Source organism: Pan paniscus, chromosome Y, assembly GCF_029289425.2.
Source record: "Pan paniscus chromosome Y, NHGRI_mPanPan1-v2.0_pri, whole genome shotgun sequence".
Lineage (NCBI taxonomy): Eukaryota > Metazoa > Chordata > Mammalia > Primates > Hominidae > Pan > Pan paniscus.
This window is the reverse complement of record NC_073273.2, coordinates 31718438-31790526: the sequence shown is the minus strand read 5'-3', so window position 1 is coordinate 31790526 and position 72089 is coordinate 31718438. Positions and strand designations below refer to the sequence as shown.

The window sequence follows — 72089 nt, the reverse complement described above, 5'->3', positions numbered from 1 at the left end:
AGTATGATTTCTTAATACTTGAGATGTTTTAAATATGTAACAATAGTGATATTTATCACAAATATATTTTGTCTCAATGTGATATACTAATTGCTAAAAAGTGAATTCTTTTTGGTTACCACAAAACAATCTGGAAATGTAACGTCTGACATTTATAAAATTTTTGTAGAGTTAATAGAACTTTACTTGAAGGGAGGCTGTCAATATGCATCATGACTTCAAGCACTGCCAGTGAAGTTGTGGAGTTTGAAGTGGTACTCACATTTGTTACTGGGATTATAAATTAGTACAAACTATATCAATTGTGATTAAACAATATATACCAAAATTATAAATGGAAATACTCTCTGATTCAGCAATTTCATTTCCAGAAATTTACCATACAGACATACTTATGATGCCTGGAATTATGTATGAATGGGAGAAAGTATTATACCACCTTTTTAATTAACAAAAGTCTAGAAATCACCTTAATGTTTATGAATCACATTAATGATTATCACCTTACTGTTTATGAAATTATGGTTATTCATATGATAGACTACTATGCAGCTATTTAAAAAAATAACTTTTAAAAGGGTGCTCAAAAATGATGTCCAAGATATGTTACAAAGGAAAAAAACCTGGGTGGAGAGCCACGTGTCTGATATGCCTCTATTCCTATAAAATCAGAGTGTATATAAATGCATAGAGTATCTCTATTAACTGATAACTGTCACAAAATTCAAAGTTAATGCAGGCAAGGCCTTTCTTTTTTAATGCTAAAACTCCAAGGAACTGCACAACATTTGAGGATTTCCAACACATTCCAATCTACCTTTGAACCTACAGATTTTAGGAAATGAAGCTCTTGAAAAATCAATCATTAATATTCCTAGCTACAGTTGTTTGGGACATAATTAGAATGATCCATTCTTTGAAAGTCTGTAAAATTTGCTCATACAACTATCGGGCATAGTCCTTCCTTTGTGAAAGATTTTATTTTACTAGAAATTTTATGTCCTTCATGTTATAGTACTTCTTAGGTTTTCTATTTCTTCTTGATTCTTGAGTCAATTTTGGTACCACTTAGGACCCCACAGGGTGCTTGTGCTCAGAACACATCAGTCAAAGAAAGAGAGAAGAAAGGAAGGCAGGAAGGAGGGAGGAAGAAAAGAAGGAGACAAAGAAAGAAAGAGAGAAGGAAGGAAAGAATGGGAGAAGGAAGGATGGAGGGAAAGATGGGGAGAGAGAGAAAGAAAGAGAAGGAAATGAGAGAGAGAAAGAAGGAAGGAAGGAGGGAGAGAAAGAGGGAAAGAGAAAGAAGGAAAGAAACAAGGAAGCAGGGAGGGAGAGAAAGAAGAAGGTAGAGGAAGGAAGGAAGGAAGGAAAGAGGGAGGGAAGGAAGGGAGAGAGAGAGGAAAGGAGGGAAAGAAAGAGAGAAAGATGAAAGGTGGGGATGGGAAGAGAAGAGGAGCCAGCCACAGGCTACAGGCTGTTTGTTCACTCTTTTAGTTGACCCAGGCAGTTCTGCCTTTTAAATATTCCACCTTCTGCCATGAGTTACACTGCTCAATATTCATTCCTCAGAGCATTCAAAGGTCTATGTGTGCCCTGTCATGATGGAGCATGGCTTCAGCTCCCAAACACAACTCTCAGCCAAAATATTCATGACTGGTCCCTCCCATATACTCACCAATACCCCATGTATGGTCTTCATGTGTCTCCCAGAGCTCAAGTGTTGGAAACTTAATCCTCTAAGTGACAGTGTTGAGAGGTGGGGCCTAATAAGAGTGATTGGGTTATGAGATTCTGCCCCCATGCATGGATTAATGTTAGTATCTCAGGAATAGGTTAGTTATCTGGGGAGTGGGTTAGTTATCTTGGGAGTGCGCTTGTATTAAAAGCAAGTTCAGCCCCTTTGGCTCTCTTTATTTCTCAAAGTCTTGCTTTGCTGCCTTCAGCCATGAGATGACACAGCAACAAGGCCCTCACCAGATGCAGACGCCCTCATCCTTGGACTTCCTCACCTCCAGAACCCTAAGAAATAAATTTATTTTCTTTATAGATTCCCTAGTCTATGGTATTTTGTTATAGTAGTACCAAATGGGTTAAGAAGTCCCATTAAGTGGAGAGTGCTGATCCACAGGGTTGAGATCATTGACTTAGGGCTTGGAGTCTTATACAACATCCTTACGGGAGTTGGCCTCCATATTCCCTAACTTCCACAAATCTCAAATGGTGATCTCAGACCAAAATATAGCCCAGATATTTTGCATTTGGCAATATTGCCCACTTTTCTACAACTTGATCATGGCAGCTTTGATGTTTTCACTTCTACAATCCCTGAAAGGATATGAGTTCAAGATCCTGCAAGGTTACAATCCAAGGATAGAAGAGCCTAGACAAGAGTCCCATCACCTGGGTGATCAGTGCAGAGATACATCACAAATCCTCGGTAGGCAAAGCCTAGACAACAGTTACATCACCTAGGGGATCAGTGCAGAGATATGTTACAAAGCTCCTGTAGGCAGAGCCTAGACAAGAGTTACATCACCTGGGTGACAGGCAAACAACAACAACAACTTATTATCATCCCCACTTCAGTCTTTGAGGTTAGACAGACCAGGATTCAAATCCAAGCTCCACCTCTGGCTGTGCGAGCTTGCTCAAGCTGCTAACCTCTCTGAGACTTGACTCTTCATTTGTGAAATGAGGATAAAGACCCTTCTCTCAGGGGCTGTGCCAAGGATGAAATGAGTCATGCATTGGTCAGGACAGGTGATTCTGTGTAACAAATAAGCCCCCAAACCTCAGTGGCTTCAAGAGCAAAGTGGACTTCTTTTCTTTTCTTTTCTTTTCTTTTCTTTTTGTTTTGCAGGGGTTGGGGTGCAGTGGATGGAGTCTCACTCTTTCTCCCAGGCTGGAGTGCAGTGGTGCAATCTCAGCTCACTGTAACCTCCACCTCCTGAGTTCAAGAGATTCTCCTGCTTCAGCTTCCTGAGTAACTGGGACCACAGGCAACTACCATCATGCCCAACTAATTTTTTATATTTTTAGTAGAGACGGGGTTTCACCGTGTTAGTCAGGATGGTCTTGATTACATGACCTCATGATCTGCCCACCTCAGCCTCCCAAAGTGCTGGGATTACAGGCGTGAGCCACCACACCCGGCCTTGACTTCTGAATTGATTTCACATCCATCACGGGTCAACAAGGGGGCTCTGGTGGTCGTAGTCATTCAGAGCCTCAAACAGATAGACCCTTATCCCAGAAGATGCTCCCACAGTTCCAGTAACAGAGCAAATAAAACATAATCAGCCATGAGCCACTTCTTAAATCCCCTGCCCGGAAGGGATGCACATTTCTTCTGTCACAGCTGTTGCCCAAAATGTCTCAGGCCGCCGCGCACAGTGACTCACATCTGTAGTCTCAGCATTTTGGGAGGCAGAGGCAGGCAGATCACCTGAGGTCAGGAGTTCCAGACCAGTCTGACCAACATGGAGAAACCCTATCTCTACTCATAATACGAAAATTTGCCGGTCGTGGTGGCGGGTGCCTGTTAGCCCCAGCTAGTCTGGAAGCTGAGGCAGGAGAATCACTTGGATCCAGGAGGTGGAGATTGCAATGAGTTGAGACCAGGCCACTGCATCCTAGTCTGAGTGAAAGAGTGAGACTTCATCTCAAAAAAAAAAAAAAAAAAAAAAAAAAAAAAAAAGTCTCAGGCTATGTCTGAACTAGGAGGGTAGAAAGAGTAGTCATTTTGGTTGCCACAAACCATCGAAACAAAGATGCAGATCATTGATGTAAAATTACTGTTAGTTCCTTCCGACTCCTTTTCAGCTTCTCTTCATTGCTATGAGCCAGCATCTCCAGTGTCAGTTTTCAGTCTGTTGCCTCCAAGCTCCTAGTGTACCTTTCAATATGTGCACTGTGATAAACTGGGAAACACTGTTCAATATACCTTCTGGAAGTGAACATTCTGCAGGCATCTAGGTAGAGGATGGAGAGACTCCAGGGGGCAGGAGCTCTCTGTCTGGGCCTTGATCATGTTCAATCCCCAACCTCAGACCTAGGCGTGGTCCCTCAGCCACCTTATAACCTTGGCTTGCAACATCTCGACATGGAAACCAAAACGCAGCAGGGCCCATGTGATCTGAAGGTTCCTGAAAAGTTTCCCAGACCCCCTCTTGTACCCCTTGTGCAACCCGCACACGGTGACTTGTATTCTAGAGGGTCCTCACAGAGCTGCCATTCCTTCTGCCAGAACCTGCACTCATGCATTCTGGAGGCTTCCTGCCCTACAAAGGCAGCCAGACACCCACCATGCATCCCTGCACCAGTGGCTCACGGCTAGCTCCCTCATCTGCACTCCAGCGGCTCATGGCCAGCTCCCTCACCTGCACCAGTGGCTCTTGGCCGGCTCCCTCCCCTGCACACCAGCAGCTCATGTCCGGCTCCCTCCCCTGCACACCAGTGGCTCATGGCCCACTCCCTCCCTTGCAAACCAGCAGCTCACGGCCCGCTCCCTCCCCTGCATTCCAGCAGCTCATGGCCAGCTCCCTCACCTGCACTCCAGTGGGTGGCCCAGTGCTTGTGCAAAAGCTGCTGACTAGCTCCAGCCTGCCCAAATCCACAAACGTCTCTTATGTGGTGGCTGAACAACATTTTATGACATCTGAACACCTTTCAAATCTGTGCTTCCTTGGGTACCTCTCTTTCCAATAGGGCACCAGGCAGAGTTGCTTTATGTCTTACAGTGACTCTTTTATCATAGTTGCAATCCTTTATACTACACTTCCCCGTTAGACCCACTATGTGGTTTCTATCTCTTGATGGGACCCAGGCTGCTACACAACCTAACCCATGAACATTGCACTTCATTAATTCCTCACCATTGGTCCAAGATCATGCTCCATCACCCCTCTCTGCCTTCTGACTTTCTTTCCATAAGTGAAACCCCTAAACGTCTTCTTTGTGCCCAAAGCTTACCTTCTCTTCTTTCCCTATATTCTTGGCCAGACACAAAAATCTGATGCTCTGGCAAATGCAGAAATGGGGAGAAGGCAGGGGAATCATTTCTCCTCCCTTAGGTAAGCACTGAGGGTTATGTCATTCCATTGTATGAGGAATAAAAAAATGAGGCATAGAGAGCTGCCATGATTTGCCTGGACCAATGAAGCTTTCATGGCAGAGGTGGAACAAACGTTTAGGTGTCCTGAATGTCAGTCCAGCTCATATGTCTTCAGAACGTGCTGTGGAGGGAGACACCGGGGGATCCCACTCATGCTGAGCACTCAGGGGTACCCAGGTGCTGAGAGTGGGGACTTGACAGGCTGAGTTGACTCAGTCCAGTCCTCCTACACCAAATAATGATGGAAACCCCCACATAATAGAAGTGAAGAGAGGGAACGAAGCCAGGAACTATTAAGAGGCTGATGCCTAGGAGGCCTGGGCAGAATGACAGGGAGATTGGAGCAGAACAGAGGCCCTAGATGGGGACAAGGGGAAGGAAGTGGCCTCAGTGGCCAGATGACACCTGTCCACTGCACAGAGGCTGGAGCCTTGAGTTCCATCTAGTCCTTGTCAACTACAATCATTCTGCCCTATGGCTCAATGAGTCCTGGAGAAAATGTGTTTTCTGCAGGCTGGGGAGGTGAGAATAAAACAATTCAGCCTTAAGAAGTTGAAAGTCCCGGAAATCATAGCAGGTGGAGATGGGATTCATACTTAAACTTTCTGCCCTTGACTTCTGGTTTGGCCATGTGTCTCACTTTGGCCAATGAATGTGGTAAACTGCCCATTCTGAGCCTGGGTGGTAGGATAAGAGACCTTCACATTTCCCTTTGTTCTTTGTACTCCTGCCATTGCCATGAGAAGAAGGCACCCTGGCAGGCCCCAACCTGAGGAGGATCAGAGACACTTGGAGCATATCCAGCTCAGCCACCACGGTTTGAGCTGAAACCTCCCAAGCAACTCATGCCCATGAGTGAGAAATGGTGGCCTGTGGTAGTAGGCCTCTGAGGTGTGGGGTTACTAGTTACAAAGCAAGAATTAACTAATAGAGATTTCTACCTCACATCCCTATGAATCAAAGGACAAAGGAAATGAAACAAAATGTGAAAAGCAGATTTCCAATTTTTAGAAGAAAACAGAGGACAGATTTTATGACACTAAGCAGAGAAAAACTTTTTTTAATATGACACAAAACACAGACACCATAAAAGAAACTACTGATAAATTCAGTCGTATTAAATGTAGAAGTTTTGATCTGACAAAAAAGGCGATGAATAAAGTTAAAAGACAAAGACAGTGCACGATAAGGTTTGGCTGCATGTCCCCACCCAAATCTCATCTTGAATTGTCCTCCCATAATTCTCCTGTGTTGTGGGTGGGACCTTGTGGGAGATAATTGGAATCATGGGGGCAGTTCCCCCATACTGTTCTCCTGGTAGTGAATAAGTCTCACGAGTTCTGACGGTTTTATCAGGGGATTCCACTTTTGCATCATCCTCATTTTTCTCTGGGCACTGCCATGAAACAAGTGTCTTTCAACTCCCACCATGTTTCTGAGACCTCTTCAGTCACGTGGAACTGTAAGTCCAATTAAACCTCTTTTTCTTCCCAGTCTGGGATATGTCTTTATCGGCAGTGTGAAAATGGACCAATAGAGTGCACCAATAGGGAAAACATATTTGTAAGGTATTTGGCCAAAAAAGCCTTGATATCCAGATCATTAAAATCAAAATTGGCCAGACGTGGTGGCTTATGCTTGTAATCCCAGCACTTTGGGAAGATGAGATGGGTGGATCATCTGAGGTCGGGAGTTCGAGACCAGTCTGACCAACATGGAGAAACACCGTCTCTATGAAAAATACAAAATTAGCTGGGAGTGATGGCACTTACTTGTAATCCCAGCTACTCAGGAGGCTGAGGCAGGAGAATCACTTGAACCCAGGAGGTAGAAGTTGCAGTGAGCCACGATCATGCCATTGAACTCCCACCTAGGCAATAAGTGCAAAACTCCATCTAAAAAAAAAATATATCACTTACAAGTCAGCAAGAAGAAACCAAAGACCCAACAGACATATGGGCCAGGAGCAATTCACAGAGGAGGAGACCCGAAGGGCTGGGAAACACAAGGCACGCATTCAGCTGCACAGCAAAATCCAGGAACAATATCAGAAAGTGCAATAAAAAATATTGATGAAGATGAGTGAAGACGGATGAGCGCACTGCTGGCGAGGGGCATAGTGAGGTCTCCAGCCCCAAGGTCATCTGGCTGTGCTTCCTAGGAAGGAAGGGCTGACAACAGACCTGTCCCAAGACCCCAAGCTTCACCAGGCTATGTGCAGGCCTTGGACCAGAACATCAGCATCACCTTGGGGTGGGGGTTGCAGGGGGTGTCGCCCATCCTCTGCTCACCAGCAATGCAGAATTCTAGATTCATCTGGAAGATATTGTTGAAGGGAAAAGCAACTTTCCGGAGAGTAAGTATGGACGGCTATTTGTATAAAATTGCAAAACCAGACCAAAGAACACTATCCATTCTTCATGGACATGCACACTAGGTATTAAACATGGATGGGAAGACACACATTGACTTCACAATAGTGGGGAGGGAGGTGGTAACTGGACTAGAAAAGGGACATATGATTCGAGCGTCAGGATGAACACTATGGCTGAATCCATAGTTTTCTTCCCTTAAACTCTGGAGCAAAGTCATCCAAAAGCTACCACGTTTGAATTTTAACTGGGAGGTACATGAAAGTTTGATATCATTATCCTCTACATAGTCCCGTGTGTTTGTAATATTGAGGCATATATTTTAAACACTTGACACAGCATGAAAGGAAGCTTGCCTACACGGTAACAATGGTTATCTTTAGGTAGCAGAATTCAAGACTGCTTCTTTTTCTTTTTTTTCCTACTTGTATATTATCTCTATTTCCCTGTGTGAGGATTTATGACTGTTGTGATGAAAAGGCTAGTATTCTAACTCCCTGCATCATAAGCACACACCGTGCCCTGGCTGGCACGATGGGGAGGAGAGAGCGTGTCTGTTCACCTGGCCAGCCCTAGGCAACTCTGCAGAGAAAGATACAGGCACTTCCCCTCTGCAGCCAAAGAGTTAAGAAGCCTTGATGTGAAATAAGTCATTCCAGGGGAGATAAATCCCAGCCTTATCTAATTCTGTATCCTGAGGCTGATTAATTTAAACTCAAAAATAAAATAAACATCATCTTTAAATAGGGATTAAATACTCAGCGGAGTCCTTAATTAAACAAAGTGACATACATTTTATGGTATGGATTCAGGGGGCCCGGGGTGGGATGAGGGATATCTGTGGGGATGCTTGCTGAGCTAAGGAGAGAAAATCGCCAGTGCTCCTGGATTCCGGAGTGCATTCACCTTTAGCTTCTTGTCTGGATACCCGCAGAAAACCAAAGAGCCATCCTGTGGCAGGATCTTCACACAGGAGGTGGGCTTGTGCCCGTGTCCCTGAGGGAGAAGGGATTAGTGGAGGGAGTGGGTGAAGAGTTTGGAGGAAGCCCCTGATGTTCTTAGAAAACAGTAGGAAAGAGATTCCCTTGCCTGGGCATTGTTCCCAAATAGGAGACAAGAGCATGAACTAAAAACAGAGACTCTCAGCTCCCTCCATGGTCCCTGAGCTCAGAAGGGAACCCAGGGAAGTGGGGCAAGTAAAAAATTGAGTGCGCTATCTAACATGTGCCTGGAGGGACCCACGAACCTGAGTCAGGCATGAGAGTAGGCAGCTGGTGGATTCTTCCAGACCTGCAGCACAAAGCCAGGCAGATGTCCCAAGAGCAAGCCACTTCTGCAGAGGCCTCTACTGCATCCCTGCCTCATGGTCACAATGTCACAGAACAGAATTACATCATGTGGGAGACCATGTGCAGTGTAAGTGTCATAATGGAGCTGGACCCAGAAGGTCCCAGACCCAGGTACAGCTATGTCTCTGCTATAGTCAATGTTTGTATGCCCCTAAAATCTGTGTGTTGAATCCTAACTCCTGATAGGTTAGGATTGAATTAGAAGACAAAGACTTTAGGAAGTGATTTCATCATGAAAGCAAAGACCCCATGAATGGGATAAGTGGCCTTGTAAAAGGGAGCCAAGGGAGCTTGTTCTTCTTCCACCATGTGAGGACCCAGCTAGGAGGTGCCCTCTACAAAGAGCAGGCCCTCGAGAGACACCCAATCTGCCACTACATTGACCTCCCACTTGTCACCATCCAGACCTATGAGGCATAAGTTTCTGTTGCTTATAAGCCCCCTAGGCTAAAGTATTTTGTTACGGCAGCTCAAATGGAATAAGACAGCCTCTGACCATCTTGAGCAACTCACTTACCTGCTGAACTCTTCACAGATTTAACTGTGATGAAATCCCTTCAACAGATGTATATTGAACACCTACTGAGTATAAGAACACACTGTGTTATTGGATAGGATTTAAAGCAAGTCACAGTTCCCCAGGGGAAGGCACTGCCATAGCTGAAGAGCAAACCCAAGTTGCTGTGGCAAATGGGGGAAAGGGTGGGTGTCAGAGAAGAAGATAACATGCTAGAGTCCATGTCTGCAGCAATACTGGAACATCCAATAGATGTTTCCCAAAGTGGTGACTTCTCTTCTTACAAAAACTCATAGTTGTCCCTGTGTAAAGTCTTCCCAGAAGTGCAGGGCAGCAGAGAGTATGCAGATCAGAAAAGAGAAGAGGACAGAGAGCGCATTCTTGGCATCAGCAGCCACGGCCTTCTTGAAGGAAGGAAAGTATTTCTCCTGGATCCCTGGGTAGCAGATAAACATACAGAAATACATTTGTTGGCTATTTGATTCATGGACTCTGAACATTTGCAGACCGGGAGGCTGAGAATCTTCTCCAACCAGATGATGTGGGGCATGGAAGTACAGAAAGGGATCAAAGTAGGAGGAAAACAGAGCAATGAGAAGGGAGCTCTCAGCATGACCAACACAGAGACCTGGGTCTCTGCTACCAACGATAAGAGCTAATGTATAATGATTGCAGGTCTGCAAACAGCAGGCTTTCCATATCACATATGGCAAGCTCTGATGACAACCCTGTGTGACAGGTATTGTTGTCAGAGGCAGAGAGTTGCTACATAATCATATGCAACTGGTGGAATGCCAGAGAGTTTGGTTTTAATTGGTCTTCTTCCTGTTTGCTTTCTATTTGTCCCATGTGTATTTCGTTCTCCTTTTCCTCTTTCTCTGACTTCTTTTGAATTTGTTGAGTATTTTTATTTTGTTTAATCTTCTTTGTTGGCCTTTTACATATAACTATTTTTGCTTGGTTTGGTTTTGAGTTTTAATCATTGCTCTATGGTTTGTGGTATATCACACAGTTTGGATCTGTGTCCCTACCCAAATCTCATGTGGAAATGTAATCCTCAATGCCAAACCTGGGGCCTGGAGGGAGGTGATTGGAGCATAGAGCCAGTTTCTCATGGTTTAACACCATCCCCGCTTGGTACTATATAGCGAGTGAGTTCTCACAAGATCTGGTTGTTTAACAGTGTGTGGCACCTCTCCCTCACTCTCTTCCTCCTGCTCCAGTCACATAAGATATGCCTGCTTCCCCTTTGCCTTCCGTCATGATTGTAAGCTCCCTAAGGCCTCCCAAGAAGCTGAGCAGATGACAGAATCACGCTTCCTGTACAGCCTGCAGAACTGTGAGCCAATTAAAGTTTTTTTTTCATAAATTACCCAGTCTCATTTTCTTTTTTTGAGAGGTAGTCTCATCCTGTTGCCCAGGCTGCAGTGCAGTGGTGTGATCTCGGCTCACTGCAACCTCCGCCTTCCTGGTTCAAGTGATTCTGCTGCCTCAGCCTCCTGAGTAGCTAAGCCGGGAATACAGGCATATGCCACAAAGCCCGCCTAATTCTTTTGTATTTTTAGTAGAGACAGGGTTTCACCATGTTGGCCAGGATGATCTCAATCTCTTGAACTCGTAATCCACCCATCTCAGCCTCCCAAAGTGCTGGGATTAGAGGCATGAGCCACCATGCCCAGCCCCAGTCTCAGATATTTCTTTTTTTAAAATTTATTTATTATTCTTTTTAAAATTATTATTATTATGCCTTAAGTTTTAGGGCACAACGTGCAGGTTTGTTACATATGTATACATGTGTCATGTTGGTGTGCTGCACCCATTAACTCGTCATTTAGCATTAGGTATATTTCTAATGCTATCCCTCCCCCCTCCCCCCACCCCACAACAATCCCTGGTGTGTGATGTTCCCCTTCCTGTATCCATGTCTTCTCATTGTTCAATTCCCACCTATGAATGAGAACATGTGGTGTTTTGTTTTTTGTCCTTGCAATAGTTTGCTGAGAATGATGGTTTCCAGTTTCATCCATGTCTCTACAAAGGACATGAACTCATCATTTTTTATGGCTGCCTAGTATTCCATGGTGTATATGTGCCACATTTTCTTAATCTTGTCTATCATTGTTGGACATCTTTGTTGGTTCCATGTCTTTGCTATCTTGAATAGTGCAGCAATAAACATATGTGTGCATGTGTCTTTATAGCAGCATTGTTTATAATTCTTTGGGTATATACCCAGTAATGGGATGGCTGGGTCAAATGGTATTTCTAGTTCTAGATCCCTGAGGGATTGCCACACCGACGTCCACAATGGTTGAACTGAATTACAGTCCCACCAACAATCTAAAAGTGTTCCTATTTCCCCACATCCTCTCCAGCACCTGTTTTTTCCTCACTTTTTAATGATCACCATTCTAACTGGTGTGAGATGGTATCTCATTGTGGTTTTGATTTGGATTCCTCTGATGGCCAGTGATGATATTGTGGTTTTGATTTGCATTTCTCTGATGGCCAGCGATGAGGACCATTTTCTCATGTGTTTTTTGGCTGCATAAATGTCTTCTTTTGAGAAGTGTCAGACATTTCTTTATAGCAGTGCAAGAACAGAATAATACAGTATATGTATTTAACTTAGCCTTGGCTGCCATCAACATTATGCCATTTCACAGAAGCAGGATCTGAGGCTCAAGTTATCATCCTGCCTTGGCCTTCCAAAGTGCTGGGATAACAGGCATGTGCCACCATGTCTGGCCTTGCGTTGTTTCTAACCAGATGTCTGCTACCTTTGTTTTTTTTTTTTTTTTTGAGACAGAGTCTCACTCTGTTGCCCAGGCTGGAGTGCAATGGAGCCATCTCAGCTCACTACAACCTCCACCTCCCAGGTTCAAGTGATTCTTCCTGCCTCAGCCTCCTGAGTAGCTGGGGTTACAGATACATGCCACCATGCCCTGCTAATTTTTGTATTTTTAGTAGAGACGGGGTTTTGCCATGTTGTCCATGCTGCTCTTGAACTCCTGGGCTCAAGTGATCATCCTGCCTCAGCATCCCAAAGTGCTGGGATTACAGGTGTGAGCCGCCACGCTCAGCCTATTTTCATCTTGGTTTCTTTCTGTATAATGTCCTTTTCCCTTTGGTAACCTTTCCGATTTTCTCTTTGTCACTGATTTGGGGCAATTTGATTATGATGTCCTTCAGTGTGTCATCCTCATGTCTCTTGTGATAGGGGTTCATTGGTTCTTAGATCTCTGGGTTTACAGTTTTTCTCAAATTTAAATTTTTTCAGCCACAGTTTTTTCAAATATTTTTTCTTCTACTCCTCCCCACCTTCTTCAGGAAATCCAATTACACATATATTAGTCCTGTTGGTGCTGATTTTCTGTTCAATTTTTTTCCATTATTTTCTCCATGTTCCATTTTCGATGGTTTCTACTGCTACAACTTCCAGTTGACTAATCCTTTTTTGTACAATATCTATTCTATTTTAAACACCATTTAGTATATTTTTCATCTCAGGCATTTTATTTTTCATCTCTAGAAGTTCAAGCTGGGTCTTCTATGTCTCCACTTCCATGTTCTAGCTTACCTTTACCTTCTTCTTGTGGAATGTTATCATTACAATGTTTTAATATCATTGCCTGCTAATTCCATCTTATTTGCCATTTCTGTATCTATTGATCAAGTTTTCTTCTCATTATTGAGACATTTCCTTTTTCTTCACATGCCTGGTAATTTTCAGCCAGATGGCAGACAACATGAAATTTATCTTATTGTGTGTTGGATATTGTTGGGTTCCTATAAATATTATTGAGCTATGTTCTAAGATGCAGTTAAATTATCTGGAAAGATTTTGGTTCTTTGAGGGTTTCCTTTGAGGTCTTGTTAAGTAGGACTTTAGCAGCCTCGGCCTAGATCTAATCTTCCACACTACTGAGGCAATTCTTTTCTGAGTGTTCCATCCAATGGTCTGGGAAGTATAAGGTTTGTCCACTGTTGCTGGTCGGAACACCAAATATACCTGGTTCTGTGGGAGGTTCAAGCATTCTTCTTTCTGTTTCCTTCAGGTATTTCCCCCCCACAGACTTGTAGTTTTCACACATATATGTGCTAATCAGTATTTAGGTGAAGACTCTGGAGGTTTTTGTTTTGTGACTTTGTCCTTTTCATGCCCTGAATACTCTGCCCTGCAGAGTTTATCTGAGCTTCTTTAGTCTCCCTGGACTCCCAGCTTCATCTCCTCAATTCAGGACCATCACCAGGCTCAGCCTGGGTTGGCCCTCCTTGAGCTGTGGCCTAGAAATGGTTTGACTTCTGGTCACCGCACCTGGGCAGTCCAGAGTCACAAGAAACCCTAGGCCATGTGGTAGAATGCCCACTGTCCCCACTTCACCACACTGTACTCTCTCCATCCAGTGCTAGCTTTAGCCACGCTGTCTCACAGTCCAGAATGCTAGCCAGAGACCAAACTTTCTGCAGTGCCTTGGCTGGGGCCCACAGATAAGAATGGCCAAGCAGTGCTCCCAGAAGCCAGCAGATGACATCAATCAGTTTTACATCCTCCAGGCACTGAGAATCTCTGAACACCAGAAGTGTCCTCTGTTGCCACAGCTGAACTCTCAAATGAAGACTCCAGAAGGCCCTGAAATGTGTTCAGGCTCTCATCATTGCCTGTCTGTGGCCAAAAGGACACAGACTCTTTCCATGTCTGGTGAGATATCTAGCACACTGGGGGCACTGGAAAGCCCCTTTTCAACTTTAGGCCTTAGCTGTGCTCTCCATTGACCTCAGGCCAGACACTGCACATTATGGGGGACACCGCTGGGTGCTGGGATGAGAATGGCAGTTGGCATGTGAGCTAGGATTGAGAGCCCACCACTCTCTTCCCCAGCCAGGCGGTGGGCAGTTACCATCTCTGGCTTCTGTCACCTTACCAGCCTCCTCTGCTACAATTGCATTTCTGGCAGGCAGTGGATCAGAGAAGCACTAGCAGTTGAGGACGATGTGGAGAATCACTACTGGCCAAGCATTCCCAATCTGACAGCAGAACAGAAGTACAGCAGTGCTGAGGTGAACTTGACAGAGAACTTTGAGACCATGAAGGCAACCATCACTTCCAACTCATCACAACCTGCATCTCCCACAGATTTATTGTAGAAGAACTCAACCATCTCCGTGTCAACAAGAAATGGTCCTCACTCTACACCATCACGCTTGGATTTAGATCATGGGGCTGTTCTGTCTTTAGTATGGAACTGAAAACTTTAATTTCCACAGAAATGTAAGGTTTTGGGCTACAGCCTTACTGAAACAAACAAATACGAGCATAGTGGTCTACAGATGGAATATCTGGGGCTCTAGACAAACTGCTACTTGAAAGTATAATCACTCTCTTTTTGTTTGTTTCTTTACCCTGGTAGGACAATGTCAGAAATTTCCTTGGTCATACAGAATATAAAACATAGTTTCAACAAAAGCAGAATTACAGCTACAAACTATTTTTGGTGTATTTGCCTAAGTGTAAGATAGCTGATTGGGGCTTTATCACGTAATGTTAGTTTGCTTAGTTTTCATTAAGTTTGTTAAACTTAAATTGTGAATAAATATATGGCTGATTCATTTTGTAATTAAACTGCACATTGACATAAGGTGTACATTAAAAGTTGCTGCAGGCTGTCATCCAAAATAAAACTTATGTAAAACCAAAAATTCTATAAACCAATGTCAAGGAATGTAACCTAAAATAAAAATACAGTTAACATGGAATTGCAAAACTAGAATGGGTGAAATATTTACCCATAAAATCTTCTTTGGAACATTGATATAACACTAGAAAAGAATTTTTCTAAATAACTACAATGTTCAACTCTGACTGCATCTGTGAAGACCAGGCATTTTGAATCATTTCTCTGTGGTGTGTGGCAGTACAATTTTACAGAAATGCACTACAATAATTAATAAAATTCTCTAATGGGAAGATTTTAATGAATAAGTATTTACACTATAAATATTTATAATATTGGTGCTATTATTTCACAAAATAAAAAAGCTGTGTTACAGCCTTTAAAAGCAAATAATAGCCTTGCATTTCTAAATAAAGAAAAAATATAAATTTTATGAAATATTGTTAAGAGTAATTGACAAAATAAAAATTGGGGCATAAATTATATTATAGTTTGGATAGAGGTTGAAAAAAGTGGATGAAAATTTTAATGAGCCCTTTTTGCCTGCACTAAACTTAATCTTATAGGTAAATATTATAACACATATAGGGTACCTACTAGCTGTCTAATTTATTTTTTACATAATGTATAAATCCTAGCCTATTGGTCTTAATATTTGAACCTAAAATAACACACAAACATACAAGAGAACAAAACAAGGAAGAAGTGTATGGAGACAGTGACATTATCAAGGTGGTGGAATAGGGGGTCCCTACTTTTGTATTCCCCTGCAGCCATAAAAACTAGTCATCCATCCATCAACCAAAGTAACTTTATGAGAGATCCAGTCACAGTGGCTCATGACAGTAATCTCCTCCATTCAGGAGCCTGAGGCGGGAGGACTGCCAGGCCGGGAGTTCAAGAATAGCCTGGTCAATATAGGGAGCTTTGGGATACAGGGCATTATGAAACCTTGCTAAAACCCAAAATCGAGGAGAGTCATTTTGAGAAGGCAGGGCCTTTGGTTAACAAGGTGTCATATTATCCAAAGCAATCTCTAAGTTAACTCAAATCCCTATCAAAATCCCTGTCCCACTTTTTATAGTAATAGAAAATGTAAGTCTGCAATGTAGGCTGAATGGCCAAGCCAATCATGAGGAATAAGAAAAAAGCTGGGGACATCATACTCGTGACTCACACGAAACAGTTCAAAAGTCACTGTTTGTAGAAAACCTGGGGAAAACCTGGGGTACTCAGTGGGAGCCACACTCACCCACACATCTGTCATTAGGCTCAACATATAGCAGAACCTGCCCTAGTACCTGTCCCACAAAACAAAGCCCTGAGGACAATCCACCCTGTCCAAAAACATGACAGAACTCACAACCACAGGTGCTCCTGGTAACAAGCCCACTAAAGGTAAAACCCACGTCAGATTCGGCAGCCACCTTGTGATGCAGCTACAAGCCTTTTTACTGCAAACCCAGTAAAGATCTCATCAGCCTTGAGACCCAACAGATGAAGATCTTTACCTACTAAAACGAGTTTATAAAAATGAACAGAAGTGGCTGCGCACGATGGCTCACACCTGTAATCCCAGCACTTTGGGGGCCGAGGTGGGTGGATTATGAGATCAGCAGTTCAAGACCAGCCTGGCCAAGATGGTGAAACACTCTCTCTACTAAAAATACAAAAATTAGCCGGACATGGTGGTTGGCGCCTGTAATCCCAGCTACTCGGGATGCTGAGGGAGACACTTGCTTGAATCTAGGAGGTGGAGGTTGCAGTGAGCCAAGATTGTGCCACAGCACTCCAGCCTGGGTGACAGAACGAGACTCCATCTCAAAAACAAAACAACAACAACAACAAAAAATGGAACGAGGTGTTTGCTTCTCCAAATGCGCAAACACCAATGCAAGTCTATATTATGCCCATTCTAACGGTTCTATTTTAACATAGAACTGGAAGTCTTACATAGAATAATTAAGTCATACATCAAATAATTAAGCAAGAAAAACTAAAAGATTCAAATTGAAAAGAAGAAATAACGTCAGTTTGTAGATGACATAATGTTATATATAAAAAACATAAATAGTACATTTAAATAATGCATTTAATGCATCTATATATAAATAGTCCATCTAATAAATGCACTCAGTAAAGAAGCAGAATATACAATTAGCATACAAATATCAGTTTTGTTTCTATATGCTAGCAAAATACCAGTAAAAAAGAAAAAACAATCTCATTTACAATAGCAATGAAATAATAGATTTCTTAGCAATAAATTTAACCAATGTGGTGAAAGATCTTTACAATAAAAAATAAAATATACTGATGAAAAAAATTAAAGAAGATACAAATAAATGTAAATATATTACATGTTTATGGATTAGAAGAATATTGTCTAAGTGCCATATTATCCAAAGCAATCTGTAGATTAATTTGACCTCCTATCAAAATTCCTGTGCTACTTTTTACAGTAATAGAAAATAAAGTCTGCAATGTATAGAAAACTATAAGAAATATTGAATGGCCAAAGCAATCATGAGGAATAAAACGAAATCTGGGGACATTATACTTTATTATTTAAAACTACATTTCAAGACTACAGTAAACATAATAGAATAGAATGTTTATAGGAACCAACACAAAAACCAATGGAACAGAATACAGAGCCCAGAAGTAAATCTATGCATCTAGAGTTAATCTTTGACAAGGGCACTATGAATACACAATACAAAAAGTGTAGCCTTTTCAATACTTAGTGATGGGAAAACTGGATACTCACAAGCACAATAATAAAACTTGATCATATTTCTTACATAAGACACAAATTGACGTAAAATAAAGACTTAAATTTAATACATAAATCCTTAAAAGAAAATCTTTAAAAAAGCATATGAAAAGCCTTCATGATACTGGCCTTGGCAGTGTTTTTAAATATGATATCAAAAGTATAGCAATAAAACCAGACACAAAGATGTAGTGTATTAAACTATTGTGCACAGCAAAAAATAAGAAAACATTTAAGATGGGAAAACACTTGCAAACCATGCATGATAAGAGGTTAGTATACAAAATATAGCAGAAACTCATAAAAATCAGAAGCTAAACAATAATAATTATAATACCCAACTAAAAAGTAGGCAAAAGACTAAACTTTTTTTATTATTATTATACTTTAACTTTTAGGGTACATGTGCACAACGTGCAGTTTTCTTACATATGTATACATGTGCCATGTTGGTTTGCTGCACCCATTAACTCGTCATTTAGCATTAGGTATATCTCTTAATGCTATCCATCCCCCCTCCCCCACCCCACAACAGGCACCAGTGTGTGATGTTCCCTTTCCTGCGTCCATGTGTTCTCATTGTTCAATTTCCACCTGTGAGTGAGAACATGCGGTGTTTGGTTTTTGGTCCTTGCAATAGTTTGCTGAGAATGATGGTTTTCTGCTTCATCCATGTCCCTACAAATGACATGAACTCATCCTTTTTTACGGCTGCATAGTATTCCATGGTGCATATGTGCCACATTGCCTTAATCCAGTCTATCATTGTTGGACATTTGTGTTGGTTCCAAGTCTTTGCTACTGTGAATAGTGCCGCAATAAACATACTTGTGCATGTGTCTTTTGAACAGCATGATTTATAGTCCTATGGGTATATACCCAGTAATGGGATGGCTGGGTCAAATGGTATTTCTAGTCCTAGATGCCTGAGGGATTGCCACACTGACTTCCACAATAGTTGAATTAGTTTACAGTCCCACCAACAGTGTAAAAGTGTTCCTATTTCTCCACATCCTCTCCAGCACCTGTAGTTTCCTGACTTTTTAATGATCACCATTCTAACTGGTGTGATATGATATCTCATTGTGGTTTTGATTTGCATGTCTCTGATGACCAGTGATGGTGAGTATTTTTTTCATGTGATTTTTGGCTGCATAAATGTCTTCTTTTGAGAAGTGTCTGTTCATATACTTCACCCACTTGTTGTTGGGGTTGTTTGTTGTCTTCTTGTTAATTGGTTTGAGCTCATTGTAGATTCTGGATATTAGCCCTTGGTCATATGAGTAGATTGCAAAAATTTTCTCCCATTCTGTATATTGCCTGTTCACTCTGATGGTGGTTTCTTCTGTGCAGAAGCTCTTTAGTTTAATTAGATCCCATTTGTCAATTTTGGCTTTTGTTGCCATTGCTTTTGGTGTTTTAGACACGAAGTCCTTGCCCATGCCTATGTCCTGAATGGTAATGCCTAGGTTTTCTTCTAAGGTTTTAATGCCTTTAGGTCTAACGTTTAAGTCTTTAATCCATCTTGAATTGATTTTTATATTAGGTGTAAGGAAGGGATCCAGTTTCAGCTTTCTACATATGGCTAGCCAATTTTCACAGCACCATTTATTAAATAGGGAATCCTTTCCTCGTTGCTTGTTTTTCTCAGGTTTGTCAAAGATCAGATATTTGTATATATGTGGCATTATTTCTGAGGGCTCTGTTCGATTCCATTGGTCTACATCTCTCTTTTGGTACCAGTATCATGCTGTTTTGATTACTGTAGCCTTGTAGCATAGTTTGAAGTCAGGTAGCGTGGTGCCTCCAGCTTTGTTCTTTTGGCTTAGGATTGACTTGGCATTGCAGGCTCTTTTTTGGTTCCATATGAACTTTAAAGTAGTTTTTTCCAATTCTGTGAAGAAAGTCATTGGTAGCTTGACGGGGCTGGCATTGAATCTATAAATTACTTTGGGCAGTATGGCTATTTTCATTATATTCGCTCTTCCTATCCATGAGCATGGAATATTCTTCCATTTGTTTGTATCCTCTTTTATTTCATTGAACAGTGGTTTGTAGTTCTACTTGAAGAGGTCCTTCACATCGCTTGTAAGTTGGATTCCTAGGTATTTTATCCTCTTTGAAGCAATTGTGAATGGGAGCTCACTCATGATTTGGCTCTCTGTTTGTCTGTTATTGTTGTATAAGAATGCTTGCGATTTTTGCACAGGATTTTGTATCCTGAGACTTTGCTGAAGTTGCTTATCAGCTTAAGGAGATTTTGGGCTGGGACAACGGGGTTTTCTAGATATACAATCATGTCATCAGCACACAGGAGCAATTTCACTTCCTCTTTTCCTAATTGAATGCCTTTTATTCCCTTTTCCCGCCTCATTGCACTGGCCAGAACTTCCAACACTATGTCGAATAGGAGGGGTGAGAGCGGGCATCCCTGTCTTGTGCCAGTTTTCAAAGGGAATGCTTCCAGTTTTTGTCCACTAAGTATGATATTGGCTGTGGGTTTGTCATAGATAGCTGTTATTATTTTGAGATACGTCCCATCAATACCTAATTTATTGAGAGGTTTTAGCATGAAGTGTTGTTGAATTTTGTCAAAGGCCTTTTCTGCATCTATTGAGATAATTTTGTGGTTTTTGGCTTTGATTCTGTTTATATGCTAGATTACATTTATTAATTTTTGTATGTTGAACCAGCCTTGTATCCCCAGGGATAAAGCCCTCTTGATCATGGTGGATAAGCTTTTTGATGTGTTGCTGGATTCAGTTTGCCAGTATTTTATTGAGGATTTTTGCATCACTGTTCATCAAGGATATTGGTCTAAAATTCTCTTTTTTTGTTTTGTCTCTGCCAGGCTTTGGTATCAGGATGATGCTGGCCTCATAAAATGAGTTAGGGAGGATTCCCTCTTGTTCTATTGATTGGAATAATTTCAGAAGGAATGGTACTAACTCCTCCTTGTACTTTGGTAGAATTCGGCTGTGAATACATCTGGTCCTGGACTTTTTTTGTTTGTAAGCTATTAATTATTTCTTCAATTTCAGAGCCTGTTATTGGTTTATTCAGAGATTCAACTTCTTCCTGCTTTAGTCTTGGGAGAGTGTATGTGTCGAGGAATTTATCCATTTCTTCTAGATTTTCTAGTTTATTTACATAGAGGTGTTTATAGTATACTCTGACGGTAGTTTGTATTTCTATGGGATCAGTCGTGATATCCCCTTTGTCATTTTTATTGCGTCTATTTGATTCACCTCTCTTTTCTTCTTTATTAGTCTTGCTAGCGGTCTATCAATTTTGTTGATTTTTTCAAAAATACAGCTCCTTCATTCATTGATTTTTTTGAAGGTTTCTTTCTGGCTCTATTTCCTTCAGTTCTGCTCTGAGCTTAGTTATTTCTTGACTTCTACTAGCTTTTGAATGTGTTTGCTCTTGCTTCTCTAGTTCTTTTAATTGTGATGTTATGGTGTCAATTTTAGATTTTTCCTGCTTTCTCTTGTGGGCATTTAATGCTATAAATTTCCCTCTACACACTGCTTTGAATGTGTCCCAGAGATTCTGGTATGTTTTATCTTTGTTCTCGTTGGTTTCAAAGAACATCTTTATTTCTGCCTTCATTTCGTTATGTACCCAGTACTCATTCAGGAGCAGGTTGCTCAGTTTCTATGTAGTTGAGTGGTTTTGAGTGAGCTTCTTAATCCTGAGTTGTAGTTTGATTGCACTGTGGTCTGAGAGACAGTTTATTATGATTTCTTTCTTTTTTTTTTTTTTTTTTTTACATTTGCTGAGGAGTGCTTTACTTCCAACTATCTGGTCAACTTTGGAATATGTGTGGTGTGGTGCTGAAAAGAATGTATATTCTGTTGATTTGGGGTGGAGAGTTCTGCAGATGCCTATTACGTCCGCTTGGGGCAGAGCTGAGTTCAATTCCTGGATATCCTTGTTAACTTTCTGTCTTTTTGATCTGTCTAATGATGAGAGTGGGGTGTTAAAGTCTCCAATTATTATTGTGTTGGAGTCTAAGTCTGTTTGTAGTTCACTAAGGATTTGCTTTATGAATCTGGGTGCTCCTGTATTGGGTGCATACATATTTATGATAGTTAATTCTTCTTGTTGAATTGATCCCTTTACCATTATGTAATGGTCTTCTTTGCCTCTTTTGATATTTGCTGGTTTGAAGTCTGTTTTATCTGAGACTAGGACTGCAACCCCTGCGTTTTTTATTTTCCATTTGCTTGGTAGACCTTCCTCCATCCTTTTATGTTGAGCCTGTGTGTGTCTCTTCACATAAGATGGGTTTCCTGAATACAGCACACTGATGGGTCTTGACTCTTTATCCAATTTGCCAGTCTGTGTCTTTTAATTCAAGCATTTAGCCTGTTTACAATTAAGGTTAGTATTGTTAAGTGTGAATTTGATCCTGTCATTATGATGTTAGCTGGTTATTTTGCACATTAGTTGATGTAGTTTCTTCCTAGCCTCGATGATCTTTACAATTTGGCATGTTTTTCCAGTGGCTGGTACCAGTTGTTCCTTTCCATGTTTAGTGCTTCCTTCAGGAGCTCTTTTAGGGCAGGTCTGGTGGTGACAAAATCTCTCAGCATCTGCTTGTCTGTAAAGGATTTTATTTCTCCCTCACTTGTGAAGCTTAGTTTGGCTGGATATGAAATTCTGGGTTGAAAATTCTTTTCTTTAAGAATGTTGAACATTGGCCCCCACTGTCTTCTGGCTTGTAGAGTTTCTGCCGAGAGGTCAGCTGTTAGTCTGATGGGCTTCCCTTTGTGGGTAACCAGACCTTTTTCTCTGGCTGCCCTTAACGTCTTTTCCTTCATTTTAACTTTGGTGAATCTGATAATGATGTGTCTTGGAGTTGCCCTTCTCAAGGATTATCTTTGTGGCATTCTCTGTATTTCCTTAATGTGAATGTTGGCCTGCCTTACTAGATTGGGGAAGTTCTCCTGGGTAATATCCTGCTGATTGTTTTCCAACTTGGTTCCATTATCCCCATCAATTTCAGGTACACCAATTAGACATCGATTTGGTCTTTTCACATAGTCCCATATTTCTTGGAGGCTTTGTTCATTTCTTTTTATTCTTTTTTCTCTAAACTTCTCTTCATGCTTCATTTCATTCATTTCATTTTCCATCACTGATACCTTTTCTTCCAGTTGATTGCATCAGTTACTGAGGCTTGTGCATTCATCACATAGTTCTCTTGTCATAGGTTTCAGCTCCTTCAGGTCCTTTAAGGACTCCTCTGCATTGGTTATTCTAGTTAGCCATTCATCTAATTATTTTTCAAAGTTTTTAACTTCTTTGCCATTGGTTTGAACTTCCTCCTTTAGCTTGGAGTAGTTTGATCTTCTGAAGCCTTCCTCTCTCAACTCACCAAAGTCATTCTCCACCCAGCTTTGTTCTGTTGATGGTGAGGAGCTGTGTTCCTTTGGAGGAGGAGAGATGTTATGATGTTTAGAGTTTCCAGTTTTTCTGCTCTGTTTTTTCCCAATCTTTGTGGTTTTATCTACCTTTGGTCTTTGATGCTGGTGACGTACAGACGGGTTTTTTTTTGTGTGTGTATGTCCTTTCTGTTTGTTAGTTTTCCTTCTAACAGTCAGGACCCTCAGCTGCAAGTCTGTTGGAGTTTACTGGAGGTCCACTCCAGACCCTGTTTACCTGGGTATCAGCAGCGATGGCTGCAGAACAGTGGATATTGGTGAACCACAAATGTTGCTGTCTGATGCTTCTTCTGGAAGTTTTGTCTCAGAGGAGTACCCAGTCGTGTGTGGTGTCAGTCCACCCCTAAGGGGTTGTGCCTCCCAGTTAGGCTACTCAGGGATCAGGTACTCACTTGAGGACGCAGTCTGCCCATTCTCAGATATCAAGCTGTGTGCTGGGAGAACGACTACTCTCTTAAAAGCTGTGGGACAGGGACATTTATGTCTGCAGAGGTTATTGCTGTCTTTAGTTTGTCTGTGCCCTACCCCCAGAGGTGGAGCCTACAGAGGCAGGCAGGCCTCCTTGAGCTGTGGTGGGCTCCACCCAGTTTGAGCTTCCGGGCAGCTTTGTTTACCTACTCAAGCCTGAGCAATGGTGGACGCCCCTCCCGCAGCCCTACTGCCACCTTGCAGTTTGATCTCAGACTGCTGTGCTAGCAATGAGCAAGGTTCCGTGGGCATAGGACTGTCCGAGCCATGTGCAGGATATATTCTCCTGTGTGCTGTTTGTGAAGCTGGTTGTAGAAGTTCAGTATTAGGGTGCGAGTGATGCGATTTTCCAGGTGCCATCTGTCACCCCTTTCTTTGACTAGGAAAGGGATTTCCCTGACCCCTTGTGAATCCCAGGTGAGATGATGCCTTGCCCTGTTTCAACTCATGCCTGGAGCACTGTACCCACTGTCCTGCACCCACTGACTGGTACTCCCCACTGAGATGAGCCTGGTACCCTAGTTGGAAATGCAGAAATCACCCATCTTTGGCGTCACTCACGCTGGGAGCTGTAGACGGGAGCTGTTCCTTTCTGCCCTCTTGGTCCCACTGACCAAGAGTAAACATTTTTTACAAACATATTCAAATGGCCAACAGGTGTGTAGAAAGATGCTAAACATTACCATTCATGAGAAAATTGCAAATCAAAAGATACCACTTTACAGCAGTTGGAATGGCAAATATATAAAAAAAAAAGAAACATGACAAGTGTTAATAAGGATGTGACAAACTATTTCTGTACAGTCTTAGTGAGTTGCAAACTGGAAGAGTCATTATGAAAATTAGTTTGCAGGTTATTTTAAAAAATAGAAGTATCGTACAATCCTGAAATTCCACTTCTGTCTACAAACAAAATAAAATCAGCATCTCAAAAATTATCTGCCCCCTTGTATTCAATGCAGCATTATTCACAACGGTCAAGGGTATTTTTTTTTAAACAACTTATCTGTAGCTGCTGAATGGATAAGGAAAATGTGGTATAAATATACAACTGAATATTATTCACCCATAAAAAAAAGAATGAAATTCTGGTATTTCAACAACATGAATGGACCTGGGTACATTATGCTGTGCAAAATAAGCCAGGCACAGGAAGACAAACATTGTATGTTCTCACTTAAATGAAGAATTTAAAAATCCTGAACTCGTGGAAGCAGAGAGTACAATGGTAATGACCAGGCCTGGAGGTAGAAAAAATGATAAGGTGTTCAGAGTACAAACTTTCAGTTATAAGATAAAAAAGTTTTGGGTGTCTAATGTATAGCTTTAAGATGTAGTTAATAACAGTGTTTTGTATGCTTAAAATTTGCTACTACAGTAGGAGACCTCAAATGTTCTCACTACAAAAAACATAACCATGTAAGGTGACATAAATATTCATCAACTTACTTGTATTAAACATTTTACAACATATATACCTATCAAACTTTTATAATATACACAATACATAATTATGCACTTTTTATTGGTCAAAAAATTAATGTTATGTACACATGCATATATTCACATAAGTGTGTATATACACAGATATAAAACATATACATATATATCAATTACATATGTTGTTATGTATATACTTGTGTGTGTGTGTGCATATATATATATATATATATATATATATATATATATATCAATGACAAAATCCTAGTAGGCTTCAAACTAAACAAGAGAAAATTATAAAATAATTATTTAAAAATCAAGAAAAAATGGGTATTTAATACATGCTCAGCAATATTTTAAGTTCTTCAATGGCAAAGTACATGTTTTAAATGTAGAAAGTAGATACATTATACCATATTACAGTTTAGGAATTATGGCACAGAGTGTTTACAGTATTAGCCTCAATACATACTAAAAACTTAAAATTTTGAAGTAAAATAACATTTGGTTTTATTTTATGGGGCAGAGGCTTAGTGTTCTGATTAAATTATTGAGTATGAATTTCTGTAGAATCACATTTGAAACCTTCACAGGATATGAAATTATAAAGCAGAAAACATACAACATCTGGATGTGGTGTTTCTGGGATTTCTAAACCTAATCCCAATATCTCCACTACTCTCACACATTTTAGACAAGACTCAAAATGGAAATTAGAAAATGTTTAACATAGAGTTCCTTAAAAATCACAGACAGCCCCATGTCCTCACAAGCAATAAAAGAGCAAGCAGTCAGGTCCTCCAGTCCCTTGTAAGCCATGCAAAGGGCTTTGATTTTCTTTATAACCTAGAAGAGTGATCGTTGAAGGGGAAGTCCAGTCCTAGAAAATTGAAGAGCATGGGGCAGAAGATGTCTGTCTCTAATGAAAGCAAGAGAAAGAAATCAGAGCTTATCAGAAAAGATTTCCATTGGAGCATAGCTTCACAAACCACACTTTTTAAGATCTGGCTTTCTCCTTGACCTTTGGTCACCTCATCTGTGTCATCTGTCTTATTCACTCCCACCTATTCGGATATTTGGCTACTATCTCCGGTCTCCTCACACTCTGGGGCTTTTTCTTTTACTCAATGTAGGTGATCAGGTTTAGCTTAGAGAACAGCCAAGGACTCTGTGTTAGAAAAAGTAATATGACTTATGCTGTGATTTTCCAATTAATACTTAGTACTGTGCTCAGTGGAAAAACACAGAACATTATAAAATAGTCTAAAAATGTAATATCAAATACTATTTCCTCACAGAAACGTTATGATATTTAAAAACTTTTCTAAATTTGTGGGTCCTTAGCTCCACGACCCAGTGCTGCTGAATCAAAACTTGGTGGTGGTTGGCTGTGCATGGTGACTCACACCGCTGATCACAGCACTTTGAGAGGCCAAGGCAGTCAAATCACTTAAGCCCAAGAGTTTGAGGCCAGCCTGGGCCACATGGTGAGACCTACTCTACTGGCTGAGGGTGGGGAGGAGGGGGAAAGTTGGTGGTAATGGGAGGTGGTAATGCGATTATAAGGTGTGGGCAACCATATTTTGTGCCTCTAAATTTGTGGAGTTAACACTAATCTAAAATTAAGGATACAGATCAGCTGAAGAAAGAAAAACATTAATGTCGAGATAAAACTTCCTTGTGGGGGTCTGCAGCTGCAATACCACCAGGCGGCAGCATCCCACCTCTTTCACCCGGCTGCAGCCCCACCAGGAGCCCGGCTCCATTCGGGGCGCTGCGGCAGGTACTAGACCCGGAAGGCGAAGGCGTGGATTTCCTGCCCTCCGGGGTGTCTTCCCGCTCCGCGGACCCCAGGGAATTCAATTCATTCATCAAGCTCCGCCTCAACTGTCCAAGCTGGGGCAGCTGGTCCCACAGTCGCCAGCCAAGGCCTCTGCTCCAGAACCCGTGGGCTGCTTTCCTGAGTGGAAGGACATTGTCTTCACCAGCCACAAAAAAATCCGTTCCTTTGCACCCTGTTTCCCATTGCCACCGACTTCGTGTAAACTCTAGTCCTGAGGACACGAGAGAGACACAGGCCTGGCCCCATGGACATGCTCAGTGCCACGGCTTCCAGCAGTTGGACAGGTGAACTCTACAAATCTCGGGGCCCATCGCACCAAGGAGACAGAAAGAAGCAAACAAAGGAAGGACCCTATGAAATGCACCCCCAAAGCAACCAACCAATCCAAGAAAAAAAAACAAAAAAAAACAACACCTCTCAGGGATCCGTTGGTTTTCCCATGTGGGCGGCCCTGATCCCCTGTTCTAGCCTGGCCCAAGCACCCTCCACCTCACCCTGGCCTGCTCAAAGTGCCCTGTCCACTTCAGCAGAGCCTCCCTCTCCAAGTCTCTGTCTCCCTCGCTCTACAACTCCTTCACCCTCTCCCTTTCTCTACTTCCTCCTTCAGCTCCGGCTCCTCTGTCACCTTCTGTCTCTCTCCCCCTCCACCTTTCTCTCTCTCCCCCCGTTTCTATCTCTCCTTCCCAGTCTCCCTAGCTCTCTTTCAAGCTGTGTCTGTGTCTTTTTTTCTGTATGTCCTTATGTCTGTGTCCGTGTGTCCATGTGTCTCTGTGTGTTTGTGTGTCCGTGTGTGTCTGCGTGTCCGTGTGTGTGTGTCCGTGTGTGTGCGTGTGTGCCTGTGCACGTGCACCCGTGTGTATCTGTGTGTGTGTCGAGGTGGGTTTGCTCGTGGTGGTGGTGTGCTGTGTCTGGGTGTCCGTCAGCCCCTCTTTCCCGGGATCAGGCTGCCGGGGCTCTAGTGCCAGCATGGTGCAAAGCAAGGCCTTCCTGTCCCATTGGCCACGGGTGGGTCCTCATCAGGACAAGCGATGATGGTGTGGGCGTTGTGAGAAAAAGAGCCCGCGGGGCTGGGCTGGCTGTTTGCCCCTAGGCAGCCCTGGCAGCTCTGGGTGTGTGGGGCAAGAGGGGGCCTTGCAGGAGGGGTGGCGAGGGATCCAAAACAATTTTTCCATGGCAAGGCAGAGGACCAGAGGGGATCCCAGTACTGTGGGCCCCGCACCCTGACGCGTCCGAGCACACCCTGCCCTGAGCCGGCCAGATGTGTTGGAAGCTCGGGAGCTTGCGAGCTGGGGGAAGGCCTGGAGTGTCAGCGAAAGGGAGACCGCCTGGTGGGCCTGGACCCTGGGCAGGGGACTGAGGCATCACGGCCTGAGGACGGATTCCTGTTTCCTGCAACATCGGGAGTCTCCAAAATGGCCTGTTTTGAAACTGGAAAGGAGACCGAAGACACGATGCTGCTTTTCCACGATTCGCTGGAGGTTTCTGTGTCCCCACAGAGCTCGGGAAACAAACTGTCAACATGGTTACGCTTTCGGGGGCCAGAGACACGTGAGCAACAGGCCCCCTTGCAGATGGCAAAGGAACGTGGAATCTGGAATCATTGTTCACTTGGCTTGAGTGTGACTCCTGTGTGGATGGGAGTATCTGCCTCGTGCTCTGTTGCAGGCTCAGCGTGGGGATATGTCATCTATGAACCATGTGGATGAAAAACGGACAACCATTCCAGTCTCGGCCCTGCTCTCTGGGGAATTCGCTCATTCCTTGGGAGGTGGAATTCGTCTGAATCGCTCCCGGATGAAGTAACCTAGGCTGGCAATCCCGAGGGCCAGTGAGCGCACCGCCAGCCGACACGGCCGTGGGCCCAGCACTCAGCCTGCACTGGGCACCCAACATTTTTCCGGAGTTCGAGGTCCTGCTGGTCCTGGAGGCAGAAGACCACTTTCCTCTTTGCCTTCCTTTCTCTGTTTCTTGCTCCTTTTCTCCTTCTGTCCATCCTTCCCTCTGTTCTTCCTTCTCTCCCTCTCTCCCTCCCTGTCTCCCTCCCTCCCTCTGTTCTTCTCTCCTTCCCTCTCTCCCTCCATCCATACCTCCCTTTCTCCCTCCTTCCCTCCCTCCCTTCCTCCCTTCCAAGGTCCCTCCTTTCATCCGTCCTTTCCTCCCTCTGTCCCTCTCTCTCACTTTGTCTCCGTTCCTTTCCCCATCTCTGCCTGGCTTTCCTCCAACCTAGAAAGGGCAGAACTACGGTTTGCATGAGATCTCGGGGTCTACATTTAGTTGCCGGGCGCTCCACGTGATGCCGAGGAGGATGGCGGCGCACGGGTGGTCGCGGGAGGGTGCAGCGGGGAGGTAGTGGAGTTGAGCTGCAGAAACGAGAACAGGCCTGGCCACTGCCCAGGCCAGTGTTTCCCGGGGTGGAGGTCTCACCCTACACCACTGAAGAACGCAGGGTTGGGGGGGTGTAAGGCGTGTGGGAGCAGGGGAAGTGATGAGAGCCCTGCCTGGGCTGGTCCCAAACCCTAGCAGGCCGCCCGCGGACCCACGCATGAGCAGCAGACGGCCCATCTCTGAGTACCTGGGCTGGCTCTGAAATCCTTGGGATGCTCAGCCAAGAATGACAGACCTCCTTTCTGTAGAGTCTCTAGCCGTACCTGGACTCAGGGATCCAAGACACGTCAGCTGGAAGGGAAGACACAGGTCTCCATACCGAGCCAGAGGTTCACCGCGAAAGAGGAGCCACCGCCCTGCCCCCACCAGGTCCCAACCCTGCGTCCTAAAGCTCCTCCAGCTGAGCTCAGTGTTCTTCTAGGCTGAGGAGTGGTTCCAGAAAAGCGGGCTCTTCCAAGTTCTTCAACTCCCCCAGCAGCTCCTTTGCTAGGAAAGGTTGTGCCTTTTGCTGAAATTCTGGGGTCGACAGAAGCTCATATAACAGGGTGGATGCGAGTACAGATGAAGACTCCAGCTCCTGGAGCAGTTGGGAGGGTGCCTGGATGGCTTACATCTGCTCCTGACACTCAGAGGCCTCCATGGGCGCAAGCTGCGGAGGTAGATGTGCCTCGGCTTCATGTTCCCACGTGCCCTGGCGACCTGTGGACCCTGGCCGCAGACCCAGTACGGACTCATGTGGGACATGTGAGACGCAAGCACACCTTGCCCCTGTGACTCAGCCTGAGCGGCTCAAGTTGTCCCACTGAGTACGCACCCAGAAGGCCGCCATGCTGCTGGTCCTGGTTCCTCTGCCATCTGTTTGACTCAGCCTGAGAGGCCCAAGCTGTCCCATTGAGCACCCACCCAGAAAGCCACCGTACTACGGGTCCTGGTCCTCCTGCCATCTGTTCGGATGCGGAGGTCACCCAGGTGACTGAGGGTGGGACAGCGCCACTTCCGAAGGAGTCAGGGCAGCAAACCCAAAATCCCCATGTGCCGCGGCAGGTTGGGAGATTCCTTCTGCCTGCGAAGCCTGGCTGGGCTGCAGCAGAGGGGTGACCTTTGCTGTCTGGCTCACGAAAGCCCCCTGTTCCCCACTCCCTGGCGTGGGTGAAAGCGACCAAGGAGGGAGGGTGACACCCGCGGTGGGCCTCGTTGCACAGGCCGCGTGCGTGTGCAGGTTCCCTGCCACCCTGGCGTGGATACCTGGACCTTCGATTACGACAGGAAATCTGAATCCTGGACTCCAAAATGCCGGTCTCTCTCTCCAGTTCGGGTACAGGTTCTGCTCAAAGCAAGCTGGCAGGACATCTTTTTCATTCAGGTTACAAATGAGTCTCCTTCGCCGTCCTTGTCCTCGGGCTTCTGCGGGGAATGGGCTGTCAGAAGGTGTCGGGAGAGCCATCGTGAGGGCACCTGGCCAGAATTTCACCGACAGACACGGGCAGAGAGAGGCTGGCGGCTCCCGTGCGCCTCAATTGGCCTCTGTGCTTCACGCAGGTCCAGTGAGGAGTCCGACCCCGCCAGTGGCCCTTATAAAGACCCACAAGCTTCACCCCCTCGTGAATATGCATCAGCACCCAAGGGCCCTGGGTAACGCGCCCTCTGAAGGGTCCAGAAACCACAGACACAGGGCCTTGTGTGGTAGGTGAAGGTGGGGCCAGATCATCTGGGAAAGGAGGGCTTCTGGGGCTGGCTCCCTGAGTTCTCCAGAATTCTACGGATACTGGAAGTTTCTCTCTGGGCTCACACACGATTTCAGGGAGAAACCACCCTGGAAGTGTGTAGTGTGGAACTGAACCTCCATGATAGTCTTGAGTTTTCCAGGCCCTCTGCGTGAAGGCGGCAATGCCTGTGGGTGTCGCTGTTGCCGTGATAGTCTCAAACACGCAGGTGTGTGGATCTCATTCATTTTCTTTTTTTATTTTAATTTTCTATTTCTACCTCTTAATGTCAATGATAAAGTCACAGCTACTTACAGCCATCTAAGAAAGTGGCCTCACTCATGCTCATTCACTCATTCTGTGGCCTATCAAGCATCACACATAACAATGGTTTTGCTTTTTTAAAAAAAACAAATACTTTATACAGTGAACTATAGAAAAAAAAATTCTAAATATACTTTAAAAATTCTAGAGTGTTAAGGTAACCTCATTTTTTAAAATACTGAAAATGTAAAGGGTCCATATAGAGAGTTGTATTAAGTACATACTTCCTATTTTAATAATTCACTTGCTGTGCTCTTAAAATCTCTATGAGAGAAGCAGATATTTTATTCATGTCTTTTGGCAAGAGATTCAAAAGCAAAAGTAGAAGGGCTGTTAAATTTCATAAAATTTGTGGGATTTTTAAAAGCTAAATTATTCAATATTTTGTATTGTTATCACACTCATATATCGCCTGGAATATATATACAGCAACCCAACAACAGTGATTGCAACAAAAGTAAGATAAATAGGTCTACAAAGCATTTGATTTCCTTATTAGATAAATGAAGTTTTCATAGAGGAAGTGCAAATTCAGATCAGGTTACATAAGCTTAACAATTATTCAAACCTTATATAAAATTAAATCTAACCCTCACCACTACAAATCTGTAAGGAATCACTGTCAGGAATCTACAGGACATGGCTCATATTTACATTGGACACACACTTAGAAATTTCATAAATGATGAGATGCAGGCCAAGGGTATTCCTCAAAGGGCTCCACCCAAAAGGAAAAGAAAGAGAGTTAAACAGAGAATTACCACACGTATTTGTGGGTAATCAGCTTATTCCTCAGCCTCTAGACAGTGAGGAGGATGAAAAAATGGAAGAAGATAGTAAAGAAGAGGAAGAAAAAGATCACAGTGAAGCGATGAAGCCAGAGGAGCCACCTCAAAATTTACTGAGAGAAAAAATCTTGAAACTGCCCCTCCCTGAATCTTTAAAAGCTTACTTGACATATTTTAGAGACAAATAACTTAGATCAAGAAGAAAGAATGACTACTGACAATTCCTTTAGTCTGAAAATGTAGCATTTGTTAGGAATTAAAAGAATTATTTATTTCATCAGAGCAAATTATAGTGGAAAAACTATCACTTGTTACTGTCAGTAACATAAATGATGTATTGAGTGAATAAAAGAATCCCTTTTATAAAATCTGTTTTTCTTTAAATCTTGGAAAATTGTTGTTTCACCTCAGAGTGATTTCAAAGTGGAATGTAACAGTAGTGAAGACTTGTGTGCTATAAATCCTTTTCTGATTCCCTGTGGATCTCGTTCATTTTCATGTAGAAAACGAAAGCGAATCTACAGAGAAAAGAAACGTCTGGTGCATCACGGCCTGACGATGGATTCCTGTTTCCTGCAACATGGGGAGTCTCCACTATGGCCTGTTTCCCAACAGGAAACTGGAAAGGAGAGTGAAGACACGATGCTGCTTTTCCACACTTCTCTGGAGGTTTCTGTGTCCCCACAGAGCTCGGGAAACAAACAATCAACATGGTCACGCTTTGGGGGCCAGAGACGCATGAGCAACAGGCCCCCTTGCAGAAGGCAAAGGAATGTGGAACCCGAAACCACGCTTCAGTCGGCCAGAATGTGACTCCTGTGTGGATGGGACTATCCACCTCGCGTGGGGCTCAACGTGGGGCTCAACGTGGGGCTATCTCATCTGTGAACCATGTGGATGAAAAATGGACAATCACCCGAGTCTCGGCTCATTGCTCTCTGGGCAATTCCCTCATTCCTTGGGAAAGGAAATTCTAACCCAGGCTGGCGATCCAGAGGGCCAGTGAGAGCCCCACAGGCCGACGCAGCTGTGGGTCGAGCACTTAGCCTGCACTGGGCACCCAACATTTTCCGGAGTGCGAGATCCTGCTGGTCCTGGAGGCAGAAGACTGCTTTTCTCTCTGCCTTCCTCTCTCTGTTTCTTGCTCCCTCCCTCCCTCTTTCCCTCTGTCCCTCCCTCAGTTCCTCCCTTCCTCCTTCCCTCCCTCCTTCCCTCTCTCCTTCCTTCTATCCCTCCATCCTTTCCAAGGCCCCTCGGTCCATCCGTTCTTTCCTCCCTCCATCTCTCCCTCCCTCTCTGTCTCCGTTCACCTCTCCATCTCTGCCTGAATTCTCTCCCGCGTAGAAAGGGCAGCACCCCCGCTTGGGCGGGGTCTCTGGTCTGCATTTAGCTGTCAGGCGCTCCACGGTGATGCCGAGGAAGCTGGCGGGGCAAGGGTAGGCTATTGACGGTGGGGAGGGGAGGCAGAGGTTTCGAGACACGGAAGGAAGAGAAGGCCTGGCGTCTGCCCGTGCCAGTGTTTCCCGGGATGGAGGTCTCCGCCCGCCCCACTGAAGAACGAGGTGGGGGGCAAGAGGGAAGGGATGAGAGCTCTACCTAGGCTAGTTAGAAAACCTAGGCTGCTGCCTGCTAACCCGCGCATGAGCAGTAGACAGTCCGCCTCCCAGTACCTGGACAGGCCCTGGGATCCCCGGGATGCTCAGAAAAGAATGGCAGCCCGCCTCTGAGTGGAGTCTCTCATGGGACCTGGAACTCAGGGATCCTAGGCAGGTCAGTTGGAAGGGAAGACACGCCTCTCCATATCCAGTGAGAGGTTCACCGCAAAACAGAGGCCACCGCACTGCCCCTACCCCGCCCCAACCCCGCGTCCTAAAGCTCCTCCAGCACAGCCAAGTGTTCTTCCTGGCTGAGGAATGGTTCTAGCGGAGCGGGCTCTTCCACGTCCTTCAGCTCCCCCAGTGGCGCCGGATCTAGGAAAGGTTGTGCCACTTTGCCCCAGCCACTTTGACCCAACCTGGAGCTCACAAAAACATATGTTGTATGAAATCAAGGTTTAAGGGATCTAGGGCTGTGCAGGATGTGCCTTGTTAACAAAATGTTTACAAGCAGTACACTTGGTAAAAGTCATCGCCATTCTCTAGTCTCAACAAACGAGGGGCACAATGCACTGCAGAAAGCCGCAGAGACCTCTGCCCTTGAAAGCAGGGTATTGTCTAAGTTTTCTCCCCATGTGATAGTCTGAAATATGACCTCATGGGATGAGAAAGACCTGACTGTCCCCCAGCCTGACCCCCGTTAAGGGTCTGTGCTGAGGTGGATTAGTAAAACAGGAAAGCCTCTTGCAGTTGAGATAGAGGAAGGCCACTGTCTGCTCGCTGCCCCTGGGAATTGAATGTCTCAGTATAAAACCCAATTGTACATTTGTTCAATTCTGAGATAGGAGAAACACCGCCCTATTGTGGGAGGTGACACATGTTTGCAGTAATGCTGGTTTGTTATTCTTTACTCCACTGAGATGTTTGGGTGGAAAGAAACATAAATCTGGCTTACATGCACGTCCAGTCATAGTCCCTTCCCTTGAACTTAATTATGACATAGATTTTTTTGCTCATATGTTTTTTGCTGACCTTCTCCTTATTATCACCCTGCTCTCCTACTACATTCCTTTTTGCTGAAATAATAAAAATAATAACCAATAAAAACTCAGGGATCTCAGAGGCCGGTGCTGGTGCAGGTCCTTGGTATGCTGAGCGCCAGTCCCCTGGGCCTACTGTTGTTTCTCTATACTTTGTCTCTGTGTCTTAATTCTTTTCTCAGTCTCTCATCCCACCTGACTAGAAATACCCACAAGTCGGGAGGGGTAGGCCACCCCTTCACTCACCAGCAAAAAGATTATGACTTGGTAAAGCTCAGATATTCATTAGTATTTTTCAGCAATAAGGTATTTTAAGTTAAGGTATGTACACAGTTTTTTAGACATAATGTGATTACTAATTAATTAATTAATAATTATTAAATACTCATTACACTACAACATAGTTTAAGCATAACTTTTATAAGCACTGGGAAACAAAATGTTTATGTGACTAACTTGATTGCAACATTTGCCTTATTGTGGTTGTCTGGAACCAAACCCACACTATCTCTGAGTATGCTTGTAGGTTTTTGGTTGTTCTTTGTTTTGAGATGGGGTTTCACTCTGTCACCCAGGCCAGAGTGCAGTGGCATGATCATAGCTCACTGCAGCCTCAAACTGCTGGGTCAAGTGACTCTTCTACCACAGCTTCCTGAGTAGCTGGGACTACAGGCATGCAGCACTATGCCTGGCTTTTTTTTTTTTTTTTTTTTTTTTTGAGACGGAGTCTCACTCTTTCGCTCAGGCCAGAGTGCAGTGGCTATCTCGGCTCACTGCAAGCTCTGCCTCCTGGTTTCACGCCATCCTCCTGCCTCAGCCTCCTGAATAGCTGGGACTACAGGTGCCCAAACCAGGCCCGGCTAATTTTTTGTATTTTTAGTAGAGACCGGGTTTCACCATGTTAGCCAGGATGGTCTCGATCTGCTGACCTCGTGATCTGCCCGCCTCGGCCTCCTAAAGTGCTGGGATGACAGGCGTGAGCCACCGCGCCTGGCCTGCCTTTTCTTTCTAGTGGCACAAGCCCCATGGAGTGTGGTGCGTCCGATCTTCGATGCTTTTGAACAGTGTAGAAAGTATTGCTGTTTGAATTTAATTTTTTACTACATGTATGGTCTCGATAGAGCACAAGAAGATCAATAAGCCCTTCTCCTTATTCTACTTCCCTTTCTAGCAATGGAGAACTTTGATTGGATGTTTCCTGCCTACAGACAGGAATGAGTCTGCTGTTTTCTTTTTTAAACCCGAGGGGACTCAGCCTGAGGGCCTTGAGCATGGCCACCCTCCCCCAACCCCCAACTGGTGATTCTGGTGGTGGTGGTGGTTTTGTGTTCCAGCTTCTGTTTTGTTGTTGTTGTTGCTGCTGCTGCTGGTGGTCCTGTCGTCCTTGTTCTGGTATTTTACAGACTCAGGGGGTGTACGTGCTTGTTTGTTAGATCGGCATACTACTGCCTCCAGTTGTAGAAGTGGACCTCCAGTGTATCCAATACCCACGTGGTGAACGTTGTCTCCGACGGGTGATTTATTCATTCCTCGTCCCCTTCCTACCCTCCTCCTCCCTTTTGGAGTGTCTGTTATTTCCATCTTGATGACCATGTGCGTACCCACTGTTTACCTCCCACTTGTAAGCAGAAGGCAGTTCACTGAGTACATACTTGCTTCCAGCTCTATCCATGTTGTGGGAAAAGATGTGAAATTGCTCTTTTTTGTGCCTGTACCATTGGAGAATTTTAACTTTCTTGGTGGTTGTTTTTCTTTTTTCTTTTCTTTTCTCTTCTCTTCTTTTCTTCTCTTTTCTTTTCTTTCTTCATCCTCCTCCTCCTTCTTTTTTACATTTTTTTCAGCTGGGCTCTCCTACTTGTGTTGCTCAGTTGCTCAGGCTGTTCTCAAACTCCTGGCCTAGAAACTTCTCCCATCACATCCACCATCTAGTTGTTGAAATGAGCATCTCTTGTAAAATTAAAAAGATAAAAAAATAAAGAGAAAGACAAAAAGCAAGGGGTGAACTTTTCTCTTGCCACCTCCCAGTGTGTACCTTGGACCCGATAGGAGGGAGGGAGCTTGGCTGGGTGGGCTTTTGTTGCTAAATCCTCCCTAGGGCCTCCTTCCCTCTCCGCCTTGTCCCCACTTCTCCCCCAGCCAAGGCTCCCACCGCCGCCATGGGATTTTCCATGGGAGAGATATGCGAGAGGACAGATGCGGCTTCCAGATCTATAACCTGCCAGATGTCTCTGGCTCAGGGTCCCCCATCAGCTGCCTGCCACCTTCCAGGGAGCTCTGAGGCTGATGTCCCGCCCCCCTTCACGTCCCGCCACCCTCCTCTGGCTGGCCTTTGCCTGGCGACCCCAAGGGAACCACGTTGACACTGCTTTTGAATCCTCCAATGAAGACTTCCACCAGATGCCCCGGGTGGGCCGGATGGGATGGACTGGATCACCCCGGACTGTGCTGTTCTTGGGGGTTGGTTGACGTACATGGTGGACTGGCAGCCCCAGCATTGTAAAGGGTGCCCAGGTATGGAAATGTCACATAGGATGCCCTCCTTTCCGTCAGCCTGCCTTCAGCTTCCTCAGGCATGAAGACAACTTCCCATCAGAACCTCTTTTCTTCCCTTTCTCCACCACACAGATGAGATGCATGAGAGGGAGAAACAGCTCAATAGATATTCTGAACTTCATTTGTGGAATCCTCAGTCATCTAGAAACAGAGAGGTGACTAGACAGGGACCCAAATCAAACACCATTTCCAGGTCCTCACGGTGGGATTGATCTCTCTCTCTCTCTCTCTTTCTCACACACACACACACACACACACACACACACACACACACACAGGCAATTTCCACATCTAGTTCACAAACCACACTAATTTACCCTTTTCACAGTATGCAGTCTGAGGAAAACCCACCCCAGGCTCTACCCAGCGGCTGACGAAACCTCTTCTCTACAAATTATTAAAAAGATTATCTGGGCTGGGCACAGTGTCTCCCGCCTGTCATCCCAGCACTTTGGGAGGCCAAGGCGGGTGGATCACTTGAGGCCAGGAGTTCAAGACCAGACTGGCCAACATGGCAAAACCCCATCTTGATGAAATATAGAACAATTAGCCAGGCCTGGTGGCATAAGCTTGTAATCACAACTACTCAGGAGACTGAGGCGGGCGAGTTGCTTGAACCAGGGGTGCCGAGATTGCAGTGAGCTGAGATCGTGCCATGGCAATTATTGAGACAAAGCGAGACTCTGTCTCAATAATAATCACAATATTGTTATAAGATGAGTTTTGTGTGCTGATACCCACCTGTAGTCGCAGCTACTCAGGAGGCTGAGATAAGGAGAAGATCACTTGAGGCCCCACAGGTCAAGGCTTCAGTCAGCTGTATCCTGGGTAGTTACCAGTCAAGGAGATATGCCCCTCCCCATTTTCTATTTTCTTTTCTCTCTTCTTTTTTCTTCTCTCTTCTTTCTTTCTTTCTTTCTATCTTTTTCTTTCTTTCTCTCTTTCTTTCTTTCCTTTTTCTTTCTTTCCTGCCTGACTGACTGCCTCCTACCTTCCTTCTTTTCTCCCTTCCTCCCTTCCTCCCTTCCTTCTTTCCTCCCACCTCGGCCTCCCAAAATGCTGGGATTACTGGTGTGAGGCACCATGCCTGCTTGGCCTAAAGAGACACCCTTTGAAAGTAAGACACAGCACCTTCCAGTGATCTGATTGATTGATTGACTGATTTAGAGACAGCGTCTCGCTCTGTCGCCCTGGGAGTGGTGCCATCATAACTCACTCACTGCAGCATGGATGCTCCTGGACTCAAGTGATCCTCCCACCTCAGCCTCCAGAGTAGAGTACCTGGGACCACAGGCAGGTGCCACTGTGCCCAGATCATTTTTATTTATTTATTTATTTATTTTCCTGAGACAGAGTTTCACTTTTGTTGCCCAGACTGGAGTGCAATGGCACGATCTTGGCCCACAGCAACCTCTGCCTCCCAAGTTCAAGCGATTCTCCTGCGTCAGCCTCCTGAGTAGCTGGGATTGCAGGCATATGCCACCACGTCTGCCTGATTATGTATTGTTAGTAGAGGCGGGGCTTCTCCATGTTGGTCAGGCTGGTCTCGAACTCCCAACCTGAGGTGATCCGCCCTCCTCGGCCTCCCAAAGTGCTGGAATGGCAGGCGTGAGCCACTGCACCTGGCCTTCATTTTTATGTTTTTCCACAGACAGGGTCTCATCATTTTGTTGCAACCCTCCTGAACCAGTGTCTCAAAGTGCTGGCGTGGTAGGCATGAGCCACTGCACCTGGACTCTGGGGAATGATTCAAGACCATGACCGCTGTACTAATTCTTTCTTTCTTTCTTTCTTTCTTTCTTTCTTTCTTTCTTTCTTTCTTTCTTTCTTTCTTACTTTCTTTCTTTCTTTCTTTCTTTTCTTTCTTTCTTTCTTCCATTGATGAATTTTTTTATTATTGATTGATTGATTGATTGATTGATTTTGAGACGGAGTCTCTCTCTGGTCCAGGCGAGGCGAGGCAAGGGGCATCACTTTGGAAGCCGCAGCACCGCCTTCTAAAGCCCCATTCAAATGCACAAAGCCTTATTTCCTTCCTGGAGTTGGAGCTGATGCCTTCCATCGCCTTGGGCTTCTCTCCATTCAGAAGCTGTTACAGGCACAACCCCACCCAGTGGCTGGCTGCTGCTGAGGATTAGCGGGTGTGGTGGGGCTGGAAACTCGGTCCCCTATTGTTGCAAGCTCAGCCAAGACATCCCCCGACCCCCATCCCTTGCTCACCCTTTGAGATCCCCTGACTCCACCGCCTTGGAGGCTTACCTCTTACTTTAATTTGTCTTTCTTCCTTTCCTGCATTTGAGGAGGGGGTGCAGGAATGAGGGTGTGTGTGGGAAGGGGCTATGGGGTGGGAATGGAGGGGAGAGTCCTAAGGGTCTATTTAGTGTCATTCCTCTTTCACCGCCACCACCGAAGATGAAAGCAACAATTAGCTAAATACCACATGTTCTCATCCATAAGTGGGAACTTATAGATGAGAGTTCTGCGTGGGCAGAACCAGGGGGACCAGAGACGCGGGAGCCTACTTGAGGGAGGAAGGGTGGAAGGAGAGACAGCTTCAGGAAAAAACAAACAAACAAAAAAAACCATGAAAACTGTTGAGCCCTGTGCTGAGTATCCGGCTGATGAATTCATCTGCACACTGAACACCCCCGTCAGAAGTTTACCTATGTAACAATCTTGCACATGTATGTTTGAATAAGAAATGAAAGTTAGGGGAGAAAGAGAGAGAAGGGAGAGACAGAGAGAGGGAGAGAGGGAAAGAGAGAGAGAAGTGAAACGAAACACCACCTCCTGGACCTGAGTCAGGGGGTTTCCGGCCTTTTGGGGGAACATTCAGCGACAATGCAGTATTTGGGCCTCTTCTTTTTTTTTTTTTTCCTTCTTTTCTTTTTTTTTTGACTGAGTTTCTCTTGCTCTGTTACCCAGGCTGTGGTGCAGTGGCACTCTCTCGGCTCACTGAAACCTCTGCTTCCCAGGTTCCAATGATTCTTCTTCTGTAGCTGGGATTACAGGTGTGCACCACGACAGCCGGCTAATTTTTCTGTTTTTAGTAGAGACGGGGTTTCTTCATGTTGGCCACGTTGGTATTGAACTCCTGACCTCAAGCGATCCACCCTCCTGGGCCTCCCAAAGTGCTGGGACGGCAGGCCTGAGCTGCCGGGATTTCAGCCTTTAAAAGCACGGGCCCTTACACTTTTCGCTGTGGCCCTTACACTCAGAATGACGTGTCTTCTCTGCCTTAGGTTGACTCCTTGAGTCCCCTATGCCATTGCACTCTAGCCTGGGCAGCAAGACCGAAACTCTGTCCCCCCACCTTCTGGTGCAAAATAAAATAAAATAAAATAAATAAATAAATAAATAAATAAATAAATAAATAAATAAAATCTCTACACATGACATATAAGTGTGTGTTCCCATGAGTGATTTCTAAGAAATGGCGCTGTACACTGAACACAGTGGCACACGTCTGTCATCCCAGCACTTTGGGAGGCCGAGGTGGGTGTTTCACGAGGTCAGGAGTTCAAGACCAACCTAGACAACATGGGGAAATCCTGTCTCTACTGAAAATAAGAAACTGAGCTGGGCGCAGTGGGGCAGACAGCTGTAATCCCAGCTACTCAGGAGGTTGAGGTGGGAGAATAGCTTGAATCTGGAAGGCAGATGTTGCAGTAACCCGGGATGGCGCCACTGCACTACAGCCTGGGTGACAGAGTGAGACTTGGTCTCCAAACACATAAATAAATAAATGTAAAAAAGAAAGAAAGAAAAGAAAAGGAAAGGAAAGGAAAGGAAAGGAAAGAAAAGAAAAAAGAAAAGAAAAGAAAACCAGAAAAGAAAGAGAAAATGAAAGAAAAGACACTGTATTGCTACTGGGCCAGGACCTCTCTTTCTGTGTATTTCTCTCTGTCTCTCTGTCCATCTCTGTCTTTCTCTATCTGTCTCTTTCTCTGTCTATCTGTCTGTCTCTTTCTTTCTCTCTATCTCTGTCTCTCTCTGCCTGTCTCACGGTGTCTGTCTTCTAACTCTCTTTCTCTGCCTGTCTGTCTCTCTCTCTCCCCCTCCCTGTCTGTTTCTCTCTCTCTCTGTCTCTCTCTTTCTGTCTGTTTCTCTCTGTCTCTCTCTGTCTGTCTCTGTTTCTCTCTGTCTCTGTCTCTCTGTGCCTATCTTCTGTCTTACTCTCTTTCTCTACCCTTCTGTCTCTCTCTTTGTCTGTCCCTCTCCCTCCCTTTCTGTCTCTCTCTCTCACTCTCTCTCTGTCTCTCACTCTTTCTGTTTCTCTCTGTCTCTCTCTCCATCTCTCTCTGTCTCCCTCTTTCTCTCTGTCTCTGTCTGTCTCTCTCTGCCTGTCTCTCTCACTGTCTGTCTTCTGCCTTACTCTCTTCCTCTGCCTGTCTCTCTCTTTCTCTCTTTCTCCCTCCCTGCCTTTCCGTTTCCCTCTCTCTCTCTCTCTGTCTCTCTCTCTGTCTGTTTCTCTCTATCTCTTCCTCTCTTCCTCTGTCTGTCTGTCTCTCTCTTTCTTTTTCTTTTTTTTTTTCAGAGGGAGTCTCACTGTGTCACCCAGGCAGGAGTACAGTGGCGCCATCTTGGCTCACTGCAAGCTCCACCTCCCAGGTTCACGCTATTCTCCTGCCTCAGCCTCCGGAGTAGCTGGGACTATAGGCTCCCGCCACCAAGCCCGGCTAATTTTTTGTATTTTTAGTAGAGACGGGATTTCACCGTGTTAGCCAGGATAGTCTCGATCTCCAATCTTCTGAGCTCGTGATCCGCCCGCCTTGGCCTCCCAAAGTGCTGGGATGACAGGAGTGAGCCACCACACCCAGACTGTCTCTCTCTTTCTTTCTCTCTCTTTCTCTCTCTCTCTGTGCCTATCTTCTGTCTTACTCTCTTTCTCTCCCTGTCTGTCTCTCTCTCTCTCTCTCCGTCTCTCTCTCTCTTGCTGTTTCTCTCTGTCCATCTTTGTCTGTCTCTTTCTCTGTTTGTCTCTCTCTTTCTTCCTCTCTGTCTCTCTCTCCCTCTGCCTGTCTCTCTCACTGTGTCTGTCTTCTGTCTTACTCTCCTTCTCTGTCTGTCTGTCTGTCTCTCTCTCCCCCTCTCTTTCTGTTTCTCTCTCTATCTCTCACTCGCTCCGTCTCTCTCTTTCTGTCTGTTTCTCTCTGTCTCTGTCTCTCTGCCTGCCTGTCTCTCTCTCTCTGTCTCTCTCCCTCCCTGTCTGTTTCTCTCTCTTTCTCTATCTCTCTCTCTTTCTGTTTTTCTCTGTCCATCTCTGTCTTTCTCTGTCTCTCTTTCTCTCTGTCTGTCTCTCTCTTTCTCTGCCTGTCTCTCTCACTGTGTCTGTCTTCTGTCTTAATCTTTCTCTGCCTTTCTGTTTGTCTCTCTCTCTCCCTCCCTTTCTCTCTCTCTCTCTCCATCTCTCTCTCTTTCTGTTTCTCTCTGTCTGTCTCTGTCTGTCTCTGTGTGTCTGTTTCTCTCTCTTTCTCTGTCTCTCTCTCTGTTTCTGTTTATTTCTCTCTGTTTGTCTCTCTCTCTCTCTGTCTCTCTCCCTCCCTGACTGTCTGTTTCTCTCTCTGTCTCTGTCTCTCTCTCTTTCTTTCTGTTTCTCTCTGTCTCTCTCTGTCCATCTCTGTCTTTCTATGTCTGTCTCTTTCTCTGTCAGTCTGTCAGAGCCCCCGTGCTGGGGAGGGCCCTGCCCCTTCCAAGAAAGTGAGAAGCACCTGCTTAGAGAGGCCGAGAGGAATCTAGACAGACAGGCCTTGCTAGGCTTCGCCACTCGGTGCATGATTTTGGGAGGTCGAGGCCGGATCCTCACTTGGATGGAAGGGGCATTTTCCAACTTTTCTCTCTGTCATGTGTGGCGTCCCTACTTCTTGTATTTCCCTGATAAGCTCCTCGACTGAGAAATACACGTTTAAGGCCAGGCGCGGTGGCTCACGTCTGTCATCCCAGCAGTTTGGGAGGCCGAGGCGGGTGGATCACCTGAGGTTGGGAGTTCGAGACCAGCCTTGCCAACACAGCAAAACCCCGTCTCTACTAAAAATATTAAATTGAGTCGGGCGCGGTGGGGCAGGTGCCTGTAATGCCAGCTACTCGGGAGGCTGAGGCAGGAGAATCGCTTGAACCTGGGAGGCAGAGGCTGCAGTGAGCCGAGATCGCGCCACTGCACTACAGCCCGGGCTGTAGAGTGAGTGAGACTCTATCTCTAAATAAATAAATAAATAAATAAATAAATAAATAAATAAATAAATAAATGCATTCTTTTCCGTGCTGACTGACACTTGCAGGCATCGGTTGTCTTCGGGCATCACTTAGTGGCCACTGTTATTGAAAGTCGAGGTGACACAGAGGGAGGTCTCCCGGACTTCACCGAGCCTGGGGCAACGGGTTTCTCTCTCTCCCTTCTGGAGGCCCCTCCCTCTCTACCTGGTTGCCTAGGGAACCTCTGCCCTGGCGGGGGCCCTATTTTTCTTTGATTAGCGCTTTAGTTTTCTATGTGTGTTGGTTTCTTTCATGCGCATTGACTCTTCTACTTGGGTTTTAGGAGGGGTCAGTTTAATTTTCAAGTCGCCGCCTGGCTCCCCCCACTACCTATGTCCCTTTACCTTCATTTAGTGAATCAGTTAGGTGGGTTCCCCCCAAAACCCCTACCCCCCGCCTCCCAACACCCTGCTTGGAAACCTTCCAGAGCCACCCAGGTGCGCCTCCCTCTTCTCTCCCCTTCTCCCACCCCTTGCCAGAGATCTCATTCTTGCTAGGCTGACATTTGCAACGGTGGGCGTCAGGCCTCACTCAGTGGCCATGGTTTTTGAAGATGGGGGTGGCACGGTCCCACTTCCCCAGAGACAGCTTGGGCCGATGGCATAGCCCTTGACCCGCGTGGGCAAGCGGGCAGGTCTGCAGTTTTGGGGTTTTCCCCAGCTTCCTTCTTCAGGCCTCCCTCCCTAGGAAAGCTTCACCCTGGCTGGGTCTCAATCACTTTTTATCATGATGTTTTAGTTTCTCGCCCTCCCGCCGGCATAGTTTCACAATGGGAATGGTGTCACAGCTCTAGTCTGGACCTTCTTAGTATTTGCCCAGAATTGAAACGCTTTCTGAAAACTAATACTTTGCTCACTTAAGATTTCCAGGGACGGTGCCTTGGTCCGTGTTTGTTGTTTTGTTTTTTTTGTGTTTTTCCTTTTTCGTATGTATTTCTTTTCAGATGAAGTAGAAATCCCCAATTTTCAGGAGGACATATATTTTCCCCAAGACATGTTAGCTGCTGTTTTCTCCTGTTGTTAACTAGCGCTTTTGTGAATCTCTCAACGTGTAGTGAGAGCCGGTTGATATTTACTATACTTCAGAGCATCTTATTTTCTGGAAATCCGTAAGTGAATGCTGCGGCTGCTCTTGCTGCTGCTGCTGCTCTTGTTGCTGTTGTTGCTGTTGTTTTCAAAGACCACCCCAGCCACTGTTTACGGGATCAAAAGCATTATAAAATATGTGTAATTATTTCCTGAGCACGCCCTTCCTCCTCCTCTCTCTGTCTCTCTGTCTCTGTCTCTCTCTTTCTCTGTCTTCTCTCTCTCTCTGTCTCTCTCTCTCTGCCTATTTCTCTCTCTCTCTCTCTCTGCCTGTCTCTCTCACTGTGTCTGTCTTCTGTCTTACTCCCTTTCTCTGCCTGCCTGTCTGTCTCTCTCTCTCTGTTTGTCTGTCTTTCACTGTCTCTCTCTCTCCGTGTCTGTTTCTCTCCATCTCTGTCTCTGTCTCTCTTTCTGTCTGTTTCTCTCGGTCTCTCTCCCTCCATCTCTGTCTGTCTCTCTCTTTCTTTCTCTCTGTCTTTATCTGTCTCTCTCTGCCTGTCTCTCTCACTGTGTCTGTCTTCTATCTTACTCTCTTTCTCTGCCTGCCTGTCTCTCTCTCTCTCTTTGTTTCTCTCTGTCTCTCTCTGTCCATCTCTGTCTTTGTCTGTCTGTCTCTTTGTCTGTCTGTATCTCTCTTTCCTATCTCGCTGTCTCTGTCTCTCTCTCTCTGTCTCTCTCACTGTGTCTGTCTTCTGTCTTATTCTCTTTCTTTGCCTGTCTGTCTGTCTGTTGGTCTCTCTCTCTTGCTCTCTCTCCCTGTCTCTCTGTCTGTCTCTCTCTCTCCCTGTTTTTTTCTCTCTTGTTTTTTTTCTCTCTCTCTCTTTGCCTGTCTGTTTCTCTGTCTCTGTCTCTCTGTCTCTCTCTCTCTCCCTGTCTCTCTCTCTGTGTCTGTCTTCTGTCTTACTTTCTCTGCCTGTCTGTCTGTCTCTCTCTCTCCTTGTCTGTTTCTCTCTCTGTCTCTGTCTCTCTCTTTCTGTCTCTCTCTCTCCCTCTGTCTGTCTCTGTCTTTCTCTGTCTCTTTCTCTCTCTCTGTCTGTCTCTTTCTTTCTCTCTGTTTCTCCATCTGTCTCTGTCTCTCTCTCTTTTTGTGTGTGTCTGCCTTCTGTCTTACTCTCTTTCTCTGCCTGTCGGTCTTCCTGTCTGTCTGTCTGTCTCTGTCTCTGTCTGTCTCTCTCTCTTTCTGTCTCTATCTCTCTTTCTGTTTCTCTCTCTGTCCATCTCTGTCTTTCTCTGTGTCTTTATCTGTCTGTCTCTCTCTCTTTTTCTCTTTGTGTATCTTTGTATCTCTCTGTCTGTCTCTCTCAGTCTCTGTCTCTCTCTTTCTTGCTCACTCTCTGGCTCTTGCTATCTCCCACCCTCTCTTTCTTTGCAAAATAAGTTCAAGTACATCTAATCTAATCCATTACCATGGCCTGAATTCTTAACTTTAGGCATCCCAGATATGATCTCCCTACAGAATGCTGTACAGAACTGGCAAGTTGATTTCTTGACTTGGAAACCTCATAGATACTACATATTAATAAAGATCCAACCTTAAAATCTGGGGTTGCCTCTCCCTCGACTGTCTCAAAAAGGCATACCTCTGTTCACCTAGGATGCTGGGAGGGTTTTCTCAATGTGCATCTGCTCGTGTCCTACATGACCTGTGACCAAGCCCTGTCCGTTCTGTCTCAAATGTGTATCTGCAAACACTTCTCTCCATTTCCACAACTACCCACAGCCCATTGTGGAACCACTGGCCCTTTGAAAAAAATCCCAGAGGTAGCTTTGGCTTTTTGGCTAGGAGGCCTAAACGTGCTGAGAACTTTCTTGCCCAGGATCCTGTGTGAACAAAAGTGGCTCTGCTGGGAGCTGGGATCCTTGGGACCATGCTTGCTAGTGCTGGATGAGTCTCTGGAAGGAAGCACGGGACTCCGCAAAGCTGACTTCTCCCACTGAGGTCAAACGGATACCTCTGCATTGGCCCAAGGCCTCCAACTTACATCACCATCATCATCACTGTCAGCATCCTTGTGAGCCTGCCCAAGGACCCGACTCCGGGGAGACTCTTGGGAGCCTGGCCATCCTCGGCTAAAGTCCAAAGGGATGGCGACTTCCACCCACAAGGTCCCCACTGAACTGCAAAGATGTGGAGCATAGGTCAGAGAGGGGACCAGGAGGGGAGGCGTCCTGACAGGCGATGAGTTCCCTAGGCTCTGGCCACCCCACTCACGTCCCACGTCCCGGGCACCCGTGGGACACCGCCGCTTTATCGCCTTCTTTGTCCACAGCCGGCCTCACCCCATCCTGCAACCCAGGCACACACGCTGGAGGTTACAAAACCACTTGGCGCGAATAGAGCCTGACGGAGGGAGAGCTCATTTCACTAGGCAGAGGGGTGCAGTGGGGTGGGGTGGGGGGTGGGGGGTCTGTAGAAAGCCTGATTCTCCCTCGTGGGTGGCTACAGGATGCAAATGAATATCGCTTCTTGGACGGAGGGGCTTCCTTAGGCCATCACGTTTGCGGGGCTATCTCTCAAACCCTTCCTTGAGGCCACAGAATAGATTCCACCACACCCCTCGACGTTTCCCCAGGTGCTGGATGTATCCTGTCAAGAGACCTGAGCCTGACACATTGAGTTAAACACCTTTATTGTCTTTGTGTGTTTGTTTGTTTCTGAGATGGAGTCTTGTTCTGTCCCCCCCGGCTGGAGTGCAGTGGCGTGATCTCAGCTCACTGCAACCTCTGCCTCCTGGGTTCCAGCGATTCTTCTGCCTCAGCGCCACCATGCCCGACTCATTTTTTTATTTTTAGTAGACATGGGGTTTGACCCTGTTTCATCGGTTTTCACTGGAGATTATAGATTCGAGTCACACCTCATTGTGTGTCACATCATGACTTCTTTTTTTTTTTTTAAGCAAAATATATCTGCTTTATTTGAGTGGCTTTGTGTATCGTTATAATTGTGTTATAGATGGAGAAAAGGTATTAAACACGGTGATAATGATAGTGAAAGTGAAAACAAAAGAAAGTCTATCTATTTTGTAGTTAGAATAAAGTTGCTCAGTATTTAGAGTTACCTAAATAAGTCAGCATTTAAACTTCTCCTAGTAAAAGCTTGCCGATCTGAATAATCCTCCTTTAAACACAATTTTTGATATGGTTAAGTTTTTTAAGAATGTGGCTCTTGCAAAATAGCTGAACAGACAATACACATTTAAAAAAGAACAAGACAAGGATCAACCAGACTTGAGAAAAAATAAAAAACAACACAAGTCTTATGAAGAACTGAGTTCTTAAAATATTATGGAGAACATAGCTATTGGAAGAGAAGGCAGTATTGGCAAGTTGGTTGTTACATTGGTCAGCAAAAGCTAGCACTTTTTTTTTGGCAACCTTTCAGGCACTGCAACTACTACTGTAAAATGAGATAGAATCCATTAAACAACATATTCACAAATCAAAAAATGTTTTAGTAATATAATGCTTCAGATTTAGAAGGAAATCAAGTGATAAACCACTGCTATAATAATTAACTCCAAAGATAACCCTATCTGACAAAAACTACCACAGAGTTATGACTTCAGAATTATACTTTCTCTTGATATTTATTTATTTATTTATTTTATTGTATTTTATTGTATTTTTTTTTTCTTGAGACAGCGTCTCACTCTGTGGCACAAGCTGGAGTGCAATGGCGTAATCTTGGCTCACTGCAACATCCACTTCCTGGGTTCAAGCGATTCTCCTGCCTCAGCCTCCCGAGTAGCTGAGACTACAGGCATCTGCCACCATGCCCAGCTAATTTTTATACTTTTAATAGAGACGGGGTTTCACCATGTTGGCCAGGATGGTCTCAATCTCTTGACCTTGTGAGCCACCTGCCTCGGCCTCCCAAAGTGCTGGGATGACAGGCATGAGCCACTGTGCCTGACATTCTCTTGATATTTAAACTTTTAAGTCAGTCCAGAAAAATACAATAAATGTCAACAGTAAGTATGGTGTTGAGGCAGAAGTAGGACCAAAATTTTTCATGTTATTCAGTTGATAACAATATGACCTGGTAGTAATTTCCGATGTGTCTACTTATACCCAAGTACAAAAAAGTAAAACAGAGATACTGCTAAATAAAAGGGTACACTAAGTTCTTAATAGTAACTCAATAAACTGGAACACTGTCAAAAAGCAGCAACTAGTGATTTTTTTCAGGGTTTTTTTCTATTACCCAGTAAGTGAATTATGCTATTCCTTTCCAATTTCCCAAGCACTTTTTGTCCCAATCACCATTTATGTGTTCGAAGAGAAAGTAGCAAATCAATTAACGAAACTAAACAAGCAAACAAACAAAACCCAACTATGGTATCTGCAAAAGTTTGGTAGAAGACTGAAACTGTTGAGTGTAAGGATCTGGTATTCTATTATCATTAGTTAAATTAAGAGTTTGCTAAAGACATTCATTTCATAAGAAAACATGTTAGTTTGAAGTTATTGAACAGTATGTATCACCCCTAAGTATTATTAACCAAATTCAGGAAAATAAAGAGCTATCTAACAAGAAAAATTATTGACTACCAGCACCATCAACAAGACTTTGTCTTTACACTTCATTACCACTTACCATATATTATAATGTCTAGGATTGACTCTGATAGTATTTCAAAAACAAGCTAATGCTTTGTCCATTCTTCAGTTAAGACAAACTCATGCCCTAATAGAGTATAGGCATAAGCATAATTTGGATCCACTTGGATAGCTCTCTGGAGGAATTTAATTGCAATATCGTGTTCCTGTTGCAGACTAAAACAGTTCCCTGCAGCACACCAGGCCTCTGGTGAATTTTTATCCATGTCTGTTAAGTCTTTTGACAGAACTGAAAGAGCAACATGTTTTTGAAGATGCCAAAGTGTTGTAGAGTAGATTTCCATGGCTTTGACTCTATAATCCTCAATCCTTCTAACCTCTGAGAATATTCTTTCAGCTTGCATGTACTCTGAAAGTTCAAAATAGACCCTTCCAATTTGGCACAGTACCCAACCAGAATTGTAGTGGTGAGAAGGTAGATGGCTCAAAATATTTATAGCTTCTTTGCAGTGGTATGAACACAAAGCTAAATAACCTTTCCCCTTTTCAGGAAGAAGCCTCATCAAGCCTTCTGCTGCTGCTTTTTGTAGATTAATACCTGAATCTCAGGTGTGATTGTGGATATTTTCCCTTCTGAATTGATGGAAGAGTCCAATTTTGTAATTTCCAGGCTGTCATTTATATGAGGCTGAGTTATTCCTCCTTTATTTGTTTTACTTTTTGTTTTTCTGTTTGGGATTTTAGGTGGAAACTTCATTTTTAATTTCTTCCTATTCTTCTTGGTTGTGGAACTGTCACTAGTAAAGACTTGTGAACTTTTTTGATGCAGTGCATTTGGGGGAGATGTCATAGTGGGGCTCAATACCTGAGGTGTTGTACTTGTTTATGGACCAGGACTTCCCGTTTGTGAAAGAATTGGAGTTACCTCTCGGCTATTTCCACTCTGTGAGAAGACAGATTTTGCTCCAGTTTGGCCAATTCTGGCAACAGACTTTTTTGAAGGGGCTCCGGTGGATGGCACATCAATTACAGAAGGTGTATCAGTGTAGTTTTGGAAATAGGATCCATCTCAAGGACTTGGGGTTTCTAATGGCAAAATCCCAAAACTTGGGGTTAATGGACTAAGAGCTGCTGGTCCTCTTAATAAACTTCGACCAGTTTTTGGTTTATTTTGAACCTGTTTGATAATATGGAAGTTCCTGTTCCCAGTTGGACAGTATCACGTGAAATTACAGCTGAATCAATGGAAGACACTGGGGAATCTGTATTCAAGGAATACTTTGAATTGGGAGATTCTAAATTCAATCTGTTTAATTCAGTTGTGTCCTGGGGTGTTTCCGTAAGAAAGGTCTCAGACTGTTTGTGACATAAACTATGATTAGGTACTTGTGTTGTGCAAGAGTTGGGCAGACAGTTGCTAAAGTTCTGTAAAGATGTGAATTTAAATGTTTGGTCAGGATCTGGCTTTTCATCTATTTCACATAATGATTCAAGGGATACCAGAGGAAAGGATTTAAACTAAGGCACTTTTGGTAGTATTCTGATCCTTTGACAAGCTGATCTGTCTTGCAATATACATGTCCCAACAATGGAAGGGGAAAGCAAGCTGAATCACCAAACTTGGTAACAATATCATCATGGCTTTTCTGCTTATGGAACACTCCACCAGATAAGATTTGTTCCCCTTCTGCAAGCTTGCTGAGATCAACACAACATTTTGCAAGCAGGTATTTGCATTGCAGTGTAGGAAAACTGTGTACTTTGAAGAGACTATATGTGTTATAGGCCTTTCCTGGGTAGTAAGAACAGGTAGCCAGTAAAAACAAGGCTTCTTCTGAGTGTACTTCTGCATAAAGGCATTCTGCGGGGAAAACCCCATCTTGGTAAGCATAGTGGTTTAGTGCTTGCCATGTAGCAGGCTGGAGGGGTTCCTGCAGCACCGTCATCCTCGAGGCTCAGACCCAATTTCTGCAGTGCCTCAGGTACCCCTTCCACCCCTCCCACCACCCTCCCCCCAATAGCGGCTCCGGCCCGGCCAGCCTGGGCTCATTTAAACTCACCAGTTTTGTGGGTTGCCTGTTCACTCTGATGGTAGTTTCTTTTGCTGTACAGAAGCTCTTTAGTTTAATTAGATCACATTTGTCAATTTTGGCTTTTGTTGCCATTGCTTTTGGTGTTTTAGACATGAAGTCCTTGCCCAGGCCTATGTCCTGAATGGTAATACCTAGGTTTTCTTCTAGGGTTTTTATGGTTTCAGGTCTAACATTTAAGTCTTTAATCCATCTTGCATTGATTTTTGTATAAGGTGTAAGGAAGGGATCCAGTTTCAGCTTTCTACATATGGCTAGCCAGTTTTCCCAGCACCATTTATTAAATAGGGAATCCTTTCCCCATTGCTTGTTTTTCTCAGGTTTGTCAAAGATCAGATAGTTGTAGATTTGTGGCATTATTTCTGGGGGCTCTGTTCTGTTCCATTGATCTATATCTCTGTTTTGGTACCAGTACCATGCTGTTTTGGTTACTGTAGCCTTGTAGTATAGTCTGAAGTCAGGTAGTGTGATGCCTCCAGCTTTGCTCTTTTGGCTTAGGATTGACTTGGAGATTCAGGCTCTTTTTTGGTCCCATATGAACTTTAAAGTAGCTTTTTCCAATTCTGTGAAGAAAGTCATTGGTAGCTTGATGGGGATGGAAAAGGGATCTAGAACTAGAAATACCATTTGACCCAGCGATCGTATTACTGGGTATATACCCAAAGGACTATAAATCATGCTGCTATAAAGACACATGCACATGTATATTTATTGTGGCACTATTCACAATAGCAAAGTCTTGGAACCAATTCAAATGTCCAACAATGATAGACTGGATTAAGAAAATGTGACACGTATACACCATGGAATACTATGCAGCCATAAAAAATGATGAGTTCATGTCCTTTGTAGGGACATGGATGAAATTGGAAATCATCATTCTCAGTAAACTATCACAAGGACAAAAAACCAAACACCACATGTTCTCACTCATAGGTGGGTATTGAACAATGAGAACACATGGACACAGGAAGGGGAACATCACACTCTGGGAACTGTTGTGGGGTGGGGGAGGGGGCAGGGATAGCATTAGGAGATAATATGTAGTGCTAGATGACAAGTTAATGGGTGTAGCACACCAGCATGGCACATGTATACATATGTAACTAACCTGCACATTGTGCGCATGTCCCCTAAAATTTAAAGTATAATAATAATAATAATAATAATAATAATAAATAAACTCACCAGTTACCAGGGGATGGGGGAGGCCAAGCCAGAATGACTTCTTTACCCTGCCGACTCTGGGAAGCCCGGCCCCTTGTGATCCATTGCAAAGCGAGAGTCACCTCATATTTGGAAAATGGATGCACTCCCAAGTTCAGTGGAGGGATGTGGCATGTAGGATGAAGGACTCTCTTCCTTCTGATTCGGTCTGCATAGTGGGGCCTAGGGTTGGAGCTCTCTCTGTGCGGACTGCCGACTCCCTCTACCTTGGGTTCCATCGACCCCAGCCTGGGACATGGGCCTTGGCAGATTCTGGCCCTTCCTGGCCCTTACATCGCTGTCAGAAACCCCATCTCGTGCTTGGATGCCCCAGTGACTGTGGCTCGTGCCTTTCTGGAAACACTGGAAATCTCTCCTCTATGCATGGTCACCTAAAACCCCAGGAGCTCAGGACAAGGGCCGCCATCCACCTCACTGCTTTCAGAAGAGAATGCTGAGAGTCTCTTACAGACTGTCTCTTGACTTGAGTTCTTCATGAGTGTGTGGTTAAGATGTAATGAGACCAGATGTATTAACTCAGGCAGGGTGCTGGTGGCTCACGTCTGTACTCCCAACATTTTGGGAGGCTGAGGCTGTAGGATCCCTTGAGGAATTGCCTAACCCTGAGGACCTTGAGGCTGCAGTGAGTGAGCCATAATGGTGTCACTGCACTCCAGTCTCGGCAAAAGACAGAGTGAGGCCCTGTCACAGGCCGGCCGGCAGGCAGGCGGAAAGACAACAGCTGTATTATGTTCTTCTCAGGGTAGGAAGTAAAAATTACAGAATACAGCACTTATTTTATTTTATTTTTGGACAGAGTTTCACTCTTGTTGCCCACGCTGGGGTGTAACAGCACCGTCATGGCTCACCGCAACCTCCTCCTGCCGTGTTCAAGCAATTCTCCTGCTTCAGTCTCCTGAGTAGCTGGGATTACAGGCATGTGCTACCACACCCGGCTGATTTTGTATTGTTAGTAGAGACGGCATTTCTCTATGTGGGTCATGCGGGTCTCAAACTGGCAACCTCAGGTGATCTGCCCACCTTGGCCTCCCAAAGGGCTGGGATGACAGGAGTGAACAATTGCACCCGCCCGGCTACGTTTTTTTTTTTTTTTAATTTTCAATTTTAATCTATTCATTTTTCTTATTATTTTTTGAGATGGAGTCTCGCTCTCTTGCCCAGACTGGAGTGCAGTGGCGTGATGTCGGCTCACTGCAAGCTCTGCCTCCTGGGTTCATGCCATTCTCCTGTCTCAGCCTCCCAAGAAGCTGGGACTACAGGCGCCCGCCACCACACCTGGCTAATTTTTTGTATTTTGAGTAGAGACGGGGTTCTTGTGGTAGCCAGGATGGTCTCTATCTCTTGACCTCCGTGATCCGCCTGCCTCGGCCTCCCAAAGTGCTGGCATTACAGGCGTGAGCCACCGCGACCGGCCTATTTATCTATTTATTAACTTGTGTCCAGGTTAGGAAACCAGGTAGTTTTTGTATTTTTTTAGAGACAAAATACAAGGTTTCACCATGTTGCCAGGGCTCCGGATCGAGGGATCCACCTTCCCTTGCTCCCAAAGGGCGGGGATGACAGGCGTGAGCCTACCGCGCCCGGCTCCCCCTTCCCACCTCCAGCTTATCCCTCAGGTGCCTGAGGCCCAGCGGTGGTGTGTGGTTCCCACCCCCAGCGCCCCGTCCTCCAGTCACCGCCGCGGTGTCTGCAAGTGGGTCCTAAGGGAGCTCGTTGGTGTGGGGGTTGAGGCGGTAGAGGGAGACGTGCCCCTCCCATGCAGGGAAGGGCTCCGCCTGGTCTGGCAAACTCAGGTCCAGTGCTCCCCTCTGGTGGGTGCGCGCCGGCTGTGTGAACGATCGCGGTGGGCTTGGGCAGGCGACGCGTGCGCCGGCCGGCCGCCGAGGGGCTACCGTTCTGCCTCCGACAGGTTGTGTGTGGGTTTACTTGGAGGTGCTTTGCCTGGGAGAAAGGAGGCGGGTGGACGGGGGGCTGGGGGGCCCTTGCGGGATTGCGCGCACGCGCATTGGCCAGGACCCCCGCCCAGACCGCGAAGGCTGAAGGTTCCCACACGCAGAATTTACCTGGTATGCAGGCCCCCTCCCTTCCCCAGGCGTCCCTGAGCACCTCTGCGGGCCTGACGAGGGGCGACTGGGGGTAGGGAGTGTGACCCACCCTCAGTGAGAAAGCCTTCTGTAGCGATCTGAGAGGTGTGCATTTGGGGTACGGGATCCCCCGGCCTGCCGCCTCTCTCTGCGTTATGGTAGCGCTGCCATAGCGACTGGCTTGCAGAGAACCCTCCTCGGCTTCCCCCTCGACGGGGTGAGGGGGGGAGATGGAGGGTTCCACCGGCTTCCGCGGTGGGGACCGAGGGCGGCTCGTCGCCTACTGTGTAGCCCCCACCTCCCCCTTTCCAGACGGGGGAGGATCCCGCCGGTCGGTGCCGGCGTCCTAGCGGTTGGGAGGCTGCGCAAGCGGTGGCTGTGCCTGGCATTCCGTCCGGCGCATGACCCGCTCCACTGTGAGCCGGCTCTCCGCCCGCTCCCCTGGGGAGCAGCGACCAGTGCGGATGACCGTGTTTGCGTGGTACGGGGTTGGGCCACCCGGCCCTAGGAAGCATCCCAAGTGGGGGCCACGCCGGTCTCCCGGAGCTTGACCGGATCGGAGGATGGACGAGAAATGAGCAACGTGGCCCTGGCGTTGGGTTTGTGGCTGAGGTCGCTTTGGGGTCCCGATGGCGGGAACCAGGGCTCGTGAGGCGGGTCTCGGTGGGTGCCGAGGGCCATCTGGCGTCCTAGGCGGAGTGCCGAGGGACCTCCCTCGTGTCTGTGGCGGTGGGATCCCATGGCCGCGTTTTCCTGGTGGCCCGGCCATGCCTGAGGTTTCTCCCCGAGCCGCCCCTCTGTGGGCTCCCGGGTGACCTTGCCCTCGCGGTCCCTGGTCTTTCCTGTCTGTGCCCCCCACCCCACCTGCGGATCCTCTCTCCCTGAGCGGCTCACCCGCTTAGGCTGTGGTTGCCCCGTCTGGGACCAAACCCGGCTCCGCCTTGTGGGGCGCTGCCGGGGGCCACTGGTTGGCCCTTTGTTCGTGTCCCCGGGTGCGCGCCTTCGGGACCAGGTCGGCGGCTCCCCGCGTGGGTCTGGTGGGCGCCCGGAGGGTTTGGAGTCGGCCTGCGCCGCGTGCAGGAAAGAGGGTTCCGGGGGCTGGCCGTGACGGCGGCGGCGATGGGGGAGCCGCGGGCCCGCCGAAGGCCAGTCGACCGCTCCTGGTACCGCGCAGGGTCGCCTTCGTGCTCGGAGGCCGCTGGTGGTGAGACCCTGGGCACTACAGTCCGCCTCTGGTTCGCTGCCCAAACATCGGGGCCGCCCCGTGCCCGCCGTGCACGAGCGGCTGCTGGTCCCTCACAGCTGCCACGCACGGGTTGGGCGGTCTGCCTCCTCGCACGTTGGTGCGAAGGGTTGGGAGTGGTGAGCAGGTCGGGGATGTGTCATGTGGGTGTATGGGATGTCCGGTTCGCCGCGCCACCGCCCCCCTCCCACCGCCCCGCCTTGCTTCCCTCCCTCCCACATACCCCGTTGCCTGCCCTGCCATGCCCATCCTCATGACCTGGACTCCGGGCTCATCCTCCTGAGGCCCGGAGGCCGCTTTCTACTTACATGGTTGATCCTACCAGCACCATATGCTTGTCTCAAAGATTAAGCCATACATGTCTAAGTAGGCAGGGCCGGTCCGTGAAACTGTGAATGGCTCATTAAATCAGTTATGGTTCTTTTGGTCACTCGCTCCTCTCCTAATTGGAAAACTGTGGTAATTCTAAAGCTAATACATGCCAAAGGGCGCTGACCTCCTTCGTGGGGAAGATGCGTGTATTTATCAGATCAAAACCAACCCAGTCAGCCCCTCTCCAGCCCCGGCCGGAGGGTCAGGTGCCACCAGCTTTTGTGACTCTAGATAACCTCAGGCCAATGGCATGCCCCCAGTGGCAGCGACGACCCATTCGAAAATCTGCCTTATCAACTTTCGATGGTAGTTGCTGTGCCTACCACGGTGACCATGGGTGATGGGGAATCAGAGTTCGACTCTGAAGAGGGAGCCTGAGAAACAGCTACCACATTCAAGGAAGGCAGCAGGTGCAAAAATTACCCACTCCCGACCCGGGGAGGTAGTGACGAAAAATAACAATACAGGACTCTTTCGAGGCCCTGTAATTGAAATGAGTCTACTTTAAATCCTTTAGGAGGATCCATTGGAGGGCAAGTCTGGAGCCAGCAGCCACAGTAATTCCAGCTCCAATAGCATATATTAAAGTTGTTTAAAAGCCCGTAGTTAGATCTTGGGAGTGGGCGGGCAGGCTAGCCATGGCCCGTCCCCGCCCCTTGCCTCTCAGCACCCCCTCGATGCTCTTAGCTGAGTGTCCCGTGGCCCAAAGCGTTTACTTTGAAAAAGTTAGAGTGTTCAAAGCAGGCCCGAGCCACCTAGATATCTCAGCTAGGAAAGATGGAATAGAACCTCGGTTCTTTTTTGTTGGTTTTCAGGACTGAGGCCATGATTAAGAGGGACGGCTGGGGGCATTCGTATTGTGCCACTAGAGGTGAAATTCTTGGACTGGTGCAGTTCTGACAAGAGCTAAAGCATTTGCCAAGAATGTTTTCATTAACCAAGAACGAAAGTCGGAGTTCCAAAGACGATCAGATACCGTCGTAGTTCCGACCATAAACAATGCCGACTGGTGATGCCGCGGCGTTATTTCCATGACCCGCTGGGCAGCTTCCCAGAAACCAAAGTCTTTGGATTTTTGGGTTCCCAGGTGAGTATGGTTGCAAAGCTGAAACTTAAAGGAATTGGTGGAAGGGCACCACAAGGAGTGGAGCCTGCAGCTTAATTTGACTCAACATGGGAAACCTCACCCGGCCTGGACATGGACAGGATTGACAGATTGATAGGTCTTTCTTGATTCCATGGGTGGTGGTGCATGGCCTTAGTTGGTGGAGTGATTTGTCTGGTTAATTCTGATAATGAAGGAGACTCTGGCATGCTAACTAGTTACACGACCCCCAAGCGGTCAGCATCCCCCAACTTCTTAGAGGGATAAGTGGCATTTAGCCACCCGAGATTGAGAAATAACAGGTCTGTGATGCCCTTAGATGTCCGGGGCTGCACGCGTGCTGCACTGACTGGCTCAGCGTGTGCCTACCGTATGTGGCAGACGCGGGTAACCTGTTGAACACCATTGGTGATGGTGATCGGGGATTGCAATTATTCCCCATGAATGACGAATTCCCAGTAAGTGCAGGTCATAGACTTGCGTGAAGTCCCTACCCTTTGTACACACTGCCAGTCACTACTACTGATTGGATGGTTCAGTGAGGCCCTTGGATCGGCCCCGCCAGGTCAGCCCACTGCCCTGGTGGAGCACTGAGAAGACAGTCGAACTTGACTATCTAGAGGAAGTAAAAGTCATAACAAAATTTCCATAGTTGAACATGTCGAGGGATCATTAACGGAGAAGAGCAAAGCTGCAGAGGCGCCACTGCGTCCTTCCTTCTTGGCTGACTGTGTTCCCCATGTGGCATGTGTGCTGGCGGGGTTGTGCCATTTGTTTGTTGCATGGCCCTGCCTGCCCCGAGAGCCGGAGAACTCGGGAGGGAGAGAGAGGGTAGACAGAGACACACGTGCTGGGATGAAACTGTGTGTGCGTGTCGGGGGGCAGGCTGGATGGCTCACCGGCCTGGTGAGCAGCGGGGAACTGTCCCCTGCCGTGGCCCCCACGTGTGTGTCGGCGGGCGCGGGGGTGGTTCTCGGCATCACGACGAGTTGTGGGTCTCTGTGTCCTCCCTGCCGGGGCTGTCATCCCTCCCTGTCCTGCCGGCTCAGCCCCATCCCACCTGCTCCCGTTGGGGCCGGCCGGGTTCACATCGCTGCCACTGCCACCATCATTGCCTCTGCCACACCGCGCCACCTGGCCCGGCCTGGCCCACTGGCTCTCCCCAGCCTTCCCACTAGGGCTTCTTGAGGGTAGGGGGCTGGACGCCAGCCCTCCACTCCTCGTCCGCCTCCACCATCCAGGTACCCAGCACTTTCTAGTGCGGAGGTTTAAGGACCCCTTGTGGGGGTCACCTGTCCACCCGTGGGTTGGGTGCTGTGGGCCCACGGGGGAGTCCGTTTGGGAGGGGTCTGCCCCTCCCTCACCTCCACTGCTGACTCCGTCTCCCCAGCTGCCGGGGCCGTGCTGCACTTGCGTGTCACTGCTGATGCCGGTGGGGGCTGTACCCAGTGGCCATCGTGCTGTCGCATGTGTGCCACGCATGTGGCGTATGCCCTGTGCTGTGGGGGCAGGAACCCCCGGGAGCCTGTGGGGTGGTGGCAGCATTTGTCCCTCTCACTCCCGTGGACGGCACCACCTCCCCGTGTTGTGAAACCTTCCAACCCCTCTCTGGAGTCTCGTCCCATTGCTGTCTGACTGGCCGGCCTGAGGTAACCCCTCTGGGGGACGTGCTGTGCCAGGAGGGCCTCCCATTGTTGGGAGCGCCCTTGCCAAATCGACCTTGTATGACTTTTAGCGGTGGATCACTTGGCTCCTGCGTTGATGAAGAATGCAGCTAGCTGTGAGAATTAATGTGAATTGCAGGACACATTGATCATCGACACTTCGAACGCACTTGCGGCCCGGGTTCCTCCCAGGGCTATGCCTGTCTGAGCTTTGCTTGCCAATCATTAGCCCCTGGGGGTGCCTCCGGGCTCCTTGGGGTGCACAGCTGGGGGTTCCATGGCAGGGCCCGTGGGGACCTCCATCCCCCCAAGTGCAGACCCGGCGACATCTGCCCTCCTCTCCTGCCATGCCTGCCCCTTCCCCCCCACCCCCACTGCAGGCCCTGTGTGGTCACGCGTTGGGTGGCGTGGGGGAAGAGGGGCTCCTGGCTGTGAGGAAGAGAGAGAGGTTGGAGCCATCACCTGCAAAAACACAGAGGGAAGAGAGCCCGCTGGTGTTGAGTTCCTGTGGCCACCACCGCGGTCCTGTTTCTTCCCTCAGGGGCTCCCTCGTGCCTCACACAGCTCGTGGTGCAGGGTTTGTTGGTGCTGGTGGGATGGATGGTCCTGTGCGATCATTGTCGTTGCGCATCATCGGTGGTGGAGGCTTGTTGGGCAGGGAGGATGGCAAGTAGGAAGGGTCCACTGGGGAGAGGGTGGGGGAGCATGTCCCAGTTGCCTTAATTTGCTGCCCACCCCTGGTGGCAGCCCGGCGACCGGCCGACCGCCGCTCCAGCGCCCCTCCTCCCCATCACCCCTCCCAGGCACCATCCTCTTCTCCTGCCTGCCCCCCACCTGCCTGGCTTGTGACGTGGTGTGTCCGGGGCCAGAAGCCCACCAAGCGGCCCATCTGGCAGCGCTCATGGCCATGGTCCTGGGGTTCATTTGCCCCTGGTGGTGATCCCCTGGATGCTACAGTGTCATACGCCATCAGGTGCCCACCTCCTGCTCTTGGCTGCGCGGTGCCTGGCACCCCGTCCAGAGCTTTGATGTCAGGGCGGGTTGGTGCTGCCACATCCTCGGACCTGTCCCCCACCTACATTTAGTACGTAGGCAATCCCATGTAACTTATCAAAGCTAGCAAGTCCCTAGACTTGGTGCAGCCACTGTAGGGTTGGCCTCCCAGTAGCATCATTAACATCAATTGTAATTGGTAGGCAATCACGTAGTTTCACATTTCATTACCTGAGTTATACAAATGTGTAAAAAAATACAGTTTTAATAAAAGGGAGTAAAGGATAATAAGAGTAATATTCACAATCTCTAGTTGGAAGACGTAGTGTTTTCTCACAAATGATGCATTCCTGGAGCAAGGTCATTTTGTGTTTGGTTTGTTAAATATCTATTTCCATTTTGACAAACCACTGGAAAATCCCAGCTTCACAAGAACTCTCCATGAGAACGATCACACAAAAGAACACCCATAACACAAAATCAAAACAAGGGTGGTCCAGGATTCACATTAAAGACTCATTACCAAATTTTCTTAGAAGAGGTAAAGAACACAAAGTTACTTTTATGTGACGGAAAACAGAGAGAAAGAGTAAATAGAAAAATAAATGTTATGCAACAACAGTGAAAACCAAGCTATGGAAAAAAATGAATGGAATTGTTTTGTTTGGTATTGATTTCCTATCCTGATATCAGAAAGTACAGGAAAGAACAAAGCAAATTTTTTTGAGACAAATAGAACATAAAACAGATGAATGTTAAAGACTATTTTACAGTGCTAACAAAACTATCTGTGACTTGTTTTTTCCCTTTAAAAATTCGAGTTTGCACAATTACATTTATATAAATTATTGAAATAAAATTGTAAAGATGGAGAACAGACTATGGGGTTGCCAAGGGGAAGGGGTGGAGGAAAACGTGTCAGAGTGTCAGCAAAGATTGCAAGTTGGAGCCTTGTGGTGAGGCTACGGTTCTGTATCTTGACTGTGGAAGTGGTAGTTACAGAGATCTACACCACATAAAAATGCACAGAACACACGCACACACATACACACATACAAAAATGAATGCATACAAAACGGTTGCGATCTGAGTAAGCTTTCTGAATTGTACCTATGTCAGTTTCCAGGTTTTGATAATGCTCTATGGCTACGCGAGATGCCACCACTGGAATTAGTGAAGAGTACCTAAGACATCCCTGGACATTTTACAACTTCCTGTGAATCTATAATTATTTCAAAAGAAACTTGAAAGTCATAGCAGACTTTCACTTCAAAGAGGAAAAAAACTGAAGATTAATGGAATTGTTGAAGAACATCAAATACTCAATAATCTGTATGAGAGCTGTATTCTGTCCATTCACAGCACAGCTGTCATTTAGCCTTTTCCTGACGTGCCCTGGAGGACTTGAGCTCCTCTTGGATTGCCAAGGCCAATAGTGTTTATTTGTTACTAAATTTGTACTGGACTACTAAAAAATGAAAAGTGATTGAATGATCATTTATAATAACAACAAGTAATTTTACTTATAAAGAGACAATAATGGTAACAGATTTAAATCTTTAGGGTAAAGAATAGGATCTTTGTAAGACAATATTGGCAAAATTTAAAAAGAAAATTAAGGAATCAGAAACATAAGTAGTTCAGTATTGTGAAAAAAATTCTTGATCTGAGAAGCAAAAGAACAGTATTTCTGTTTTGCGTTTCTCTCCAAACCTGATGAATCACCTTAGGTGTGTTTTGCTTCTGCGCCAAAGCTGCTGAATCACCTTAGACAATGCATGCCCTTTCCTTGAATATGTTTTCTTTTCTGCAAAATAAAGTGAGATAGATCATCTCCAAGGTCCCCCAAATATTCACATTTTCACCTCCACATGAACTTCAGTTGAATTCCTAATTTCAGTGTGGATAATACATGTGTGCTGCACCACAAGCAGTATGTCTAAACTCTCATGTTGGTCCTAAAAACTAATTATGAACAGTTTGGAAATTCTGTTGTTGTAGAATCTGCAAAGGGATATTTGTGAGTGCTTTGAGGCCATGGTGAAAAAGAAATACCTTCACATAAAAACTCTAAAGAAGGTTTTGGAGGAACTGCTTTGTGATGTCTGCATTCATCTCACAGAGTTAAACGTTTCATTCCTTTGATAAGTCTGGAAACTCAGTTCTTGTACAATCTGCAAAGTGATGTTTGTGAGTGCTTTGAGGTCTATGGTGAAAAAGGAAATATCTTCACATAAAAACTAGACAGAAGCTTTCTGAAAAACTACTTTGTGACATGTGCATTCATCTCACAGAGTTAAACCATTCTTTTGATTGAAAAGCTTGGAAATGGTGTTCTTGCAGAATCTGCAGAGGGATATTTGTGAGTGCTTTGAGGCCTATGGTGAAAAATGAAATATCTTCACATAAAAACCAGAAAGAAGGCTTATGAGAAACTGCTTTGTGATGTGTGCATTCATCTCACAGAGGTAAAGGTTTATTTTCATTGAGCAGATTGGAAACTCTGTTCTTGTAGGATCCACAAAGGGATATTTGTGAGCAGTTTGAGGCCTATCGTGAAAAAGGAAATATCATCCCATGAAATCTTGACAGAAGTTTCTGAGAAACTTCCTGGTTATGTGTGCATTCATCTCACAGAGTTGAAATATTCTTTGGATTGGGCAGTTTGGAAACAGTATTTTTGTAGAATTGTCAAAGAGATATTTGTGAGCACTTGGAAGCCAATGGTGAAAAAGGAAATATCTTCACATAAAAACTAGACAGAAGCTTTCTGAGAAACTGTTTTGTGATGTGTGCATTCATCTCAGAGTTGAACCATTCTTTTGATTGAGTAGTTTGGTAACAGTCTTTTTGTAGAATCTGAAAAGGGATATTTGTGAGTGCTTTGAAGCCTATGGTGAAAAAGGAAATATCTTCACATAAAAAACTAGAAAGAAGGTTTTTGAGAAACTACTTTGTGATGTGTGAATGAATCTCACAGAGTTGAACCTTTCTATTGATTGAGCATTTTGGAAACAATCTTTTTGAAGAATCTGCAAAGGGATATTTGGGAACACTTTGAGGCCTATGGTGAAAACGTAAATATCTTCACATGAAAACTAGACAGAAGCTTTCTGAGACACATCTGTGTGATGTGTGCACTCATCTCACAGAGTTGAACCATTCCTTTGAGCAGTTCACAAAGAGTCTTTTTGTAGAATATGCAAGGGGATATTTGTGAGTGCTTTGAGGCCTATGGTGAAAAAGAAAATATCTTCACATAAAAACTAGACAGAAGGTTTCTGAGAAACTGCTCTACAATGTGTGCATTCATCTCACAGAGGTAAACATTTCTTTTCACGTAGCAGATGGGAAACTCTTTTCTTGTAGAATCTGCAAAGGGATATTTGTGAGAAGTTTGAGGCTTATGGTGAAAAAGGAAATATCATCGCATAAAAACGTGACAGAATTTTCTGAGAAAATTCCTAGCTATGTGTGCATTCACCTCAGAGAGTTGAATGATTCTTTTGATTAAGAAGTTTGGAAAGAGTATTTTTGTAGAATCAGCAAAGGGATATTTTTCAGCTCTCTGAGCCTTATGGTGAAAAAGGAAATATCTTCAATAAAAACTATAAGAATGTTTCTGAGAAGCTGTTTTGCAAGGTGTGCATTCAACTCACAGAGATAAAACTTTCTATTCTTTGATGAGTCTGGAAACTCTATTCTTGTACAATCTGCAATGGGATATTTGTGAGAAGCTTGAGGCCTATGGTGAAAAAGGAAATATCTTCACATAAAAACTAGACAGAAGATTTCAGAGAAACGTCTTTGTGATATGTGCATTCATCTCACAGAGTTGAATCATTCTTTTGAATGAGAAGTTTGGAAACAGTCTTTTCAGAGAATCTGCAAAGGCATATTTTGAGCATGTTGATAGGTATGGTGAAAAGGGAAATATCTTTACATAAAAACTGGACAGAAGCTTTCTGAGAAACTTATTTGTGATGTGTGCATTCATTTTACGGTGTTGAACCTTTCTTTTGATTGAGCAGTTTGGAAAGAGTCCTTTTCTATAATTTTCTAGAATCTGCAGAGGGATATATGTGAGCCCTTTATGGCCTAAGTTGAAATAGGAAATATATTCACATAGAAACTAGACAGAAGCATTCTGAGAAACTGCTTTGTGAAGTGTGCTTTCATCTCACAGAGTTGAACCTCCCTTTTGATTGAAGAGTCTGGAAACAGTCTTTCTGTGGAATATGCAAATGGATATTTGGAGTGCTTTGAGGCCTATGGTGAAAAAGGAAATATCCTCACATAAAAACTAGACAGAAGAATTCTGAGAAACTTCTTTGTGATGTATGCATTCATCTCACAGAGTTGAACCTTTCTTCTGATTGAGGAGTTTCAAAACAGTCCTTTTGTAGAATCTGCAAGGGGATATTTGTGAGCCCATTGAGGCCTACGGTGAAATAGGAAATATCTTCACATAAAAACTAGTCAGAAGATTTCTGAGAAACTTCTTTGTGATGTGTGCTTTCAACCCACAGAGTTGAGCCTTTCTTTTGATTGAGCAGTTTGGAAACACACTTTTTGTAAAATCTGCAAATGGATATTTGAAGCACTTTGAGGACAATGGTGAAAAAGGAAATATCTTCATATAAAAACTAGAAAGCAACATTCTATGAAACTTCTTTGTGATGTGTTCTTTCATTTCACAGAGTTGAACCTTTCTATTCATTGAGGAGATCAGAAACCATCTTTTTGTAGATTCTGCATATGGATATTTGGAGCAGTTTGAAGACTTGCTGAGAAAGGAAATATCTTCACATAAAAACTAGACAGAAGCATTCTGAGAAACTTCTTGGTGACATGTGCATTTACCACAAAGAGTTGAACCTTTCTTTTGATTGAACAGCTTGGAAACAATCTTTATATAGTATCTCCAGGGGATGTTTGAGAGTGGTTTGAGGCTTATGGTGAAAAAGGAAATATATTCACATAAAAACTAGACTGAAGCTTTCTGAGAAACTTCTTTGTGATGTATGAATTCATCTCACAGTGTTGAATCTTTCGTTGGACTGAGCAGTTTGGAAAAAATCCTTTTGTAGAATCTGCAAAGGTATATTTCTGAGCCCATTGAGGCCTATGGTGAAATATGAAATATCTTCCCATAAAAACTAGACTGAAGGTTTCTAAGAAACTCCTTTGTGATCTGTGCTTCCATCTCACAGAGTTGAACCTCTCTTTGGATTGAGCAGTTTGGAAATACTCTTTTTGTAGAATCTGCAAATGGATATTTGGAGCACTTTGAGGCCCATGGTAAAAAAGGAAATATCTTCACATAAAAACTAAATGGAAGCTTTCTGAGAAACTTTTTTGTGATGTGCACATTCATCTCACAGAGTTGAACAGTTCTTTTGATTGAGCAGTTAGAAATAGACTTTTCATAGAATCCACAAATGTATATTTGAAGCAGTTTTAGGTCTATGGTGAAAAAGGAAACTTCTTCACATAAAAACTAGACAGAAGCATTCTGAGAAACTTCTTTGTGATGAGAGCTTTCATCTCAGAGAGTTTAACCTTTCTTTTCATTGAGCAGTTTGGAAACAGTCTTTTTGTAGAATCTGCAAAGGGAATATTTGTGAGCCGTTTGAGGCATGTGGTGAAACAGTAAATGCCTTCACATAAAAACTAGATAGATGTATTTTGAGAAACCTCTTGGATGTTTGAATTCATCTCACAGAGTTGAACCTTTCTTTTCATTGAACAGTTTGGAAACAGTCTTTTTGTACAATCTGCAAAGGGATATTTCTGAGCCATTTGAGGCTTATGGTGAAAAAGAAATATCTTCCCACAAAAACTAGACAGAAGCATTCTTAGAAACTACTTTGTGATGTGTCCATTCATCTCACGGAGTTGAAACTTTCTTTTGATTGAGCAGTTTGGTAACAGCATTTTTGTAGCATCTGCAAAGATATATTTGTGAGCCCTTTATGGCCTATGGTGAAATAGGAAATATCTTCATATAAAAACTAAACAGTAGCTTTCTGAGAAACTTCTCTGTGATTTATGCTTTCGTCTCACAGAGTTGAACATTTCCTTCAATTAAGCAGGTTGGAAGCAGTGTTTTGTACAATCTGCAAATGGATATTTGCAGCCCTTTGAGGCCTATGGTGAAAAGGGAAATATCTTCACATAAAAATTAGATGGAAGCATTCTGAGAAACTTCTTGGTGATGTTTGCATTCATCTCACACAGTTGAACATTTCTTTGATTGAAGATTTGGAAAAAGTCTTCTTGTAAAATCTACAAAGGGATAATTGTGAAGCCTTTGAGGCCAATGGTGAAGTAGGAAATATCTTCATATAAAAACTACACAGAAACATTCTGAGAAACATTTTGTGATGGGTGCATTCATCTCACAGAGTTGAAGCTTTCTTTTGCTAGAGCAGTTTGGAAACAGTCCTTTGTAGAATCCCCAAAGGGACAATTCTGAGCCATTGAGGCCTTTGGTGATATAGGAAATATCTTCACATAAAAGCTAGACAGAAGCTTTCTGAGAAACTACTTTTAAATAAGTGCTTTCATCTTAAGGAGTTGAGCATTTCTTTTGACTGAGCAGTTTGGAAATACTCTTTTTGCAGAATCTGCAAATGGATAATTGAAGCGCTTTGAGGCCTATGGTGAAAAAGGAAATATCTTCACATAAAAACTAAACAGAAGCTTTCTGATAAACTACTTTGTAATGCATGCATTCATCTCACAGTGTTGAAACTTTCTTTGGATTGAGCAGTTTGTAAATGTCTTTTTGTAGAATCTGCAAATGGATATCTGTAGTGCTTTGAGGCCTATGGTGAAAAAGGAAATATTTTCACAGAAAACCAGACAGAAGCATTCTGAGAAACTTCCTTATGATGTGTTCTTTCTTCTCACAGAGTAGAAGCTTTCTTTTGATTGAGCAGATTGGAAAGTCTTTTTGTACTGTCTGCAGAGGGATATATCAGAGTGTTTTCAGGCCCATGGAGATAAATAAATATCTTCACACAAAAACTAGACAGAAGCATTCTGAAAAACTTCTTCATAATGTGTGCATTCATCACACGTATTTGAACCTTTCTTCTGATTAAGCAGTTTGGAAACGGTCCTTTTGTAGAACCTCAATAGCGCAAAGAGCCTTCTGAAACTTCCCATTCTGAGGCTTCAGGGGTTTCAGAGGCTCCATGATGAAGTTTATGTTCAGGTGTTCGAAGCAACCTTGTGAGAAATTACTGGAGTTTTAAAGTTACCTATGAAGCAATCCTCCATGAGAAGAAACTGGGCGTGGTGGCTAATGAGAGAGAGACAGGACCTTTATTTTTTATGGAAAAAACAGCTGTCTCTGATATCTAGGGCAACCTGGTCTTTGACAGGGAGAAGACTAAAGAAATCAACTTGGTGATATGAAGAGTTCTCTCAACTCCTTAAATTTAAGGAGTCTACATACACTAGCTAGTAATCAACATAAGCATGGGACCAGAAATCAGTGAATCTAGCATTGAAAGAGTAAAGGCCTCCAGTGAGTGGAAGTACTATATATATATATATGTGTGTATATATATATATATATATATATTATATATATATATAAAATATATGTATATGTATGTGTGTATATATATACACACATACATATACATATATGTATATGTATATATAGACACATATATACATATGTGAATCAATATCATGAAAATGGCCATACTGCCCAAGGAAATTTACAGATAGAATGCCATCCCCATCAAGCTACCAATGACTTTCTTCACAAAATTGGAAAAAACTACTTTAAAGTTCATATGGAAACAAAAAAGAGCCTGCAATGCCAAGTCAATCCTAAGCCAAAAGAACAAAGCTGGAGGCATCACACTACCAGCCTTCAAACTATACTACAAGGCTACAGTAACCAAAACAGCATGGTACTGGTACCAAAACAGAGATATAGATCAATGGAACAGAACAGAGCCCTCAGAAATAATGCCGCATATCAACAACTATCTGATCTTTGATAAACCTGAGAAAAACAAGCATTGGGGAAGGGATTCCCTATTTAATAAATGGTGCTGGGAAAACTGGCTAGCCATATGTAGAAAGCTGAAAATAGATCCCTTCCTTACACCTTACACAAAAATAAATTCAAGATGGATTAAATACTTAAACATTAGACCTAAAACCATAAAAACCCTAGAAGAAAACCTAGGCATTACCATTCAGGACATAGGCCTGGACAAGGACTTCATGTCTAAAACACCAAAAGCAATGGCAACAGAAGAAAAAATTGACAAATGGGATCTAATTAAACTAAAGAGCTTCTACACGTCAAAATAAACTATCATCAGAGTGAACAGGCAACCTACAAAACGGGAGAAAATTTTCGCAACCTACTCATCTGACAAAGGGCTAATATCCAGAGTCTACAATGAACTCAAACAAATGTACAAGAAAAAAACAAACAACCTCATCAAAAAGTAGGCAAAGGACACGAACAGACACTTCTCAAAAGAAGACATTTATGCAGCCAAAAAACCATGAAAAAATGCTCACCATCACTGGCCATCAGAGAAATGCAAATCAAAACCACAATGATATACCATCTCACACCAGTTAGAATGGCAATCATTAAAAAGTCAGGAAACAGCAGGTGCTGGAGAGGATGTGGAGAAATAGGAACACTTTTACACTGTTGGTGGGACTGTAAACTAGCTCAACCATTGTGGAAGTCAGTGTGGCGATTCCTCAGGGATCTAGACCTAGAAATACCACTTGACCCAGCCATCCCATTACTGGGTATATACCCAAAGGACTATAAATCATGCTGCTATAAAGACTCATGCACACTTGTGTTTATTGCGGCATTATTCACAATAGCAAAGACTTGGAACCAACCCAAATGTCCAACAATGATAGACTGGATTAAGAAAATGTGGCACATATTCACCATGGAATACTATGCAGCCATAAAAAATGATGAGTTCATGTCATTTGTAGGGACATGGATGAAATTGGAAATCATCATTCTCAGTAAACTATCACAAGAACAAACAACCAAACACCGCATACTCTCAGTCATAGGTGGGAATTGAACAATGAGAACACATAGACACAGGAAGGGGAACATCACTCTGGGGACTGTTGTGGGGTGGGGAGAGGGGGGAGGGATAGCATTAGGAGATAGTCCTAATGCTAGATGATGAGTTAGTGGGTGCAGCACACCAGCATGGCACATGTATACGTATGTAACTAACCTGCACAATGTGCACATGTACCCTAAAACTTAAAGTATAATAATAAAAATAAATACATAATAAAGGAAAAAAACACATCCCTTTGCAGATTCTCCAAAAAGAATGTTTCCAAACTGCTCAATCAAAAGAAAGATTCAACTCTTTGAGATGCATACACACATCATAAAGAAGTTTCCCAGAAAACATGAGTCTAGTTTCTATTTGAAGATATTTCCTTTTTCACCAGAAGCCTCAAAGTGTTCACAAATATCTCTTTGCAGGTTCTATGAAAAGACTGTTTCCAAACTGTTCAATGAAAAGAAAGTTTCAACCCTGTAAGATGAATACACACATCAAAAAGAAGTTTTTTAGAAAGCTGCTGTCTACATTTTGTTTTTTGATATTTCCTTTTTCACCATAGGACTCAAACCGCTGAAACATATCACTTTTCAGATTCAACAAAAAGACGGCTTCCAAACTGCTGAATGAAAAGAAAGGTTCAACTCTCTGAGATGAATGCACACATCACAAAGAAGTTTCTCAGAATGCTTCTCTCTAGGTTTTATGTGAAGATATTTCCTTTTTCACTGCAGACCTCAAACTACTCATAAATATCCCTTTGCCTATTCTACAAAAAGACTGTTTCCAACTCGATAAGTGAAAAGAAAGTTTCAACTCTGTGAGATGAATGCACACATCAAAAGGAAGTTTCTCAGAAAGTTTCTGTCTAGTTTTTATGTGAAGATAATTCCTTTTTCACCATATGCCTCAAAATGCCTTCAAATACCCCTTTACAGATTCTACAAAAAGACTGTTTCCAAACTACTCAATCAAAACAAAGGTTAAACTCTGTGAGATGAATGCACACATTTCAGAGAAGTTTCTCAGAAAGTTTCTGTATAGTTTTTATGTAAAGATATTTGCTTTTTCACCATAGGCCTCAAAGAGCTCAAAAATGTCTCCTTACAGATTCTACAAAAAGACTGTTTTTGAACTGGTGAATAAAAAGAAATGTTCAACTCTGTGAGATGAATGTACTCATCCTTAAGAAGTTCCTCAGAAAGCTTCTTTATAGGTTTAGGTGAAGATATTTCCTTTTTCACCATAAGCCTGAAAGCATTCACAGATATCACTTTGCAGATTGTACAAAAAGACTGTTTAAAAACTACTCAATCAAAACAAAAGTTCAACTACGTGAGATGAATGCACACATCACCAAGAAGTTTCTCAGAAAGCTTCTGTTTATATTTTATTTATAGATAATTCTTTTTTCACCATAGGTTTCAAACCACTCACAAATATTCCTTGCAGTTTCTAAAAAAGACTGTTTTCACACTACTCAATCAAAAGAGAGGTTCAACTCTGTGAGATGAACACACACATCACAAAGTAGTCTCTCAGGAAGCTTCTGTCTAGTTTTTATGTGAAGAGAATTCCTTTTTCAAGACAGGCTTCAATGGGCTTACAGCTATCCCTATGCAGATTCTACAAAAAGACTGTTTCCAAACTGCTCAATCAAAAGGAAGATTCAACTCAGTGAGATGAATGCACACATCACAAAGAAGTTTCTCAGAGAGTTTCTGTCTAGATATTATTTGTAGATAATTCCTTTTTCACCATAGGCCTTAAAGGGCTCACAGATATCTCTCTGCAGATTCTACAAAAACACTGTTTCCAAACTGCTCAATCTAAAGAAGGGTTCAACACTGTGAGCTGAATGCACACATCACAAAGAAGTTTCTCAGAATGCTTCTGTCTAGTTTTTATGTGAAGATATTTCCTTTTACACCATAGACCTTAAATCACTCAAAAATGTCCCTGTGCACATTCTACATAAAGACTGTTTCCAAACTGCTGAATGAAAGGAAATGTTAAACTCTGTGAGATGAAAACACACAACACAACGAAGTTTCTCAGAATGCTTCTGTCTAGTTTTTATATGAAGATATTTCCTCTTTCACCACAGGCCTCAAAGGGTTCACAAATATCTCTATGCAGATTCTACAAAAAGAATGCTTCCAAACTGATCAGTCAAAAAGAAGCTTCAACTCTGTGAGATGAATGCACACATCACAAAAAGTTTCTCAGAAAGTTTCTGTCTAGATTTTTGGGAAGATGTTTCCTTTTTCACCATAAACTTAAAATTGTTCACAAATATCACTTTGCAGATTATACAAAAAGACAGCTCCCAAACTGCTCAATCAAAATAAAGTTTCCACTCTGTGAAATGAATGCACACATCATAAAGAAGTTTCTCAGAAAGCTTTTGTTTAGTTTTTTTGTGAAGACATTTCCTTTTTCACTGTATGCCAAAAATGGATCAGAAATATCCCTTTTCAGATTCTACAAAAAGATTGCTTCCAAACTGCTCAATCAAAAGAAAGGTTCAACTCTGTGAGATGAATGAACACATCACTAAGAAGTTTCTCAGAAAGCTTCTGTCAACTTTTCTGTGAATATATTTTCTTTCTCACCATGAGCCTCAAACTGCCCAAAAATATCGTTTTGCAGATACTCCAAAAAGACTGTTTACAAACTGATCAATCAAAAGAAAGTTTCAGCTCTATTTGAAGAATTCACATATCACAAAGACGTTTATCAGAAACCTTTTGTCTAGTTTTTATTTGAAGATATTTCCTTTTTCACTGTAAGCCTCAAAGTGTTCACAAATATCACTTTGCAGATTCTACAAATAGACTGTTCCCAAACTGCTCAATCAAAACAAAGGTTCAACTCTGTGAGCTGAATGCACACTTCACAAAGAAGTTTCTCAGAAAGCTTCTG

The 72089-nt window shown here is 44.6% G+C and overlaps 1 non-coding gene and 2 pseudogenes across 1 annotated transcript; 1 reads left to right on the top strand and 2 right to left on the bottom strand.

The window, feature by feature from the left end:
* Positions 1-33429: 33429 nt before the first annotated feature.
* Positions 33430-50509, bottom strand: LOC130541185 (cell division cycle protein 27 homolog; annotated as a pseudogene).
* Positions 50172-51234, bottom strand: LOC129395636 (cell division cycle protein 27 homolog; annotated as a pseudogene).
* A 7901-nt stretch (positions 51235-59135) lies between these two features.
* Positions 59136-59287, top strand: LOC129395796 (5.8S ribosomal RNA). The gene has a single exon (XR_008623009.1). It is a non-coding gene; the product is annotated as a 5.8S ribosomal RNA (ribosomal RNA).
* Positions 59288-72089: the final 12802 nt, after the last annotated feature.